The following is a 72089-nucleotide window of genomic DNA, read 5'->3' on the forward strand; positions in this document are numbered from 1 at the left end:
AAAATAAAACAGAAACATTTGTATTAATTTTTGAAGTTTTAGTTTTCAATAATACAAGTCTGGTTGGCTGGAGAATAGGGCTTCTGAAACAGAGGGGAACTTCGAGGCTTGGCGGGTCTTTTTATGAGAGACCCTGCTTATTTCACACCAGAAAGCGATCTTTCACTTTCCTGCTCTGATATATTCTCTGACATGTATACTGTGTGAGCCCTACTCAGGAGTTTTGGGATAGCTGTCAAGACTTAGATTTAAAGCAACAACAACCCGGAAGTATGTTAGGATATTTCTGTAGAATTTCTAGCACATAATATTTTCAGGTTTATTTGCTGGGCATTTTAAACTGAGTAACAGAACTATGCTATTTTTCTCTTTATATTATGCACCCATTTTAGGAACCCTTAACAACAGTAACTCATTTTTATTTAGTATGGCTTTCTATCCAATTTGAAAACAGATTCTCATCAAGTATGTTATGTCAGTGAAGTTTTTAAAGACCTTTGAGATTCTCCCCATTCCTAACCAATTATCCACTGGCCTGATTTTGCTCCTGGCCATTTCTGATGTTGGGTGACTTTCAATTCCTGCTGAAAAAACTGCCTTTAACTTGTACAGTGCCAAAAAAATGTACCCATTGAGTTTAACTGATATTTTCTACTTGCCCACTCTAAGAAAAATTTAATTTCACCAGTAACAGGAACATGATGTTAATATGTGTTCCTTAACTTTTTCCCATGCTTATACTCCCACTGCTTTGTCAGAATGGTTACTTTTCTGATGCAGAACGGGGTTGGGCAATAAAAATAGCTCATGCTTATTGAGCACTTACTGTGTGACAGGCAGTGTTTCAGCCCGTCACATATCCTCACAAGACTGTGAATGTTGGGCTATTATTATCATTAATGGAGGCTTTCATGGGTATATGTCCCACTCCTCATAATTAGTAAGCAATTCTGGGTCCAGAACTCATGCCCTTAACAAATACACTATAAGGCGCTAGAATCAGAGAGTTGCAGTTCGCTTGTACATAAACAGAGCTGGTAGATAAAGTTCATTAGAACAAAAGAAAAGAGTTTGATGTGGGGCTTAGGCATGTGAGAAGTTCCAGATCGCCAGTGGCTACAAATTTTCAGAGTAGAAGATGATTTTTTTTCAGAAATATTGTGGCAGGTCATAAATTTGATCTTTTATAATATTCTCTAAGTGATGCAAGTGAAAGATTGGAATTATCTTTTAAATCATTGTTTGGTGGCTGGAATTAGCTTCCTTGAATATGGTCACATATAAGAATGAGCTATATGGGCTCTCAGTGTTGATTTGTATTGCATGGTGGCTTTGATAGTCTGCTGCTAAATATGCAAACTGGTTACACAGCCAAACAATCAATGGGGCAAAAGAGATATAAATAATAAAGCTAGAAGAGAGCATAGCAGAGTGCCTGGACAAATCCTTGGAATTGTAAATTTTGCTCATATTTGAGCCTATACATGTTGCTAGACACAAATACATAGGCAAACATTATGCATTTTAAAGTTTTCAGAGTAGAGAAGTCTTATATTCAACAAGCTCAGTGGTGAAAATCAGGGATGTCTTTCAGTTCATTTCCTTTTTCCTGTAATATGGCACCATAGTTTCTTTATGGCGTTCTTCATCTCCATGTTTCTCAGTGTGTAGATTAGAGGGTTGAGCATGGGAGCAATGATAGTATAGAAAAGAGCGAACACTTTGTCTTCTGGTAAAGTAGTTGCTGGTCGAAAATAAATAAAGAATAAAGGAGCAAAAAAGAGGGCCACCACAGTGATGTGGGAACTGCAGGTGGAGAGAGCTTTGCGGCGATTCTTTACAGAGTAGGACCTGACAGTATATAAGATCATAGCGTAAGATATCAACAAGACCACAAAAGTCACCAGGCTCATCAGGCCCGAATTGGCAATGACCAGGAGACCGATTCTGCTGGTGTCAGTGCAGGCCAGTTTCAGCAAAGGATACACATCACAGAAGTAATGATCTATTTCATTGGGGCCACAGTAGGGTAAAAAGATGACCAGGAGAAACTGACCAGAGGAATGCAGGAATCCCCCAGCACAGGAAGCAGCGATCATGGCAGCACACTTCTGTCTGGTCATGATGACAGTGTAATGCAGGGGCTTGCAGATGGCTACATAGCGGTCATAGGCCATCCCTGTGAGGATGAAGACCTCCATCCCCCCGAAGAAGTGCATGGTAAAAAGCTGTGTCATGCAGCCATTGTAGGAAATGGTCTTCTTTCCTGTCAGCAAGTCAGTGATCAACTTGGGGGTCACAGTGGAGGTGTAGCAAAGGTCTGAGAGAGAGAGGTAACTCAGGAAGAAATACAGAGGCTGGTTAATAAGTTGACTGCAGGTGATAGAAATCATGACAAGTAGGTTTCCGACCAAAATTGCAAGGTAACAAAGCAAGAACAGGAAAAAACAGAGGACTTCAATTTCCTTTTTCTGAGAAAGTCCTAAGAGAATAAATTCTGTGATGTTATTATTATTTTCCATGACTCAGAGCAGTTTGTAGCCAGCTGAAATTAGATAATTATCAATTCTTATAAATATTTAAATATAGTGATGCATATCATTCCTTGTCATGGGGCAGATCGTAATGGAAAGTGTTCAAAAGTTGAAGAAAATGATTAGATTTTTATTTAGGAAGTCTTTCCTGGAGTTCTTTTTTTCCCTTTCTTGAAGACGTTAATTGCTGGTTAAAATCTTAGGTACTTGAGATGAAGACTAACTAACGTTGTAGAATGCAGTATATTTATGTAACCATACTATTAGCATGTATTATCAAACATAACTGGATATTATGCCCTGGTAGAATTCAAGAAATGGTACTGCAGAAAAAAAAAACAGATATCTCTTTCCTGTTCTCACTGTTTATTATTAGAAAATACACACAGAAATGAAATATTGAGTGAAAATACAAATAGTGCAAATATATGAAGTATAATATGTGGATAACGTTATATGTGAGAAATTTCTTGCTGTCTCTCCTAGGTGGAAAGGGGATAAATAGAAAAAAATCAGCAAATTTGGAATCATGAGGCATATACACATGGCCAAAATCGGCTATATTTCTCTTGTGCTTAATTTACAAATATGCTTAATTTACAAATAAAATATTATATTTTATAGTCAACCAAAAGGACAACAAGCAAAGTATAATGATCTCTATTTTTCAAAACATTTATCATCTCAGACTTTTAAAATATTTGTTTTTGACATTCAGCAAGGCATTCAAGGATAATAATAGTAAGTTTTGCTTGAATTTTAGTCTCATACGATGGCTTACTCACTTGCATAAATTGGCTTCTTTCTAACTGATGTACACAAACTCTTCAACTCGTCTTAATAATCAGCCATCCTGAAAATGCATGCTCCTTTCTGTCCCTACATCATCCATCTTAGTATTTCAGGCCTTTCTTACTTTCATTCCTGTTATTTCTTCCTTCTCCTCCTCCTACTCATTGCTGTAAAGTAAGACCAGCTCTAATAATGTGTTAATAACTATTACACCTTAGGACAAATCAAAACCTTTCTACTGGTAGAAGTTCAAGAATCATAGGCGAAGGAAGAACTACTGAGAAACAATCATTCCACTAAATCACACCATAAATTCTCTACTTCAGCTATACAAAACACTGGACCTTGGTATTTAAAATATTTTATTTTGTTTACTCATAATTTCAGAGCCAATATATTCACAATTTATTTTCAAAGCTGTAACACTCTCCTCCTTTTTTTCCTTTCAGTGGAATCACCATTCAAATTTGTGTACATAAAGTAGGATTTTGAAGAGAAAAAAACATAAATCTATCTAGTGTATGAGAGTTATCATCAATGGCCACAAAATGACATTTTGATATGCTTCATACTGAATAATGAAGAGGGGATATTCGTAGTGGTCAAATAAGCCATCTCATTCAACTAACAATTACATTTTAGGCTTTTAAAATTATTCCCAATCATTTAAAAGAATGCAGTGCTCTACTCTAACTTCTCCCTTAAATTATATTCTTCTGATTTGGTGGGAAACACTGTAAGTTAAATATTCAGTCACAGCTTATTCTTTATTTCACACTTGCTGTGTGAACTGATCAATTAACTTTTCTCAGCCTTTTTTCCCTCACAGGTTTTCCAAAATCCTGCCTCTGTGAGATTCTTTATCAGATAACAGGTCAAATCATATTTGAAAAAGACAATGTAAATGCCATTTTGAGAAAAGTGTGTTTGCAGGCTGAAAGTGGAAAATCAATGAAATGATTATGAATTATCAAGAAAATAAACAAAGGATTTTTAAATGCAGATTATTTTGTTTACCAATACTTGGATATTTCATACAAAACACAAAACTCTTTTAAAAATTATAATCATGTAAATGCACTCAGTCTAGTATATTAGAAAGAGGGGAAAATATGAAAAAAAACCTATCAATTAATTTACTTTTTAAAATACAAAATCTATATAATGCATGACTCAAAAACTATAATCTATATTTTGGAATAACTTGAAAGTATTTTCCCTATTTTTAATTATTTCTATAGAAAATAAGAAAGTATGACTAATCTATCTACAAGAATCATTTTATATTTTCATATTTTAAAAAATAAATAATATCAACTTAACAGAAGATATTCTTTAAAATACTGGACTATTTGGAAAATGAAACAAAATATTGTCTCCTTCATCTTGTACTATTTCCTAACTTTGATTTATAATATGCTGCAACCCTTTTTTATACTTCAGTTTAACCATAAGTAAGCTGTGGGAGTTAAACTAGATCTTTAAGGACTGCCTCTGGACCTGAACTGTCCATGGTTCTGACATAAATTAGGAGGTGTCAGCAGCTGGGTGTTGATAACTATTTACTTATTTTCCAAACATGTCAAAATAAATTTACAACTCACCTTCAGGTTATTGTCTCTGTTATCTCCTTTAAGATTAACTGATCCAGTCTCAGAATCACAACAAAGTTGGTCTTTTCCCTAGAAAGAAGCAGAAATTCCTGGAGCTATCCCTTTCTTTGGATCGTTTATAGCCTGCTATTTTAAATTCCCTTTATGCAATCCAGGTATATAGAAATCTCCAGCATCTGCAGTTCAAACTTACATATCCTTTCCTGGGATTCCTAATGATTCCCTGCAGCAGTGGAGCTGGACTTGTGGTTCCCAATCAATCCTTGTTCAATCCTATCAGAGTGTATTAAACTCCTACTACTTCCAGGTAGATTTCACTATAGCCCACCATGCAATGAATACTCAAATATTCTAAGTCTTTTGGTTCTTAGAACTGTCTACCTTGCTTCATATTTTTTTTCTAATTATTGCCAGATACTGTTAAATGCTTTAGCTTATCTCTCTAAGGAAATCTTATCTTGGTGAGAGTTAGGGCCAGTGCCTCATTTTCTCCCTGACCTGGACATAATGAAAATAAATAAATAAATAAAATTTATGCCATTCAGATCTATGTAGAATAGTGGATGCCTGACTTTGGGACAGATTATGTGAACTTTCTAAGCCACCTCACTTGTTTAATCTCTAAAGAAAGGAAAATAAAACTCATCTCCTGTTGATGTGGGGAAAGTTCTTAATTATTAATTACTATGTGCCAGAAATTGTGCTCGGTGGGAAAAAGACTAAAATTACCAAGGTAGGCTTTACTGAAATTCTCATTTAGTAAGATAGTTACCTAGTTCTCCCATAGTAAGATTGTGACTGGATAATGAAATGATGAAATTTGAAAGATTCAATGAATTAGATAATACATTCATAATTTAATCAATCAGATGGCACTTTGTCTCATAATGAATTAAATTATTAATTCTATTCCTTTCCTCATTATATCCCCACGCTATACTTTGATTGTTTTAAGTATTCAGTATGTATTTGCCAAATTAATGAATAAATGTAATTTAAATGTTTGATAGAATGAAATGGAAATTCATTTTAATTATATGTCATTATCATTATAATTGTTTTGTCATGTATTTAAGAGATGTTTATAATCAAATTTACTTCAGAATGATAGAGACACAGAAAGATCCACTTAGAATGGTTCTTCTAATTTTGACTAGTATCCTGTTTGTTAGCAAAAATCATTTGGAGGTCACAGAAACCCATCCCTGTAACCTTTCCCCATTTTTTACTCCCTTGGTGTACTTGGAGACTAGACTCTTGACAGCAGGCTTATATGTTAAAACTCAGTCACTTTCCCTAAAACCGTGGTGGTCTCCAACCTGGATGGTCTCCAAAATGTACAGAACTAAACCTGACCATGCTTTATTCTCCACCCTTTCACTCATTCTGAAGGATTATTCAGATCATCTTCATTAACTTCCTATTTTAATAAATAGCTCAGTTTTGGTTGAATTGTAATAGAATAAGTGGTGTTTAAATACAGGAATGAGAAACTCAAACTATAAATATGACACATTCAGACAATTGATAGGAAGTAGGAATAGAGTGGTTTGACATACTCTGTACTTCTTGAGTTTTTCCTTTTCAGATTTTCTATATCCTTCACTGAATATAAATCACTAACTTTCTGCTTTGTTTCCCCTTAACATTCCCCAAGTTATGAAAAATATTTATCATTGTCATGTTTTTAATTATTTTATACAATTGGCATAGAAAGTGTAAGTTATCATATATGAATTCTATAAAACATATGTAGCCACCAAAGATGCTCTATATTACCAAGTAGATAGTTTCAAATGCCGACTGTATATAAAATATGGTTAAAGTTTTCTAACAAACATTAGCCAAGGGGGAAATGGTCATTAAATTAATATTTTAATAATAAATTCTAAAAATATATTTCTTATTGACCTAAGGACAGTGATTAATTGTGGGTTGATTAAAGAAAACTCATGTCCAACTCACCAGGTATTTGGCTTAAATCTAAGGTACATGTAACGTTTCACAGTACCATACTTAGAATTAACCAGTAAATTCAATGAATATGCAGTAATGTCTCACTGTGCAAATAATTCTGAAGAATCCTGAAAATAGAACTTACCTGCTCTCTAAGGTAAGGTGTGCAGCTTTTTTCTTAAGCAAATTCAAGAGTCTTTCTCCAGTTTTATTTTAGTATTTAAGAGAATAAAATGGTACCTTCAGCATTTATGTTGGCAACTATTCTTCATTTCCTTTAAATAGCACTTTTATTATATTCTATGGTGAAAATGAAAACAAAGACAACACATGGTTCCTGTCTGATTTCTAAACAACTTTACCTGGGAGATATGTAACTTGCAGACATTTATGGCAGTATCTCTGTGAGTTTGGAAATTCCCATTGGGATAATTTGACCAAAGTGAAGCTGAACTTTTTAAAAATATTATTCAAAGACCTAAAAATAATTGTATCAATCAAGTCATATTTTTCCTCTGAAACTAGGTACCGATCAGTTTCTGTTTTAATATGGGGACAATTATGAGAAAACTCTAATGACCTGGAAAGAAAGTTCGTAACACTCACACCTCAGAAAGAAGAGAAGTAGAAAGAGAAGAAAACTGAGTTGCAGGTAAAAGGAAAACATTAATGTTGCCTCAGTTCAGTTTGTGGAGGACGCTGCATCTCCCAGCACACATCTCCTATAGTCTAACAAAAACTCTTTAAAAAGCTACTACAGTCTGTTGTCCTTCCTCTCTCAATGTCCTTGGCTATTGATTTTTCTGTCAACAATTCATCCAAACAATCCCCTTATATACCTCATCCCTGTAATGGAATATAATACCAAGTCTTTTTGTGATTACTTGTTTATCTTATTTCTTGGTAACATTCTGAGACAGTATTTTCTCTTCTCTGACAGCATCTTATTCAAGCTCCACAGACAACATTCCTCAAATGTGTTTACATTAAAAAAAAAAAAAAAAAAAAAAAAAAAAAAAAAAGGCACTTTGGGCTTCCCTGGTGGCGCAGTGGTTGAGAATCTGCCTGCCAATGCAGGGGACACGGGTTCGAGCCCTGGTCTGGGAAGATCCCACATGCCGCGGAGCAACTGGGCCCGTGAGCCACAATTACTGAGCCTGCGCGTTTGGAGCCTGTGCTCCGCAACAAGAGAGGCCGCGATAGTGAGAGGCCCGCGCACTGCGATGAAGAGTGGCCCCCGCTTGCTGCAACTGGAGAAAGCCCCCGCACAGAAACGAAGACCCAACACAGCCGTAAATAAATAAATAAATAAATTTTTAAAAAATGGCACTTTAACAACTTTAGGTGCATAACTCAGTGGCATTAACTACATTTACAATGTTGTGCAACCATCACTACTATATATTTCCAAAACTTTTTCATCACCCAAACAGAAACTATGTACCCATTAAGTAATAACTCCTCATCCCCTTTCCCTCTGCCACTGATATCCTTTAATCTACTCTGTCTCTATGAATTTGCCTATTATATTTCATGTAAGTGGAATTGTTACCGAGTCCAAGCTCGTTCTGCCCGCTGCACGACAGGCCAATAAATAGGAGACGAGGCGTTGAGGCAAGGAATAGCGACTTTATTCGGAAAGCTGGCAGACCGAGAAGATGGCGGACTAGAGTCACTGAAAAACCATCTTATCGGGGTTTGGAAGCCAGTTTCTTTTATAGAACAGAGAGGGGGAGGAGATGAGGAAGTAAAGTAAAAAGGCTATAAGTTTTGCAAATATCCCCTGGAATGGCCAGCCTCGGGGAGAGGATGTGTTAATTTCTTCTTTCTTGCAGCCATCCACAGGTGGACAGGGTCAGGATGCTTCCCTGAGCAAAGGCACTTCGGTTTAACATTCAGGTAGAGGGGCAGGGTTCCCTGAGGCAGGCCATTATGTATAGACAGTATCCTTTTAGTGAACAAAAGCAGCAGAAAGCAAAGGTTAAAGTAAAAGAAACAGATCCAACATGCAGTCAGATTTGGCTCTTCCCTGTTACAGAATCATACAATATTTGTTTCTCCTATCCTTTTTTATCTTGTAACTTAATCTTGATTTCTCAAAAAAGCCTTTTCTTTGATTTCTTTCTTGAGTCCAATCAACTCTTTTTGACATAATCTCTTTTTTTCTATTCATGTTTTATTTTATGTTTATGACATATTTTTCGTATTTCCAAATGATTTTTTAAGGAGATTTAGTTCAATTTAGAGCATTCTAGTTTTCTTCTGCTGTGTGTGTGTGTCTGTGTGCATGTGGTATTATTTTGGGGACATTTTCATTGTTTGGAATGTTTTGACACATTTTATGTTTTCCCCCCTTTCCCCTTACAGTAGAATTGTATGGATACAGATTTTTTTGATAACTTAGTGGACTAAGTTGTGGGTTTTGTGTGGCTTACAAGAATTCTAGCTTAAGGTTGTTTTCTTCTGTAGTATAGTGAAATGAAGTGTGTGTGTATACACATACACACATATGTATACTCACATACTTACACATATATGTGTGCATATACCTATATCGATATATGAATCCCTCTATACGTAAAATGCGTGGCTGCTGAGAGGTCTTGATGATCGTTTGTGTGTGTGTATGTTTCTTTCATCTTGTTTCTGGAAGATCCTTCACATAATTTACTTATCTTCTTTCTCTTTAAATTTACAACTCTAAAGGGTGCTGTCATCTTTTTCCTTTTCTCCTTTCTCTTAGAAAGAATTTTCCCCAAAGTTTTCACCTCAAATCCTATACAATTGCTAGCCTTTTTCCTTTAGCCAATGCTATTTCTTATCAGACTTTTGACCTGTTTTCAATTATTGGTTATGTAAGTGGAACTTTATGATTGATTTTACCTGTGTTGTCCCACTAATAAGATCTCCAATTTCTTTTGTCTTTTCTAATCTGTTTCTTCAGATTTCTTCACTATACACACATAGAATTATGGTAATTTGAGGCCCAGAGATAACCCTTTTCTCTTCTGATGAATATTTCTCTACTTACAGGCAAATTTCACTTCACGGGGTTATCTTTCTCACAGTGATGCAATAAGTGTGGGCTATTCATTTGATTTCCCTGGTCTGAAAAGTTTCAGGGAGGTTGGGTGGGAAGATTAAATTTTAGGTGCTATCACTATATAAAGGCCTTTTTCTAGACCTTCCAAGTGGAATGTTTTATCTATTTTCATTTTATTGATATACCATATAATTTATTTTGACAATCACCTAGAGTATATCTCATATAGTAATTTTGCTATTGTGGTCTATATTATTCCTTTGTAATATTTTAATGGCATGCTTTTACATTTTTAAATGGACTGCCTTATTTATACTTATATTTATTAGTGACCAATAAATGATATTTACATTTTTATTATGTTTATTATTGATAAATTTGTTGTTTTACTCATCGGTTAAAATATAGTCAATTTTTTTTTTTTAAATAAATTTATCTATTTGTTTATTTTTGGCTGCGTTGGGTCCTCATTGCTGCACGCGGGCTTTCTCTAGTTGCGGCGAGCGGGGGCTGCGGTGCACGGGCTTCTCATTGGGGTGGCTTCTCATTGGGGTGGCTTCTCCCGTTGCGGAGCACGGGCTCTAGAGCACAGGCTCAGTAGCTGTGGCACATGGGCTCAGTTGCTCCAAGGCCTGTGGGATCTTCCCGGACCAGGGCTTGAACCCGTGTCCCCTGCATTGGCAGGTGGATTCTTAACCACTGCGCCACCAGGGAAGCCCTAAAATATAGTCAGTTTTTAAAACTGCTTAGGAACAATTGAAAAAAATTCTGTTCCTTGCTAGTAGAGTTCTGGGATATACATACGATTGTGTTATTTGGGATTACAGCTTTAATTACTAAATGTTTGTTGTTGTTGCTTTTTACTTTGAATTGAGAGTGTTTGTTTTTTCTCCTCTCATCTCCTATAGTATGGTTTATGGATATTGTTGCTTTGTCATTGTATATATGCATATTAATAACTGTTATAACTTCATTATGGATTCCTGTTTTTTGTAATATAGTATTTGTTTCTTTTAATACATTTAAAGCTCTATGGTCTGCATTCTCCTTTATAACAGGTCATGATTTTGGCATCTTATTTCTTTTTATTTACCTTTGTCTAATATCTGTATCACATATATATGATAAAGGTATATATGTATCTTTATATATATGTATATATGTTTTAATATGCAAACATATATATATGTTTTAATATGCATACAGGAAAGTGCATGAACAGCACCACAAGTTTTCACAAAGTAAGCACACCTTTTAATGAGCTTGGAGACCAAGAGATTACTATTATGAAATGAAATTCATATCTTATGGCAAGACAAGAAAAATTTAAACATAAGAAAATCCTTCTCTGGCTTTAGCCTCCGGCCTCCTCTCTTCCCCACTGTGCATTGTGTATCTGCATTATGCATCGACTAAACATCCCCATCAGCAGGAATACATGCTCAACTATAAAGAGAAACATTCTCCCAGCATCAGCAAAACAACTCCTTAAAAGACAACATTCTTTCTTGATCTTGTGAGGGGTCACATGACCCACCATGATGAAGCTTAGATCTAGATTACGTAAACTGTCAATAATACGTCATTTGATGTACAGCAATCTGTCTCAAAAAACTTACATAACTGTCCCTTGATTTCTAACTGGTGGAACGGTTCTCAGAGCTTTCTGAGATGTTCTTCCTGGGTTATAATCCTCAAATTTGGCTCACATAAAACTTTCCAATTCTTAGATCCACTGATTAATTTTTTGTTGACACTATTTAAACTTGTAATACTAATGTTTTACCTGTTTGTAACTTTATATAAATAAAACTATACATAACACTTTTTTTGGTATCTGGCTTCTTTTGATCATCATTATAGGTATAACATTTATTCATCTTGTTGCTTGCAAATTTCTTTGCTGTATAGTTTCACTGTATCAATATACCCCAAATTTTATACATAAAATGTTGATGGTTTTCTAAGTTTCTTTTTGTTTTTGTTTATTTTTTTACTTTTCAGTAAAAATTATGAATAGCGACATTTTGAAGACTCGTTATATTTTGGTGAACATAAATAAATGTTTCTGTGTGGTATGGACCTGGGTAAAATTTCTCAGTAGTAAGTCAAGCATGTGTTCATCTACTTTAGACATTGTAAAAATAAAAATATATTACAAAGCAAAGTCTTTCTAATGAAAGCTCATGCATCTATAACAATATGAGACATTGTAGGTTTAAAATAAAATAAAATTACTGAAGATAATTTCATAATGACATACATGTTCACCTTCTAAGAAGAGGTTACAATTCAAATGTCAATGCACATTTGGATCTTCAGAATGCGTAAAGAAAAATTCCAGAGATACAAAAGAAATAGACAAGTCCTGTATCATCATAGGAGACTGTATGTAACCTATGTTTTCAATTGATGAGTAAACAAGCAATACAATGTCTAAGGTTGTAGAAGTTTTAAATGACATAATTAACATATTTAACCTAGTTAATGTTGATAGAATATGACTACCAACAAACGTAGCATACATGTGTTTTTCACTGCACATTAGAAATATATCACATTTGATTATTTGCTGGATCATAAAGCAAGCCACAGCAAATTCAAAGGACTCAAATCATTCAGAATAGTTTCTGTTCACGAAAATGAAATTAATTTAGGAATTGCTAACTCATTCTTTAGTTTTAATTTTACTGAATCTCTTTGTTTATGAGTTTCTCATGTATATAGGATAGTGTTGGGTTTAACTTTGTCATTAAATCTATTAATTAATCAATATGTTCTGGTTCAGTTCTGTAATATTTTATGTCATATACATGATATTTTACATCATATACATTCATACATATGTGTATGGATATATGCGTGTGTGTATTAATAGATAAATATCTTTTCACCATTTTGTTTGTTTTGTTTGCTCTTTTAGGAAGGTTTGCATTTCTGTAAGGATTTTAATATTTATACTAATATCTGTACATGTTATTAATCACCTTTTTATTTGTGTTTTTACTTATTATAAAATGGATTGAAATGAACTGCTAATACTATTTATTACTCGAACTGTGTGATTGTGTAAGTGACCGAAAGCCAACACATCACTCCTAGTTCAGAATTGAAAATTGGAAAAACAAAGATAAAAATCAAAGGTGAGTTGATGTTTGAATGTGGTCGAGTAATTTCCCATCTTTGAGCATGTGTTTCCTTATTCCTGAGAGATGAAATTGTCAACTAAAAAAAAAAAAAAAGCACAACATAAAAGTTGATAATTATTTTTTATTCCATGGACTTCAACCTGGAAGACAGCCTGTCAGCTGGTTCTAAGAGACTGCTCTGAAGAGGCAGGGAGAAGCCAGCATATATATGCATTTTGCAACAAAAACCAGGTAGTTGGAGTATCAGAAGATTACCATTAATTAAAGAAAACCAGATAGCTCAAGTTAACGAATTTAGCGCTTTTCTGTGTATGGGAAGACGCAAGAGTCTGGGCCCCTTGAAATCATTCCTTTGACATGCGCCTTAACTGGGGCCAGTATCTTGTACTTTTCCATCCTGAGTCCCCTCAGGGTGCAACGTTTGTCTCCAGCCTGAGTTCCTTCAGGGCTCACCTGTCGGGGTTGGAGGTAGGGGTGCAGGGGTAGTGGCTGATAGCTTGATGGCCTCAGCATCCTTTGTTTGTTGATTTGACAGGTAACGTTTTTCCTTCACAGAATAAAAAATTTTCAAGGTTGTATTTAAACCATGAACATCTTGTTTTCTGTTTGTTTCTGTTATTCTCTCTAAAGCAATTAATGTACATTATTCGTGCCTTGATTTAAATTACGGTATCACCCTGCCATGTAGTGGATATTCTATTTTATCACTTGTAAGGGAAAGACAAGTTCATACTCTGCTACTAATTTGCAGAGGGATTTTATACTACTAGACCCTGTGAAAAAAAATTCTACCAATTACTATGTACTTTTGCTGAGAATGAGATCAAAAATAGACAATAGAAAGTCAAATTGGGAATGTTGGGGGAAAACCAACATTTCTTTCTCATTATGTCAAGCTAGGATAAACTTAAGGAAAAAAAAAGAAAGAAATTGCTTCTTGCGTAATAGGAAATAATACTGGATTGAGATTTAAGAGATTCATTATCATATTTACCTTAACTCTTTAATCTTTTCTGAAATATGTGTCAGACTGGAGACCCAGATTAGATCAAAGAAAGATAAAGAAAATTGCCTGTAATCACACTGAGTTATCCTAGAAACCAGAGCCCTAATGATGGGCTACACTTCATACTTTCCATTCTCAGAAGTATCTATATCTAAATACCCGTATCTATCTATAACTATGTACTTATGCATAATGCTGGATTTGGGAGGCTATTTTGAATTTAATTTCTTATTTTTTTAAAGTATGCTGTACTTACATACGCTTACAGGAATAGTCTCCTCAATTATAGGCAAGGATTCATAAAGCTTGCATTGAACTGAATCATTTGTTAAGATGGTTAGAGTATACTATTTAACTACTGTAATAGGTATTTTATTAGATGGGCAGTTAAACCAACATGTTAGATATGTATAAATTATGGGTTTTGAGAATTGCTCATATAATTTAAAAACAATAGAGTATTTTGAGAACACCAAACATAAAGTGATCTTAGTGAAAGCTTTAGACCAATGTAAGGACTAGACGCAGAATATGGGAAATGCAGAGAGACATTGTGAAGTTTTATTTTTTGTCTGCATTCTTCCTGAAGAGCCACCCCCTTTCCTTTATTTACATTAAAGTTTATATCTCTATAGCCCCTTCTTACATCCTTTTTTTTTTTTTATTAATTAATTTTTAAAAAATTTATGGCTGTGTTGGGTCTTCGCTTCTGTGCGAGGGCTTTCTCTAGTTTCAGCAAGTGGGGGCCACTCTTCATCGCGATGCGCGGGCCGCTCACCATCGCGGCCTCTCTTGTTGCGGAGCACAAGCTCCAGACGCGCAGGCTCAGCAGTTGTGGCTCACGGGCCCAGCCGCTCCGCGGCATGTGGGATCTTCTCAGACCAGGGCTTGAACCCGCGTCCCCTGCATTGGCAGGCAGACTCTCAACCACTGCGCCACCAGGGAAGCCCTTACATCCTTTTAGTGAAACTGAACAACCCAGAGACTCTGAGTCATTCATACTATTCTGTTTCTGGACACTCTGGAGAGAAAGTCCTTTTTGGTTGTTGTTGTTCTGAAACTGGTTTTCCTGTGGTTTGTAAATTAATTCATTTAAAGTTAAGTTTCTCTCTTGAAGACACAGAAAAGAGGCCAGTGTTTCTTTCACATTTTAGCCTTGGGATATTTGAAAACACTGGTAAGAGTCTCCTTTTGTTTTTCTTCTGTATTCCAGAAATCTTCAGGCCCTTGATTGGTTTATTAGATGCTCTAGTTCCCATATATACATCTCACTGTTAATTACTTCACATTGCAGGCGCCTATACAATTATTTTTTTTTTAATTTATTTTTTATTTTTATTTATTTATTTCTGGCTGTGTTGGGTTTTCGTTTGTGCGCGAGGGCTTTCTCTAGTTGCGGCGAGCGGGGGCCACTCCTCATCGCGGTGCGCGGGCCTCTCACCGTCGCGGCCTCTCTCGCTGCGGAGCACAGGCTCCAGACGCGCAGGCTCAGCAGTTGTGGCTCACGGGCTTAGTTGCTCCGCGGCATGTGGGATCTTCCCAGACCAGGGCTCGAACCCGTGTCCCCTGCATTGGCAGGCAGATTCTCAACCACTGCGCCACCAGGGAAGCCCCTACAATTATTAATAGTTACTGGGAACCATTGATTTACCTGCAGTGACATGCTGTCAAGAACATAATGCTCGCTTCTGAACTAAAATGAAAATGGAAGTTACTTCTTTCTGTTTACATCAGCTACTAATGGAACCTAATTGAATGCCATGATTATAATATTTCATTCCCAGTGTCTACAACTTTTTACAACCATAACCTCTTTATTATTACATACTTGTCCTGTTGGCATGGAGCTCTATTACAAGGTTCAACAACCAGCACTAACCCTAACTGCATTCTTTACACAGTTTGGATCCTCTTGTCCTCCGATCTCATCTTGTACTGGTACCTGCATAAACTCTACTTCTAATTGATAAAAACTTGAACATTCAAATTCCTGCCTTGGCTCAGAATGTCTTCTCTGCTTAAAATGTCTTTTGGTTTTCTTTCTTATCCCTTCAATTCTAACTTAACATTATAGTTCAACTCAAAGTTCAAAATCCTATTGTGATTTTGTTAACCAGGAAATATCTTGGATGTTATTCAAGTATCTCAACATGTGAAGAGCACTCTTAATACACTTGACAAAAGCTTAAAGAAAAATAAATAAACAAAACAAAAAATATTATGCACAGTGACAATGCAGAAAAGTGCAGTATTGCTTAAAGCAAATTATTGTTTCTCTCACTACATTATAATTACATGAGAATAATCACATTATTATAAACCCCAATTTGGAAAAAGACTAGGTCCCTGCACCACCATTCAGAGGACACCTGCCTACTGCTCTAGAGATAATTTTGGACCTTGAACAATCAAGAAATACATTCTACTGCATGGGTTGACGAACTGTGACCTGCAAACCAAATGTGGCCTACTGTCTTTTATAAATAAAACTTTATTGGAACAGAGCCATGCCTATTGATTTACGTATTGCCCATGGCTGCATCCATGCTACAAGATGCAGAAGTGAATAGTTGAAACTGAGACTATATGGCCCACAAAAGCTAAACTATTAACTGTACAGCTTTTTCCAGAAAAAGTTTGCTGATACCTGTTCTATTAAATTAAGTCACTGGAGTTGAGATGTTTATATGTTAAGATATGGCAGCTTCTTATGTAATAAGTATATTATACTTCCCATAAACCTAGACTATAAACTGAAAAATAGAGTACCAGGGTTATTTTTCAATTTCAATAATAAATGTAAGAATTAAATAGAATTGTGCTCATATTTGGATTAGTAATGCAAGTGTATTATCTTAAGAAAACCAATGGTTTTCGCGGAAAATGAAGCTCACAATACAATGTTAAATTAAAGAAAGGGTAATAAACACTATAACTATAATATGATTCATGTTGTATAAGTTTTACATCCAAATACACTTTGATAGATATATATTCACATAGAGAGGGAAAACCAGAAATTCAACAAAGATTAAGAATCTTTGGATTGTGGCCCAATAGCTTGTCAACTTAAAAAATATGCACAACGTGAGAGTTGTGAGTTAAGTTTTATTTGGGGCAAAATGAAGACTATAGCCCGGAAGACAGCATCTCAGATAGCTCTGAGAAACTGCTCCAAAGAGGTAGGGGCGAAGGTCAGTATATATGTGATTTTGGTGAAGGGGGAGTACATGCAATCCAGCACATGTTTTTACAGAAGGTTTCTGCTAGTCTCGTGAAGGTAACTGCTAGTCATGAGGAGCAGACGTCACCATGAAGGATTCTAGTGTTTTTCTACATACAAGGAGATACAAGAATTGGGGTCATAAAATCGACTCCTGAAAATATCTAACTATCTGAAGACCTGTTCTGCCAGTTTTTGCCAGAGCACAGAGGGCCTCATCTCTGCTCTCCATCCCGAACTCCTTTCAGGGGGTGTTGAAAATCAGCAACTGCAGCAGCACATGATTTAATCCTTGTAGAGGCAGATGACAAGTGCCAATTGGTAGTTGACAAGCTGGTTTTGCTTTTGTACCTTTCTGTATTTTATAAGTATTTAAAGAAAAAATATATTGTCTGGTTCAACATTTTTAAAAGATCAATGGACTAGAGTTCATGATGAAATTATTCCTTAAACTTTATAAAAAATCATATACAACCAAAATATCACATGGGCATTACTTCATTTAATTGCCCCATTTGTGGTCTCCAAGGCAATAGTTCAACAATATTCTCCAGGGTTAACCTCCCTAGGGTTTTTGTGGCATATATATGGGACAGTTTGGTGTTAGGGTTCAGATTTTTGGTCTCCTTTTCTCTTTGTCATCTCTGAATTTATTTTTAATAGATTAGAAGAAAAAGCCATTTTCCTGAAATATTCATTACAATACACTCTAGATTCCTGTTACTATTATTTCAGGCTTATTACTATATAAAAAGAAAAGTTGAATTCTCAGCAGGAATTTTCCTGGAATCCATTAATCTTAGCAAAGAAACTTCACTAAATGAATAAGTCAAATTCTTCTGCACTCAGGTGAGTTGATTCAATCCTTATTTCACTTTAAAAGGAAAATAATATGTTCCAATGATCTTAGCAGGAGGCAAAAAAACACATGTGTAAATCTAACTGTCATGTTACCTATATAGTTTAGCTAACTAGAAGTATTTGAGTCCTTATTTTTCACCACATTTATTATTATTCGCCAGGATACATCACTAGGAAATATATTCAGTTTTTCTGGTTCACAATATTCTCATTCTCTTTATACACACAAATTTTAATAACAAACAAGAATTATAAGTTGTCATGTATCATTTGTGCTTGTATGCATTATTTCCTGGAATAATTCTCCAAGGAAAAAAAATGAGGATGAGACTCACATTTTATAATTTTATAGTTTCTAAATGCCTGTGACAGTTCTGAATATACAATGGGTCTTCAATGGGAAAATTATTCCAGGATAGAGGCACTGGAAAGGAGGGAAACAGTGTAACAGCACCTGTGTCACAGCTGAACATGGCTGGCACTTCCTGGGGCTAAATGGGTGACTGTGAATGCTGGACTCAAGCCTGTTGATAAACACAGAGTGCGGGAGGTGATGTGAAAAGTTACAGGTGTGGAGAAGATGTGTGGGTAAGAAGGAGCAAATATATATCAGATATTGTATTTATCTTTGGTGATGATCTCCCTTTCAACCCTGGGCTTCTCAGACTTTGTTACCATAGCCATAGGGAACAGATACTGATTTTGGAAAAAAGTATCTTCAGTTATAAAATATGAACTCAATGAGTTTTATGTTAAATTGAAAAATACTCTCAGGAAATCATAAATGTGATGAGGGAATTAATCACATGTATCAAGTCAAAGGAATCTAAAGGAACAATTGAAGAAGAAAAAGAGCAGGGATATGTGAATAATATAGTTATATATGTGCAGGAAACCTTTAAGTGCTCCATACGGTCTTGGAGGATAAAGTCACAATAACTGACTAAAAACAACAGAGTGTTTAATTTCAGCTCCTAACAAGACACAGAATTTTTACAGAATTCTATGTGGAATGAACTTCCCTTTAGTGCTGTTTTAGGTTTCAGTAAGAGGTTAGAAGTGGCTTTGAGAGGAACGAATTATAATGACAGAAAAAGACAGTTGAGGCATTTTGGAGGAATACAGGATATTTTTAAAAAAGAATTCAATGCACTCTTTTTCCCCATAAGTATTCTTATTGTATGCTAATTCAAGAAGCTTAGGTCCCATGGGGTTTCATTATTGCTCCTTGTTTCACAGGACTCAAGATGTGGCTCAGTGCATCGTGAGTATACAGTGTGGTGCTAATTTAATAGGCAAGAATAACTTCTTTTACCCCAATATGTATATTATATGTCAAGAATCTGGTCATTCACGTACTCATATGTTCATTTATACAATAAATGTTGTTGAGTGCCTACTTCAGCCTAGTATCCGTTTTTGTTTTCATGAATTTTATTTTAACTGTGGAACAAACAATGATAAAATGATAAATGACAAAAAACAAGTAAAATATATATTAGGTTTACAGATATGGATGAAATTGTTATGTTTTGAGGGCTGACAACTAGAGTATGACCATGGCCATAAGTCAAGTAGAGATAAAATTATTGGAGGAGATCAAGAAACTAAGCCCATAGGGCATTGGAAGAATTATCTAAAAGGATAAATGACAAAAAAACAAGTAAAATATATATTAGGTTACAGATATGGATGAAATTGTTATTTTTTGAGGGCTGACAACTAGAGTATAACCATGTAAGTTGCAGAAGATGAAGTTTCCTTTAATTGTTTTGTTTGTAGCTCATGACAATAAACTGTCAGGATTCTCCAGGGTTTGTGTCCCCAAGGTTAGGCAGTTAGATATAAAACAAATAACACAATCATGGAGTATAATTTTTAGGTCTGTCTATTCCTCAAGGACATGTCCATTCTCCTTCCACAATTTCTTGACAGTTGCAAAAATAACATTTCTTGCTATCTTTATTAATTATAGTTTGCAAGAATCATCAACTTTCTGGTTAAAGGACTGGAAACATTTAAACAAAAATTTCAATTTTGAGACAGAATGTATATGTAGTTTATTAATCCTAGCAAGGAAGCTGTCAATAAAAATACATCAGGAAAATCTGGCTTTTGGTGTGCTGATTCAACCTAGGATCATCTTTTCATTCTGATCTGAGGGATATTGGAATCCAGCCGATTTTTGGCAGGAGAAATCTATGTGAGCTGAATAACAGCAATATTTACTTAGTTCATGGTTTATATTCAACAGGCTAAATTCTACTTTCATTATTCCCAGGACCAATGTGAATGTATGATGATACATTTTACCCCAAAGAAATTTAACTATTATGTTTTTCTTTATGTATTAAAAGTGTTTAATCTTTCCAAGGCCACTTCTGCTATTATCATATGACTACCATAATCCACTCCATGTTTTTTTTTTTTTTCTGATTTCCTTCTATGTCTCCTTTGTTCTGATATAATTATATTTTATCATGGGGCTATTCAATGTTTGAAGTATCACATGCATTTAGGAATCATTTATATAAAATAAGACTATTGATAAGTACTATTTTTTTTTCTTGTTTTCCAGATGAGGAAACTAAAGTTCTGAAGGATAAAGCTAATTTCTCATAATCAAATTCAGTTAAGTTATCAAGTAAGACTCCAAACTGAAGCTTCGGAACACTCCTGGGTACACAATGACCACATTGCCGTCACTAGTTTAGGCTGAGCTGTCCTGAGTTCCTCTCACTCCAACTTCTCACGTTCTGCTACTCAAATTTAATTCTTTTTGATTATTTGTTTACTTTTTAAATCAAGAGCCATGGTACTGAATGAGGGAGATCAGAGCTCTGTTCATCCTCTTGGGCTTCTCAGAATATCCACACCTCCAGGCACCCCTCTTCCTGGTGTTCTTGACCATTTACACAGTCACTCTGGTGGGGAACCTGGGCATAATTGTGGTCATAAGGACCAATCCCAAACTCCACACACCCATGTACTTTTTCCTCAGCCATTTATCCTTTTTGGATATTTGTTCTTCCAGTGTATTTACACCCAAACTCCTAGAAATCTTGGTTGTGGATGATAGAGCTATCTCTTTCAAAGGATGCATGGCACAATTTTTCTTTGGCTGTGCATTTGTGATTACAGAAACGTCCACGTTAGCAGTGATGGCCTGTGACCGGTTTGTGGCTGTTCGTAACCCCCTGCTCTGCACAGTTGCTATGTCTCCTAAGCTCTGTATCCTCCTGGTAGCTGGAACCTACATATGGGGTGGAATATGTTCCTTGACAATCACATATTCTCTTTTGGAGCTACCCTTCTGTGGTTCTAAACTCATACATCAGTTTGGCTGTGAGTATTCTGCCATCATCTCTGCCTCCTGTTCTGATCCCTACTTCAGGCAGATGACATGTTTCATCATTTCTACACTCAATGAGGCATGTAGCCTCCTGATTATTCTCACCTCCTATGTTTTCATAATTGTCACAATCATCAGGATGCCTTCTGCTGGTGGACTCCAAAAAGCCTTCTCCACCTGTGCCTCCCATCTGACCGCCACCACCATTTTCCATGGGACTGTCCTATTCTTTTTTTTTTTTTTTTTTTTTTTTATTGCTTTACAATGGTGTGCTAGCTTCTGCTTTACAACAAAGTGAATCAGTTACACATATACATATGTTGCCATATCTCTTCCCTCTTGCATCTCCCTCCTTCCCACCCTCCCTATCCCACCCCTCTAGGTGGTCACAAAGCACCGAGCTGATCTCCCTGTGCTATGCGGCTGCTTCCCACTAGTTATCTATTTTACATTTGGTAGTGTATATATGTCCATGACACTCTCTCACCCTGTCACATCTCACCCCTCCCCCTCCCCATATCCTCAAGTCCATTCTCTAGTAGGTCTGTGTCTTTATTCCCATCTTGCCACTAGGTTCTTCATGACCTCTTTTTTTTTTTTTTTTCCCTTAGATTCCATATATATGTGTTAGCATACTGTATTTGTTTTTCTCTTTCTGACTTACTTCACTCTGTATGACAGACTCTAACTCCATCCACCTCATTACAAACACCTCCATTTCATTTCTTTTTATGGCTGAGTAATATTCCATTGTATATATGTGCCACATCTTCTTTATCCATTCATCCGATGATGGACACCTAGGTTGCTTCCATGTCCTGGCTATTGTAAACAGAGCTGCAATGAATATTTTGGTACATGACTCTTTCTGAATTATGGTTTTCTCAGGGTATATGCCCAGTAGTGGGATTGCTGGGTCATATGGTAGTTCTATTTTTAGTTTTTTAAGGAACCTCCATACTGTTCTCCATAGTGGCTGTATCAATTTACATTCCCACCAACAGTGCAAGAGTGTTCCCTTTTCTCCACACCCTCTCCAGCATTTATTGTTTCTAGATTTTTTGATGATGGCCATTCTGAGCGGTGTGAGATGATACCTCATTGTAGTTTTGATTTGCATTTCTCTAATGATTAATGATGTTGAGCATTCTTTCATGTGTCTGTTGGCAATCTGTATCTCTTCTTTGGAGAAATGTCTATTTAGGTCTTCTGCCCATTTTTGGATTGGGTTGTTTGTTTTTTTGTTATTGAGCTGCATGAGCTGCTTGTAAATCTTGGAGATTAATCCTTTGTCCGTTGCTTCATTTGCAAATATTTTCTCCCATTCTGAGGGTTGTCTTTTGGTCTTGTTTATGGTTTCCTTTGCTGTGCAAAAGCTTTTAAGTTTCATTAGGTCCCATTTGTTTATTTTTGTTTTTATTTCCATTTCTCTAGGACCTGGGTCAAAAAGGATCTTGCTGTGACTTATGTCATACAGTGTTCTGCCTATGTTTTCCTCTAAGAGTTTGATAGTGTCTGGCCTTACACTTAGGTCTTTAATCCATTTTGAGTTTATTTTTGTGTATGGTGTTAGGGAGTGTTCTAATTTCATACTTTTACATGTACCTGTCCAATTTTCCCAGCACCACTTATTGAAGAGGCTGTCTTTTCTCCACTGTATATGCTTGCCTCCTTTATCAAAGATAAGGTGACCATATGTGCGTGGGCTTATCTCTGGGCTTTCTATCCTGTTCCATTGATCTATATTTCTGTTTTTGTGCCAGTACCAAACTGTCTTGATTACTGTAGCTTTGTAATATAGTCTGAAGTCAGGGAGCCTGATTCCTCCAGCTCCATTTTTCGTTCTCAAGATTGCTTTGGCTATTCGGGGTCTTTTGTGTTTCCATACAAATTGTGAAATTTTTTGTTCTAGTTCTGTGAAAAATGCCAGTGGTAGTTTGATAGGGATTGCATTGAATCTGTAGATTGCTTTGGGTAGCAGAGTCATTTTCACAATGTTGATTCTTCCAATCCAAGAACATGGTATATCTCTCCATCTATTTGTATCATCTTTAATTTCTTTCATCAGTGTCCTATAATTTTCTGCATACAGGTCTTTTGTCTCCTTAGGTAGGTTTATTCCTAGGTATTTTATTCTTTTTGTTGCAATGGTAAACGGGAGTGTTTTCTTAATTTCACTTTCAGATTTTTCATCATTAGTATACAGGAATGCAAGAGATTTCTGTGCATTAATTTTGTATCCTGCTACTTTACCAAATTCATTGATTAGCTCTAGTAGTTTTCTGGTAGCATCTTTTGGATTCTCTATGTATAGTATCATGTCATCTGCAAACAGTGACAGCTTTACTTCTTCTTTTCCGATTTGGATTCCTTTTATTTCTTTTTCGTCTCTGATTGCTGTGGCTAACACTTCCAAAACTATGTTGAATAATAGTGGTGAGAGTGGGCAACCTTGTCTTGTTCCTGATCTTAGTGGAAATGGTTTCAGTTTTTCACCATTGAGGACAATGTTGGCTGTGGGTTTGTCATATACGGCCTTTATTATGTTGAGGAAAGTTCCCTCTATGCCTACTTTCTGCAGGACTTTTATCATAAATGGGGGTTGAATTTTGTCGAAAGCTTTCTCTGCATCTATTGAGATGATCATATGGTTTTTCTCCTTCAATTTGTTAATATGATGTATCACGTTGATTGATTTGCGTATATTGAAGAATCCTTGCATTCCTGGAATAAACCCCACTTGATCATGGTGTATGATCCTTTTAATGTGCTGTTGGATTCTGTTTGCTAGTATTTTGTTGAGGATTTTTGCATCTATGTTCATCAGTGATATTGGCCTGTAGTTTTCTTTCTTTGTGACATCTTTGCCTGGTTTTGGTATCAGGGTGATGGTGGCCTCGTAGAATGAGTTGGGGAGTGTTCCTCCCTCTGCAATATTTTGGAAGAGTTTGAGAAGGATAGGTGTTAGCTCTTCTCTAAATGTTTGATAGAATTCGCCTGTGAAGCCATCTGGTCCTGGGCTTTTGTGTGTTGGAAGATTTTTAATCACAGTTTCAATTTCAGTGCTTGTGATTGGTCTGTTCATATTTTCTATTTCTTCCTGGTTCAGTCTCGGCAGGTTGTGCATTTCTAAGAATCTGTCCATTTCTTCCAGGTTGTCCATTTTATTGGCATAGAGTTGCTTGTAGTAATCTCTTATGATCGTTTGTATTTCTGCAGTGTCAGTGGTTACTTCTCCTTTTTCATTTCTAATTCTATTAATTTGAGTCTTCTCCTTTTTTCTCTTGATGAGTCTGGCTAATGGTTTATCAATTTTGTTTATCTTCTCAAAGAACCAGCTTTTAGTTTCATTGATTTTTGCTATTGTTTCCTTCATTTCTTTTTCATTTATTTCTGATCTGATCTTTATGATTTCTTTCCTTCTGCTAGCTTTGGGGTTTTTTTGTTCTTCTTTCTCTAATTGCTTTAGGTGCAAGGTTAGGTTGTTTATTCGAGATGTTTCCTGTTTCTTGATGTAGGCTTGTATTGCTATAAACTTCCCTCTTAGAACTGCTTTTGCTGCATCCCATAGGTTTTGGATCGTCGTGTCTCCATTGTCATTTGTTTCTAGGTATTTTTTGATTTCCCCTTTGATTTCTTCAGTGATCACTTCGTTATTAAGTAGTGTATTGTGTAGCCTCCATGTGTTTGTATTTTTTACAGATCTTTTCCTGTAATTGATATCTAGTCTCATAGCGTTGTGGTCGGAAAAGATACTTGATACGATTTCAATTTTTTTAAATTTACCAAGGCTTGATTTGTGACCCAAGATATGATCTATCCTGGAGAATGTTCCATGAGCACTTGAGAAAAATGTGTATTCTGTTGTTTTTGGGTGGAATGTCCTATAAATATCAATTAAGTCCATCTTGTTTAATGTATCATTTAAAGCTTGTGTTTCCTTATTTATTTTCCTTTTGGATGATCTGTCCATTGGTGAAAGTGGGGTGTTAAAGTCCCCTACTATGATTGTGTGACTGTCGATTTCCCCTTTTATGGCTGTTAGTATTTGCCTTATGTATTGAGGTGCTCCTATGTTGGGTGCATAAATATTTACAATTGTTATACCTTCCTCTTGGATCGATCCCTTGATCATTATATAGTGTCCGTCTTTGTCTCTTGTAATTGTCTTTATTTTAAAGTCTATTTTGTCTGATATGAGAATTGCTACTCCAGCTTTCTTTTGATTTCCATTTGCATGGAATATCTTTTTCCATCCCCTCACTTTCAGTCTGTATGTGTCTCTAGGTCTGAAGTGGGTCTCTTGTAGACAGCATATATATGGGTCTTGTTTTTGTATCCATTCAGCCAGTCTGTGTCTTTTGGTGGGAGCATTTAATCCATTTACATTTAAGGTAATTATCGATATGTATGTTCCTATTCCCATTTTCTTAAATGTTTTGGGTTTGTTATTGTAGGTGTTTTCCTTCTCTTGTGTTTCTTGCCTAGAGAAGTTCCTTTAGCATTTGTTGTAAAGCTGGTTTGGTGGTGCTGAACTCTCTCAGCTTTTGCTTGTCTGTAAAGGTTTTAATTTCTCCATCAAATCTGAATGAGATCCTTGCTGGGTAGAGTAATCTTGGTTGTAGGTTTTTCTCCTTCATCACTTTAAGTATATCCTGCCACTCCCTTCTGGCTTGCAGCGTTTCTGCTGAAAGATCAGCTGTTAACCTTATGGGGATGCCCTTGTGTGTTATCTGTTGTTTTTCCCTTGCTGCTTTTAATATGTTTTCTTTATATTTAATTTTTGATAGTTTGATTAATATGTGTCTTGGTGTGTTTCTCCTTGGATTTATCCTGTATGGGACTCTCTGTGCTTCCAGGACTTGATTAACTATTTCCTTTCCCATATTAGGGAAGTTTTCAACTATAATCTCTTCAAATATTTTCTCAGTCCCTTTCTTTTTCTCTTCTTCTTCTGGGACCCCTATAATTCGAATGTTGGTGCGTTTAATGTTGTCCCAGAGGTCTCTGAGACTGTCCTCAGTTCTTTTCATTCTTTTTTCTTTATTCTGGTCTGCAGTAGTTATTTCCACCATTTTATCTTCCAGGTCACTTATCCGTTCTTCTGCCTCAGTTATTCTGCTATTGATCCCATCTAGAGTATTTTTAATTTCATTTATTGTGCTTGTCATCGTTTCTTGGTTCCTCTTTAGTTCTTCTACGTCCTTGTTAAATGTTTCTTGCATTTTGTCTATTCTATTTCCAAGACTTTGGATCATCCTTACTATCATTATTCTGAATTCTTTTTCAGGTAGACTACCTATTTCCTCTTCATTTGTTAGGTCTGGTGTGTTTTGACCCTGCTCCTTCATCTGCTGTGTGTTTTTCTGTCTTCTCATTTTGCTTATCTTACTGTGTTTGGGGTCTCCTTTTCACAGGCTGCAGGTTTGTAGTTCCCGTTGTTTTTGGTATCTGTCCCCAGTGGCTAAGGTTGGTTCAGTGGGTTGTGTAGGTTTCCTGGTGGAGGGAACTAGTGCCTGTGTTCTGGTGGATGAGGCTGGATATTGTCTTTCTGGTGGGTTCGTCCACGTCTGGTGGTGTGTTTTGGGGTGTCTGTGGCCTTATTATGATTTTAGGCAGCCTCTCTGTTAATGGATGGGGCTGTGTTCCTCTCTTGCTAGTTGTTTGGCATAGGGTGTCCAGCACTGTAGCTTGCTGGTCGTTGAGTGAAGCTGGGTCTTGATGTTGAGATGGAGATCTGTGAGAGATTTTCGCCGTTTGGTATTACGTGGAGCTGGGAGGTCTCTTGTGGACCAGTGTCCTGAAGTTGGCTCTCCCACCTCAGAGGCACAGCCCTGATGCCTGGCTGGAGCACCAAGAGCCTTTCATCCACACGGCTCAGAATAAAAGGGAGAAAAAATGGAAAGAAAGAAAAAAGAGGATAAAATAAAATAAAATAAAGCAATTATAATAAAAAATAAGAAAAAAAAAATTATAAAGAGTAAATTTATTAAGAAAAAAATTTTTTTTTAATTTTTAAAAATAGATTTATTAATTTTTTATACTAAAAATAAGAAAAAAATTATTTAGAAAAAATTTATTAAGAAAAAAAATTTTTTTAATTTTTTAAAATAAAAAATATGAAAAAACTTATTAAAAATTTTTTTTAAAAATAGAAAATAAGGAAAAAATTATTAAGAAAACATTTATTGGGGAAAAAAAATTTTTAAGCCAAAAAAAAAAAAAAAAAAAAAAAAAAGGACGGACCTAACCCTAGGACTAACTGTGAGAGCAAAGCTATACAGACAAAATCTCACCCAGAAGCATACACATCTACACTCACAAAAAAAAGGAAAAGGGGAAAAGTTAATATATCCTGCTCCCAAAGTCCATCTCCTAAATTTGGGATGATTCGTTGTCTATTCAGGTATTCAACAGATGCAGGCACATCAAGTTGTTTGTGGAGCTTTAATCCGCTGCTTCTGAGGCTGCTGGGAGAGATTTCCCTTTCTCTTCTTTGTTCGTACAGCTCCCGGGGTTCAGCTTTGGATTTGGACCGGCCTCTGCATGTAGGTCGCCTGAGGGCGTGTGTTCCCCGCCCAGACAGAACGGGGTTAAAGGAGCAGCTGATTCGGGGGCTCTGGCTCAGTCAGGCCGGGGGAAGGGAGCGGTACGGAGGAGGCGGGGCGAGCCTGCGGCGGCAGAAGCCGGCGTGACGTTGCAGCAGCCTGAGGCGCGCCGTGCGCTCTCCCGGGGAAGTTGTCCCCGGATTACGGGAGCCTGGCCGTGGCGGGCTGCACAGGCTCCCGGGAGGGGCGGTGTGGAGAATGACCTGTGCTCGCCCACAGGCTGTTTGGTGGCGGCAGCAGCAGCCTTAGCGTCTCATGCCCGTCTCTGGGGTCCGCGCTGATAGCCGCGGCTCGCGCCCGTCTCTGGAGTTCGTTTAAGTGGCGCTCTGAATCCCCTCTCCTTGCACGCCGCGAAACAAAGAGGCAAGAAAAAGTCTCCTGCCTCTTCGGCAGCTGCAGACTTTTTCTCGTGCACCCTCCCGGCTAGTTGTGGTGCGCTAGACCCTTCAGGCTGTGTTTGCGCAGCCAACCCCAGTCCTCTCCCTGGGATCCGACCGAAGCCCGCACCTCAGCTCCCAGCCCCCGCCCGCCCCGGCGGGTGAGCAGACAAGCCTCTCGGGCTGGTGAGTGCTGCTCGGCGCCGAGCCTCTGTGCGGGAATCTCTCCGTTTTTCCCTCTGCGTCCCTGTTGCTGTGGGATCCGCACTGATAGCCGTGGCTCGCGCCCGTCTCTGGAGCTCGTTTAGGCGGCGCTCTGAATCCCCTCTCCTTGCGCGCCGCGAAACAAAGAGGCAAGAAAAAGTCTCCTGCCTCTTTGGCAGCTGCAGTCTTTTTCCCGGACTCCCTCCCGGCTAGCACCGAAGCCCGAGCCCCAGCTCCCAGGCCCCGCCCGCCCCGGCGGCTGAGCAGACAAGCCTCTCGGGCTGGTGAGTGCTGGTCGGCACCGCTCCTCTGTGCGGGAATCTCCGCTTTGCCCTCCGCACCACTGTGGCTGCGCTCTCCTCCGTGGCTCCGAAGCTTCCCCCCTCTGCTACCCGCAGTCTCTGCCCACGAGGGGGCTTCCTAGTGTGTGGAAACCTTTCCTCCTTCACAGCTCCCTCCCACTGGTGCAGGTCCCGTCCCTATTCTTTTGTCTCTGTTATTTCTTTTTTCTTTTGCCCTACCCAAGAACGTGGGGATTTTCTTGCCTTTTGGGAGGTCTGACGTCTTCTGCCAGCGTTCAGTGGGTGTTCTGTAGGAGCAGTTCCACGTGTAGATGTATTTCTCATGTATCTGTGGGGAGGAAGGTGATCTCCGCGTCTTACTCTTCCGCCATCTTGCCCCTCCTCCCTATTCTTTTATTGTGTATCCAACTCCAAAAGCTCCTGGCTCCTGGTCAAAGTAGCCACTGTGTTTTTCATTGTTCTTATTCCCATGCTGAACCCCCTTATCTATAGCCTTAGGAATAAAGATGTGAAAGAGACAGTCAGGAGTTTAATAAATACCAAACTGCTTTCTCACTCGATATAATTCAGAAGTCCAGTGGGATAGAGTAACCACTTGAACTAAAGTTGACCTGTATATGATTCAAATAAATATGTGTTTATATTCAAATTATGTCTAATAATTTATCATATATATTTCTCATGCTAGTTACCTTTATTTTAATAAATACATGGTTGTGTTTTAAATAAATTCTATATTGCACTTTCCATATTTTTCAGGGGTCAGGATGAGTTACAATTATTTCTGGGTTAATATAGAAATAATACATTCTGGAAGTCTGGGTGATGAAAAAGGGATATATAGTTAGAGGCTAATTGCTTATGTTATAGTTTACATTGTGATTTGTAACAGTGCTGCAAACACAGATAGTAACTGTGTTTACTAAATTTGCACTCAGGTTCTCATAACTAACTCTTTTGACTCAAATTGTCCTATAAAATGGAATTTTTGTTTTTCTTAAAGCTTTATTTTACTCCAGGTCAGATGAGGACCTTTGAGTTTGGATTATGAAAAGTATTATCTGACTTTAAGCAAGAAGATCCTGAAAATATGAGCTAGTTTCCATATGCATCACTCATTTTTTGAGTATCAGTGTAATACAGTTCAATAAAAGGTGTTGAAAATAATACTGAATACTAAGAAAAAGTTAAATTTATTTCCAGGGAGACATAATGATTACTCGGTGATACAAAGACCAAGATTAATAAAATGTACTTTTCCATCACCCATTCTCACCAATAAACTTTCCCGCCTATGGGTTTTCTCCATATCAGTAAACGACATCCACATCTGCTTAGTTGCTCAAACAAAGCAAAGGAGAAAACATTATTATTTATTTCTCCATAGCCTCACTGAAATATTTATGTGTCATGTTGTTTTATCTCCAAAATAAAGCTATGTCTCCATGTCTCTGCTTCCTGAGCCATCATTGTCACTCAATTGGTTTTTAACAGTTAATGCCAAAATATTCATATTTCCCATATTTTTTACCCTGATATAAGGCATGAATCCCAGATTATCCATTGTGATTAAAATCAATTTATTTCACTCTCCAGCTTAGAGTTGTGCAATATTTTTTTATTACATTTATGATGAAAATCTAAATCTTTGCAAAATGTAGCATCTGCCTAATTCTCTGACTTCATCATTTTAAATTTAAACTACACTGAAAAATACTTTTTAAACAAACACCCATGGAACTCCCAAGTAGAGCAATGCATAGAACATTGTCCATACCCCAGACCTTTTTTTTCTCCCACCATTGGCAATAGCCAGAAGGGTGACTTTTATCATAATGATGTACTTGCTTTTCTATTCATATTCAATATCTATGTCTCTCAAAAAATACAAATTAATATTCCCTCTTTAAAAAAATCCCTCTTTGTAAACTTTATGTAAAAGAAATCATGCTTTATGTATTCCACGTATCTTTTACTAATGAACACTATGTCTTTACAAATAATTCATGTTGTTGCCTATATCTATTGTCTGATCAATTTTGATTCACTTTAATATTTCATAGTATAAATATTTTATATTTTTTCTTTAATGTACTCTACTATGATGGACATTTGGGATGTTTCAATTTTGGGGCATGTATACTATTAGACTGCACATATGTACTCATTAGAATGGAGTTTATACCAGAAGTATTAGGCAATTATTTAATTCTCAATTTTTCAAAGTGGTTGTATCAATTTTGACTCCCTAAAAGTTATGTTTGAAAGTTCTGAAGTTATGATCCACTTCTTCACCAATGTTCAGTATTATCAGACTTTATGATTTTTACCCATTTACTTGATGCAGAATATTTAATTTGTAGTTTAAATTTGAATAATTGTGATTATTGAAGTTAGGCACATTTTAATATGTTTATGGATTTTTTTATTTTTTAAAGTGCGTTCGTATGGCATTTTACCAATATTCTTTTAAATTATTTGTCTTTTTAAATTTATTTGAAAATTTCTTTTATATAATGAACATAATCTCTTGGTCAGTTAAATATCTTGAAAATATTTTTGCATTTTGGCTTTACTTTTTACCCTTTTAATGTCATTTCATAAAGAACAAGTTTGAACTTTATCTTAGTTAAATATATAACTTTTGTAATGTTTTTATAATTGTTTAAGATTATATTTATCTACCCTTTAGGTCAGGAAGACCTTTGTCTGTATTATATTCAGGAATGCTTGTCGTTCTTCATGTTTTGTCCTATGATCACCTGTAACTCATTTTTGTGGCTGGTGTGAGGTTTGGGTCTATGATAAATTGTTTTATTGTTCAACATTATTTGGTGTCTTTTCATCTTTGTCATGCTTCTCTATAAGTAGGAAAAGTCCCATGCAATTTATTTGGGACCAAAAAAATGAGTGAATGTGTTGTAAGTTACATCATGAAAAAAACTTTAAAAGCCCCTGCAAGGTTTGAATCTTTCCTCTTTGATCTCATGCATTCAACCTAGAAAAGAGCACAGCACAAATAGTGTTCCTTCCGCCTGGATTCCTCAAGTGAGAAAACATGGGAATTTGAGCCACACTTCACCAAATACAGCATGTCTGACCTACAATCACCAACATCCATGTTACTACTTCATTTTTACCCATATGAATATACCATTGTCACATGCTATTTACTGAAAACAATCCATTCTCTCCTTGTTGCTCTGCAATGTCAGTCTTGTCATAAAATGTCCATATGTGTGTTTACCCATATAACTGTTTCCTATTGCCAGAATAGCTCTTGAAAAAAAAAATCCAGCAATCAATGGCTTAAAAGTCACAATTATTATTTATTTTCAAAGAGCTGGAGGTCACCCGAAGTGGCTCTGCTTCACGTGGCTCTGCTTCTGTGATACTAGATATGTTTTGCTTTATACAACAGTTCAGTGAGTATAGATTGCTCCGTGTGTCTTTTTTTTTAATTAATTTTTATTGGAGTATAATTGCTTTACAATGTTGTGTTAGTTTCTACTGTACAGCAAAGTGAATCAGCCATGTGTCTGATAAATGTGTCTGAAGACATGTTTCTTCCATCATCTTTAGACTAGTTGGCTATCTGTCTTATGGAAATGTCAGAAAAGCAATAGACCAAGAGAAAATATACAAGGTCTCTGAAAGCCTGAGCTAAGAACTGCTGTATTTTCTCTTCTGCTGACATGTTATTGGACATGTCACAGGATTGGACTCATAATCCAAAGGAGAAGAAATGCACTCCACCAATAATGAAAGATGAAAAATTTATGAATGAAAGGAGATGCTGAATAATTGGACCCACTCACTAATTTACCTCAGGCAGTTTCTTAAGTCTTTATATTCCTGAAATATTTGCCATTACCACATATTATTATTATAGCTTTGAAATAAATCTCAATATCCATTAGAGTAATTTCTGTCATATTTTTCTTCCCCGTGGGTGGGTCCTGGTTATCCTTGGCCCTTTTCATCTTCATACAAACTTCAGGATTTATTTTGTTCATTTACTGCTTGCTTTTAAAGCCTGAGACTCTCTGGGGCTTTAAAATTTATGTCACTTGTTCTTTAGATCTGCACTTTAAATGATTCTTGGCTGTAGCTATACCTTCTCTGCTTTTTTAGTCTATACTCCTCCTTAATCATTACACGTTTCTGAAATTATGGTAAAATCATACCAACTGGTTTTTATTTTACCATTGTTTTTATTGATGTGACTTTGTTATTTGATTTATTTCTCATAATAATTACTATTATTGATTTGGTTTCTGAGGGAGGAGAGAGGCAACAAGGACATATTATATATTGATTTTGACAAATTGAGTTAAAAATAATCCACTCTTTACCTCTCTCTTTACTGGTTAGGGGAAAAATGGACATAGGTAGAACCCTACAGGCATGACAAATAAGACTATATTGTGAAGAACCTATGTTAATAAATTACAAATCTTAGTGAAATAAACACATTCCTTGAAAAACATATCATTCTATTTTATACAATAAAAACAAAAAATCTAAGTAAAATCTTATATATTAAAGTAATGGAATTTGTTTCCAAAAACTGCCTCACAAAGAAATTCTATGCCCTGTTTACTATGTTGGTGAATTCCTCCAAACATTTAAGAAATAATTATTGCCAATTGCATATAAACCTTTCTAGAGAACAAATTCAGAGGCGATACTTAATAGGACATTCTATTCACTTAGTCAAATTTTAACAATCAATTAGAACAAGGTTATTATGAGAAATAGATTTATAGGCCAATCTTTCTCATGAGCATAGATAATGAATATTCAAAACAAAATATTAACAAACTGGATTTTATTCCAGAAGCTGAAGGGTGGTTTAACAGTCATAAATTAATAAATACAAGTCAACGTATTAAAATAAAAAGGAAGAAATAGAATTTATGCAAAATACAGTTCCAGAAAAATGATTTGGTTAAATACAAAACTCATTCCACTCTGAATGGTTGATTTTTCTCAACTCGTGCTTAGTAAAATTGCTATTAGCTACAAGAAATGTAAAATAAATAATCCTTATATTGACTATGGGAATTACTGTGATTAACTTTAAAATGCTTTGGCTGTAATGTTATGTATATACCTAAATTAATCTCTAAGCTAGCATCTCTCAAGAATGTACAAGTCCTAAAGCGGTCCCCTAGAGTTTTAATTAAAAAGTTCATACTCCCCAGATGGCTGTGACAAAAGTTTCTAGCATCTGCATCTTGAACAGAAATTATCCTTTTCCTGTTTAGAGTGTAGAATGTCAGAAATAGGTTATCATTGTGAAAAATATGACATGTTGACTAGTATAATGAATACTAGAAATGGCTTTCATTAGATGTAATTAAGGTCACAATCCAGGGATTGTGACTTATCTATCAATAGTATATTGACAATCCTTGTGCTTGCATGAACAAGGCTTGCAAATTAAACTTTTAAAAAGTCATTTATATTTGTTCATCGTTAGAATATAATGATACAATTGATATTTTTATATACACTCATTTATGCAATAATACTGCATTCAGTTATTGTTTTCTCATATTTTTCTTGTAAATTCCTTAGGATTTTCTATATACAGAATCTAGTTGGCAAATAAAGACAGTTTTATTTTTACTTTTCAATAATTATAATTTTCTTTCCTTATTCAACAAAGATCTAAAATATCATTTTGAATAAAAGTGGTGAGAACCGACATTCTTTCTTCTTTTGGGTTTTTTGTTGTTGTTGTTGTTGTTATACCCAGATTTAGGAGAAAATAATCCAAGTTATTTTATTTTATGTAGGATTTTTTGTTTTTTCTTTTACATTAAACATAATGTTAGCTGAAGGTTTTTTTGTAGATGACCCTTATCACGTTGAAGGAATTTTCTTCTATTGGGTTGGCCAAAAAGAGTGCCTTCAGTTTTTAAGTAAAATTAAAAGACAACATTTTTCATTTTCACCAAGAACTTTATTGAACAACGTATTCACCCTTTTGTTCCACTACCTTCTGCCATTTTTCAGGCAACTTCATAATTCCATCTTCCCAAAACTTTTTATCTTCTTGAGCAAAGAACTGTTCCAGGTGCCTTTTACAGTCTTCCAGGGAATTGAAATTTTTTCCATTAAGACAATTTTGTAAAGACTGAAATAAATGGAAACCTGAAGGTGCAATGTCTGGTGAATTCGGCGGATGAATCAGAACTTCCCAGCCAAGCTGTAACAATTTTTGCCTGGTCATCAAAGAAACATGCGGTCTTGTGTTGTCCTGATGGAAGATTATGCGTATTCTGTTGGCTAATTCTGGACGCTTTTCGTCGAGTGCTGCTTTCAGTTGGTCTAATCGGGAGCAGTACTTATTGGAATTAATCGTTTGGTTTTCTGGAAGGAGCTCATAATAGAGAACTCCCTTCCAATCCCACCATATACACAACCTCACCTTCTTTGGATGAAGACCTGCCTTTGGTGTGGTTGGCGGTGGTTCATTTCGCTTGCCCCACAACCTCTTCTGTTCCACATCATTGTACAGTATCCACTTTTCATCTCTCATCACAATTTGTTTTAAAAATGGAACGTTTTCATTATGTTTCAGTAGAGAATCGCGTGCAGAAATACCGTCAAGAAGGTTTTTTTCGCTTAGCTTATGTGGAACCCAAACATAAAAGTGATTAACATAAACAAGCTGGTGCAAATGATTTTCCACACTTGATTTGGATATTTTGAGTATGTCGGCTATCTCCTGTGTGATATAACATTGATTGTTCTCAATTATGTCTCGATTTGATTGCTATCAACTTCAACTGGTCCACCTGACCATGGAGCATCGTCCAGCGAGAAATCTGCAGCATGATACTTCGCAAACCACTTTTGACACGTTCGATCAGTCACAGCACCTTCTCCGTACACTGCACAAATCTTTTTTTGTGTTTCAGTTGCATTTTTACCTTTCTTGAAATAATAAAGCATCATATGCCGAAAATGTTGCTTTTTTTCCTTCCACCTTCAATATTAAAATGGCTACCTAAGAATTCACCGATTTTGATAAATCTTTTTTTTAAATGCACGCTGATATGACAGCTGTCACATACAATCTAACAAAATTGTTTCAAATGAAGTTAAAGACAGCTAGTGCTACTAGAGCCATCTTACGGAAAAAACCGAAAGAACTTTTTGGCTAACCCAATATGTCTTGTCTGCTGATATGCAGATAATCTTATTTTTTTTCTGAGTAATGATTTATTTTCCTGTCATATACTGTGATATTTTATTTTCTAGTGTTTTATTAAGTATTTCTGTGATGAAGTACATTAGATATCTTGATCTATATTTTTTTCTTACAACATCTTTTTCTGGTTTTGCTATTATAATCAGCTCAAGAAAAAATGTTGCATATATTCCATATTGCTCTATTTATTCAAATGTTTGTGTATGTTTTTGTTATTTATTACTTAAATGTTTGACAGAATTTACCATTTAGGCCATATGGGCCTGGGGTTTTCCTTGTGGGAAGATTTTTAACTAAAAATTCAATTTTTTAAGAAGGTAGAGGCTATTCATATTTTATATTTCATCTTTTGTAAGTTTTTTATTTGTATAGTTCAAGTGATTTTTCCATTTCATTTCACTTTTCAAATTTATTGGAATAATATTATTCATAATACTAACTAATTATCCTTCTATATTGACAGCATCTGCAATGAAGTTCCTTTTTTTCCCTTGACATTAGCAATTGTGTTTTGATCTGTTATTTTTAATCAGTTTATCTAAGGTTATGATTGATTTTATGTATTATTTTAAAGATAAAAATTTTAGTTTTTCTCAATTCCCTATTTTTATTTCACTGTCCATTTACTATTATATTGATTACCACTCTTATCTCTTCCTCCTTCTAACTATTGGGAGACAAAATTGTGTTTGCTTTTTTATCTTCTTAAGATGGAAGCATAGATCATTGAGTTTCTTCTCAAATAAAACATTCATGTAAGTAGGTGTTATTTCAAAGAGAATGAGGTATAAATACAGGACAAAAATGTTGATCTCATGAGTGATAAGTAAAACTGTAAGCTAGCCCTGAAGATTCCCCACCATTTGGTATACACATACCTTCAACTAGCCATTCAATTAAACATTAATCTAGGTGCCGCTGGGAAGGAATTTTGCAATTATAATTAGGTTTTAAATCAGTTGACCATAAGAAAAGAAGATTATCATGATTGGTGGGCCTGATATAATCAGGTGATTTGTTTAAAAGGCCTGGGCCCCTCTTTAAAGACACATGAGAAGTATAACAGGATCTTGAAAGAGAGATTTGAAGTGTGAGAGTGACTTGAGAGGAGAAAACGTAGCTGAGACCTAGAAGTGGACTCTAGGAACTGGGAATAACCCCAAGATAGATGTCAAGAAAGCAAGACCTTATTCCTACAGCTTCAAGGAACTGAATTCTGCCAACAACATGAATGAACTTGGAAGAGAACCAAATTCTGGATGAGAAACCTGATGACACCTTGATTTCAGCCTTGGGATAACTTGAATAGATGGACCAGGTGTGTTGTGCCTGACTTCAGACACACACAGAATTGTGAACTAATAAATGGGTGTTGGTTAAGCCACTGAATTTGCAGCAGTTTATTATGATGAAACAGAACATTAATACACCATATTATTCAGCAAACCTATCAATTGCCTTAATGAAAAGTGTATATTCAATATGATTTTTAATAAAAGAGGAAAACATTGGGATACAATGTTAAACGCAAAGGCCATAATATCAGATCTATATTCAATGTGATACTGAAAGTGCTACTTAAAAAAAAAAAAAAAGTCCAAATAAGAAAACTAAGAGGAAAGACTGAAATGAAACATAACACACTAACTCTATTATGTCTGGTTTATTGGGCTATGTTTGTGATTTTCTCTTTGTGAATTTTGGAAGTCATATTTTCCATGATGAGTATACAATATATCAAACAATAGGTTGATTGCTACTGTTACTTTTCTAAGATCAGAAGGTACACATGTTCAACCTTCCTATATGATTTAATGATTTAAAACAAATTATATTCTAAACTAGGAATGCAGGATTTTCTTTAAATTGTCTTGTTTGTAGCTCATGGCAAACACCCCAGTCAAAATTCTCTGGGGTGTGATTCCCCAAAGTCACTCAAGTAGATGTAAGTACACAGAATGATCCCTAAATTTAGTTTCCAAGTCTGGCTCACTCTCAAGAGGTTCTCTATTTGTCTCTGATTTTTTTAATGAGAAAAATTAATTTTCTTGATGACTTTACGGGAATGTACTTTGGAAGAAGTTTCCATACCCTAATTACAAGTTACAACATTTTTTATAAAAGTTATGTTTTTGTGAAATAATTTTCAAGAATCTTATTTAAATCAAAGAAGACCTCAGTAAATAAATCTATAAAGAATATCTGGCTTCTGGTGAGTTGTTAAACTAAGTGTTATACTTTAATTCGGATGTGGGAAACTCTGAAATCAGCAATATTTTTGGCAGAGAAACACCTATGCAACCCTAGTGGCAGTGCAATGGTATCTATCTAATTCAGTTGAGAAAAAGAATACAAGTTACTGAACTCTATTTCTTACATCTTTAAGATTCTTGGAATGCGTTAGTCTTTAAACTTTGCTTATGTAGCTTAATGATGTCTTAGTCAACTTGGTAAACATTCAAGTAATATTATTTGTTCTCAATTAAAAAATGTTTTAGGGAAATATTCAAAAGAAACCTATAAAACTGTAGAGAAATATGTCAGACTTTGCATTAAAATTTTGAGTTTAAAACCATGTAGGTGGAAGCAAGTAAGAGCAGTAAAGTAAGTTTGAGTTCTGGATTAATCACCAAAGTGGTCTGGAAGTGTGTTGCCTGGAATTTGATATTAAAGGTAGTAATGCTTAGAATCTGATGGGAAACATTAGAAAAGAATCAGGCAAGAAAGCTGTTTCCTCCATGTCGCTGCAACATTTTTTTCTACTTCCTAGTCTCTGTTTGCATCACTTCATACTTCCTAAGATTATAGCTGGTGCTACATTGTAGGATATTTGCAGTCATATATTTCAAATTCAAAGTAAACATTAAAAACAGCACTAGAGGGCTTCCCTGGTGGCGCAGTGGTTGAGAATCTGCCTGCTAATGCAGGGGACACGGGTTCGAGCCCTGGTCTGGGAGGATCCCACATGCCGCAGAGCAACTGGGCCCTTGAGCCACAACTGCTGAGCCTGCACGTCTGGAGCCTGTGCTCCGCAACAAGAGAGGCCGCGACAGTGAGAGGCCCGCGCACCGCGATGAAGAGTGGCCCCCGCTCGCCGCAGCTAGAGAAAGCCCTCGCACAGCAACGAAGACCCAACACAGCCAAAAATAAATAAATAAATAATAATTTGAAAAAAAAAAAAAACAAAACAGCATTAGAAATATAAGAAGAGAAGAAACTAAATTTCGAGAGACATTTATTACAAGTGAAATTTAGTCTTAGATGTTTTAGAAAAATAATTATCTAATTTAAGTTATACCTTATACATAATTGTATGATAATAATAATAAATAAATGCTTATAATATTATTTCTATAGATAAGGAAAGGAGTTGCAGAGAGCTTAAACAACTTGTCAGAGACACATATTAAGTGGCTGAGGCCAAATCTGAACACAGGTTGACCTAATTACAAAGTCTAGGTTCTTTACAAGATGTCATTCATATTCTCTAGAATATACAATAAATGACCTATTACAAGGTTTGGTCAGTTGGTGAAATCATTACAGGTATGTAAAACTGGGGCTTGTCTGATGGTAGGATGGTGCTAAGGAAAAGTGAGAGAAAAACAAAAGACATTCCAGGCAATTAGAATGGCCTGAGCAAACATAAGAATTTGCATGTGTAAATAACAATTCCAATTAAATAGAGCTAATTAAAGGAAGCATTCATGTGACAGAAGTGAGACATAGCTGAGATAGATGAGAAGGTTCAAATGGGGCCATTCTCTGAGCCACCCCTGATGCTCAGTTCATCCCGGTCCATCCTCCCCGCGCCCCCCCATCAGGACTCGAACTTTCACCCACACACACGAAGACACATGATGCACCCTTCAGGCTCCAACTGTGCCCCGTTTGTATTCCTGGGAAACACCAGACTCCACCCACCAGGACCAGTCCCTTGCCCAGCCTGGAAAAAAAAAATACCCCCAATTTCTGTCATATTTGGTTGCTCAGAATGAACTCTCTGATTTTCTCTGGCAGGAACCATAGTGATGGATGAGAGAAACCAGAGTGCTGGAATCACCTTCGTCCTCTTGGGCTTCTCAGAATACCCATACCTCCAGGTGCTGTTCTTCTTGGTCTTCTTGGCCATCTATACAGTTTCTGTGGTGGGTAACCTGGGTATGATTGTAATCATCAGAATCAATCCCAAACTTCACATCCCCATGTACTTTTTTCTCAGCCATCTCTCCTTTGTTGATTTCTGTTACTCTTCTGTACTTACACACGTACTATTAGAGATCTTGGTTGTGGACATAAGGACTATCTCCTATGTGGGTTGCATGATGCAATTTTTCTTTGGCTGCACACTTGCGATTACAGAAATGTTCATGTTAGCAGTGATGGCCTGTGACCGGTTTGTGGCTGTTTGTAACCCCCTGCTCTACATAGTTGCTGTGTCTCCTAAGCTCTGTACCCTCCTGGTAGCTGGAACCTACTCATGGGGTGGAATATGTTCCTTGACAATCACATATTCTCTTTTGGAGCTACCCTTCTGTGGTTCTAAACTCATACATCACTTTGGCTGTGAGTATTCTGCCATCATCTCTGCCTCCTGTTCTGATCCCTACTTCAGGCAGATGACATGTTTCATCATTTCTACACTCAATGAGGCATGTAGCCTCCTGATTATTCTCACCTCCTATGTTTTCATAATTGTCACAATCATCAAGATGTCTTCTGCTGATGGACTCCGAAAAGCCTTCTCCGCCTGTGCTTCCCGCCTGACTGCCGTCATCATTTTCCATGGGACCATCCTTTTTCTCTACTGTGTGCCCACCTCCAAAAGCTCACGACTCTTCATCAAAGTAGCCACTGTGTCTTACACACTTGTGATCCCTATGCTAAAGCCCCTTATCTACAGTCTTAGAAATAATGATGTGAAGGAGACAGAAAGTTAATCAACACCAAACTGTTTTCTCACTCAATGTAATTTTGGGTGAGAAGAGAGAAAGATATATATATAGAGAGAGATAGATAGATGATAGATAGATAGATAGATGAGAGAGAGAGAGAGAGAGAGAGAAAGGTATTTTATTTTCTTTTTTATTTATTTGATTGCGCCTGGTCTTAGTTGTGGCTTGCTGGCTCCTTAGTTATGGCTCTAGGGCTCCTTAGTTGTTGCATGCGGCTCCTTAGTTGCAGAATTCAGACTCTTAGTTGCGGCATGTATGTGAGATCTTGTTCCCTAACCAGGGATCAAACCTGGGCCCCTTGCATTGGGAGTGAGAAGTCTTAACCACTGCTCCACCAGGGAAGTCCCAGGAAGGTATTTTCTTAAATGTGCTTTATACATTCATTGATGGTTATTAAATTTTTCTTCAAATAATAGGATAAAATTTATTGAGAAAATTAATTAGATAATTTATATATAGGTATGCATGTGATTATTAAATCACACTGTGCTTTTAAAATAATCACCTTCAGTTTGAAAGAAAAAGAGAAATAAAATTCTGTTTATGTCTCACTCCCAGAATGTAATAGGCTAAATAACGTTGCTCTAAAGCTGTCCACATCCTCATCCCTAATTTACAGAATCTGTAAATTATTACCCTTCCATGTTTTCTCCCCTTCCTTTCTGTTCCCTTCTTTTCTTTTCCTCTCTCTCAAATCATGAAATGTGACAAACAGGTAGACAAGCAATTCTGAATAACCATCCTGTATGTTACTTTCTCCAAGAAATTAAAGACAGAACATTGTCAGCACTTTACAGCATTTCCATAAGCACTTTTCTAGTCACTATGCCTCTCTAACACCACTAAGAGCCAACTCTATTGTGGCGTTCAGAACTTTTTCTTTTCAACCTGAGAATAGGTTATGAGAATATAAAAGTTAACTTTGCCTCCTTTTGAAATTTGAATAAATAAAATCTTAGAGTGTATTCCCTTATGTCTGGCTTCTTTGGTTCAGCATTTTGTTTTAAAAGAATATTTAAGTTATTAACTGTAAGAGTAGTTCATTTTTTATTGCGGACAAGTGTTCCATAAAATAAGTATACGATAATATGCTTATTCATCCTACTGCTAATGGACTTTTGCTATTTCCTCTGCTATTTCCTCTTCTTTACTGAAGTATAAAATATTATAATAGTTTTAGGGGCACAGCATAATGATTCAGTATTTTTATAGATTATACTCCATTAAAAGTTATTATAAGAAGATGGGTATAATTTCCTGTGCTATACAATATATCCTTGTTGCTTATCTATTGTATACAGGGTATTTTGTATATCTTAATCCAATACCCCTAAATTGCCCCTACCCCTTTCCTCTACAAATTCTACAAATAACAAATGCTGGAGGGAATGTAGAGAAAATGGAACACTTTTATATTGTTGGTGGGAATGGAAATTGGTGCAGCCAATTACATACTGTATGGAAAACAGTATGGAGTTTCCCCCAAAAACTAAAAGTAGAATTACCATACGATCCAGCAATTCCACTCCTGGTTATTTCCTCTTTTTTTCTCTAATGTTATTGTTGCTATGAACATCTTGTACAAGTATGTGCTGCATTGCACATAAGCACTCATTCTATGAGATATGCCCTATGTCTGAAATTTCTAGATCAAAGGGAGCTTGTTTCTTGTCTTTTACTAGATACCATCAAACAATTTTCCAAAGTAGATCTATTAGTTTACATTCCACCCATATAGTATGTGGGTTCTAATTATTGCCCATTCTTGCCAACATTTAATATTGTCATAGTAGACATTTTAATATTTTCAAGTTGGTGGGTGAGTAGTGGTACTTCATTTTGGTTATAATTTAAATTCCTCATTATTAATGTAGTTGAATTGCTTTACTTCAGTTATTAGTCATTTGGCTATTCTTCTTTCTTGCGAAATGCCTATTCAGGTTTTTTTGTCCATTTTTTTTATTAGGTTGTTTATATTTTATTATGAAATATGTAGTTCATTATACATTCTAAGTAAAAGTCCTTTGATACATGTTTCATGAATATGTTCTCCTACATTGTGGCTTGTCTATGCACTCTTTTTTTTTTAAACATCTTTATTGGAGTATAACTGCTTCACAATGCTGTGTTAGTTTCTGTTGTACAACAAAGTGAATCAGCTATACGTATACATATATCCCCATATCCCCTCCCTCTTGCGTCTCCCTCCCACCCTCTCTATCCCACCGCTCTAGGTGGTCACAAAGCATCGAGCTGATCTCTCTGTACTATGCAGCTGCTTCCCACTAGCTTTCTATTTTACATTTGGTAGTGTATATATGTCAATGCTACTCTTTCACTTCGTTCCAGCTTACCCATTCCCCTCCCTGTGTTCTCAAGTCCATTCTCTACCTCTACATCTTTATTCCTGTCCTGCCCCTAGGTTCATCAGAACCACTTCTTTTTTTTTAGGTTCCATATATATGTATTAGCATACAGTATTTGTTTTTGTCTTTCTGACTTACTTCACTCTGTATGACAGACTCTAGGTCCATCCACCTCACTACTAATAACTCATTTTCTTTTCTTTTTATGGCTGAGTAATATTCCATTGTACGTATGTGCCACATCTTCTTTATCCATCCATCTCTCAATGGATACTTAGGTTGCTTCCATGTCCTGACTATTGTAAATAGAGCTGCAATGAACATTGTGGTACATGACTCTTTTTGAATTATGATTTTCTTAGGGTATATGCCCAGTAGTGGGATTGCTGGGTCATATGGTAGTTCTATTTCTAGTTTTTTAAGGAACGTTCATCCTGCTCTCCGTAGTGGCTGTATCATTTTACATTCCCACCAACAGTGTAAGAGGGCTCCATTTTCTCCACACCCTCTCCAGCATTTATAGTTTGTAGATATTTTGATGATGGTCATTCTGACTGGTGTGAGGTGATACCTCATTCTGGTTTTGATTTGCATTTCTCTGATGATTAGTGATGTTGAGCATCTTTTCATGCATTTGTTGGCTGGCTGTATGTCTTCTTTGGAGAAATGTCTATTTAGGTCTTCCACCCATTTTTGGATTGGGTGGTTTGTTTTTGTCGTATTGATTTGCATGAGCTGCTTGTATATTTTGGAGATTAATCCTTTGTCAGTTGCTTCATTTGTAAATATTTTCTCCCATTCTGAGGTTTGTCTTTTCATCTCGTTTATGGTTTCCTTTGCTGTGCAAAAGCTTTTAAGTTTCATTAGGTCCCATTTGTTTATTTTTGTTTTTATTTCCCTTACTCTAGGAGGTGGGTCAAAAAGGATCTTGCTGTGATTTATGTCATAGAGTGTTCTGCCTATGTTTTCCTCTAAGAGTTTGATAGTGCCTGGCCTTACATTTAGGCCTTTAATCCATTTTGAGTTTATTTTTGTGTATGGTGTTAGGGAGTGTTCTAATTTCATTCTTTTACATGTAGCTGTCCAGTTTTCCCAGCACCACTTATTGAAGAGGCTGTCTTCTTACTTCTTTTTTTCCGATTTGGATTCCTTTTATTTCTTTTTCTTCTATGATTGCTGTGGCTAAAACTTCCAAAACTATGTTGAATAATAGCGCTGAGAGTGGGCAGCCTTGTCTTGTTCCTGATCTTAGAGGAAATGGCTTCAGTTTTTCACCATTGGGAATGATGTTGGCAGTGGGTTTATCATATATGGCCTTTATTATGTTGAGGTAGGTTCCCTCTATGTCTACTTTTCAGAGAGTTTTTATCATAAATGGGTGTTGACTTTGTCAAAAGCTTTTTCTATCTATTGAGATTATCATATGGTTTTTATCCCTCAGTTTGTTAATATGGTGTGTCACCTTGATTGATTTGCATATATTGAAGAATCCTTGCATTCCTGGGATAAACCCCACTTGATCCTGGTGTATGGTCCTTTTAATGTGCTGTTGGATTCTTTTTGCTAGCATTTTGTTGAGGATTTTTGCATCTGTATTCATCAGTGATATTGGCCTGTAGTTTTCTTTTTTTTGTGACATCTTTGTCTGGTTTTAGTATCAGGGTGATGGTGGCCTCGTAGAATGAGTTTGGGAATTTTTCTCCCTCTGCTATATTTTGGAAGAGTTTGAGAAGGATAGGTGTTAGCTCTTCTATAAAGTTTTGATAGAATTAACCTGTGAAGCCATCTGGTCCTGGGCTTTTGTTTGTTGGAAGATTTTTAATCACAGTTTCAATTTCAGTGTTTGTCATTGTTCTGTTCATATTTTCTATTTCTTCCTGGTTCAGTCTTGGAAAGTTGTACTTTTCTAGGAGTTTGTCCATTTTTTCCAGGTTGTCCGTTTTATTGGCATATAGTTGCTTGTAGTAGTCTCTTATGATATTTTGTATTTCTGCAGTGTCAGTTGCTACTTCTTATTCATTTCTAATTCTGTTTTTTTGAGTCTTCTCCCTTTTTTTCTAGATGAATCTGGCTATTGGTTTATCAATTTTGTGTATCTTCTCAAAGAACCAACTTTAGTTTTATTGATCTTTGCTATTGTTTCCTTCATTTCTTTTTCATTTATTTCTGATGTGATTTTTATGATTTCCTTCCTTCTCCTAACTTTGGGTGTTTTTTGTTCTTCTTTCTCCAATTGTTTTAGGTGTAAGGTTAGGTTGTGTATTTGAGATTTTTCTTGTTTCTTGAGGTAGGATTGTATTCGTATAAACTTCCCTCTTAGAACTGCTTTTGCTGCATCCCATAGGTTTTGGATCATCGTGTTTTCATTGTCATTTATTTCTAGGTATATTTTGATTTCCTCTTTGATTTCCTCAGTGATCTCTCGGTTATTTAGTAGCTTATTGTTAAGCCTGCATGTGTTTGTATTTTTTACAGATTTTTTTCCCCGTAATTGATATCTAGTCTCATAGCATTGTGGTCAGAAAAGATACCTGATATGATTTCAATTTTCTTAAATTTACCAAGGCTTGATTTGTGACCCAAGATATGATCTATCCTGGAGAATGTTCCATGAGCACTTGAGAAGAAAGTGTGTTATGTTGTTTTCAGATGGAATGTCTTATAAATATCAATTATTATATCTTTTTCCATCCCCTCACTTTCAATCTGTATGTGTTCCTAACTCTGAAGTGGGTCTCTTGTAGACAGCGTATATACGGGTCTTGCTTTTGTATCCATTCAGGCAGTCTGTGTCTTTTGGTTGGGGCATTTAATCCACTTACATTTAAGGTAATTATCAATATGTATGTCCCTATTACATGGGTTTGTGGTCCACTGAGTAATACTCCAATTATAATTCTCTGTACTTTATAACTTCATTGTCATGGAGGGAAATACAAGAGCCAGAGTTTGGCAGAGTTTAGACTGTGAATTCAACTTCTGGCTTTTTCTTTGTATTCTTTAATATTTCTTATGTCCTGGAAATAAAATACCATTTTATTGGCATACTCATTGAAATATACTACCACTTTCGTTGCAAGCCTAAAGCCTGTTGGTATCTTAAAGAATGTTTGATTACTGAGAAGAAACATACATGAGGTTCATTAATCATAAAAAGAAATCCTCAGTAAATTAATCAAGAACTTCTGGTTTCAGGTCAATTCATGTCTCTTTTGGTATCCTTCAATTTACATGGAAAAGATGGAGCTCCAGCTCATATAGATTATTCCAAAAACTATAGCTGGCCCCTTTCTATGATCAGAGACATTTTTTTTTTTAAACAATCTTCCTCATTTTAATTTTATTTATTTATTTCTGGCTGTGTTGGGTCTTCGTTTCTGTGCGGGGGCTTTCTCTAGTTGCGGCGAGCGGGGGCCACTCTTCTTCACGGTGCGCGGGCCTCTCACTATCGCGGCCTCTCTTGTTGCGGAGCACAGGCTCCAGACGCGCAGGCTCAGTAGTTGTGGCTCATGGGCCCAGTTGCTCTGCGGCATGTGGGATCTTCCCAGACTAGGGCTTGAACCCGTGTCCCCTGCATTGGCAGACAGACTCTCAACCACTGCGCCACCAGGGAAGTCCCGATCAGAGACATTTTAATTTTCACTAACAGGGCATGAAGTGTTTCTAATAATTAAATTTTGTATTACAGAAACTGGCAGCAGTGAGCAATGAGGAAGTTGCAAAAGATTCATAGCATATTTGTTGATATTGAAATTCCATAGGCCTAGCTTCAATTTGAGTACAAACCTAATCCTAACCCACTGATTTTCTCCAAATCATTTGAAATTGCTAGAGTTAAACACCAAGTAAGTTTCTGAGTATCTTTTGTTATTAATTTAGTCTGAACCATAATGGATATTTGCATTGTATCTGCCCAGTCTCACTGGCTATTGGAAAGAATATGCTGATCACACATGTTTTATGTCTAGGGTTGTTTGTAGTTCATGTCAAGTAGGCATTCATGGAGCTGAGTCTGGAGCCTGAAACTTGATCCAGACAAAGCTAAGAAGACAGAACAGATCATCCATCTAATTTTGCTGCAGCTTTATGTCTATATCTTGGGGTCATTCATTTTATGGTCTTACTGCTCTCACTTCCCTATCTTCCCCAAGTTTGCCTCATCATAACAGAGAGCTTGCTTCTTACTGGTTGAGAAAATGTGTAAATTTCATTGTATCTTAGCACATATTTTGTATGAAATTATTATTGGTGAATATAATACACTTCTGTTTCTCAAAAAACTATATTTTTTATTGTATATTATATTTAATCACATATTTATAATTTTAAAATATATTTCAGAATAGGTGACCTAAAAGCACATTAACAATTAATACAATTTAATTAATTAACTTTAATTAATAGAATAATAAAGGTTAAGCAAATATCAATAAATAAGACCCACTTACCCCAGGAGGCAGTGTACCATTAATGGAGGTTTTTATGGTTCCTACATGATCATTTTATGAATAAGATTCTGTAATAAAATTTTAAGCACTAAAATTAAGGAAGGTATAAACTAGCTACAATTTAAGATTTATTCCAACTCATAAATGCTATGGGTGCTTAATTTTTATTATGCCTAAAAATCAAAAATATAAAAACAATTAATACTAAGATTTATGTGGCACCATTTGCACGTCATGTGATCTCCTTGATCCTTAGAGTAATTCTTAGAGCCATAACAAGGTACTCTGCTTCTGTTTTACCTCTCTTGCGTCTGTTTTAGAATTTCTTTTGTGCTTGAAATTTATATTTCAGTTCTATATTAAAAATACTAACAAGGGCTAAATTTTAAACAATAGGATGATGAGTCTATTTTAGTGGTTGTCATAATTTAGCATGTATCAAAAATCACCTGGAGGGCTGGTTAAATCACAAATTGCAGGCTCCATTCTAGAGGTTTTGATTCAGGAAGTTGGAGATGGGGCTAGAGAATTTGCATCCTAAACAAATTCTCAGGTGCTCCTGCTGCTACTGGTTTGAGGACCATACCTGGGGAATCTATATCAACTCTACAGAGACATATGAAGCTTCTTTCTTCTCTGTTTCTCTTTTCTATTCATTCCTACTTTTGGGGAATAACTTTTGGTTCTTTATTCAACAGGAATCATGATGTTATCAGAGGGAAATCAGAGTATCATACCCACATTTATTCTCCTGGGCTTTTCAGAATATCCAGAACCCCAGGTTCCACTCTTCCTGGTTTTCTCGTCTATCTACACAGTCACTGTGGTGGGGAATTTAGGCATGATCTTGATAATCATCAAGATCAATTCAAAACTCCAGTCGATCGTGTACTTTTTCATTAGTCACTTGTCCTTTGTCAATTTCTGTTATTCTACTGTAGTGACACCTAAATTGTTGGAGAACTTGATTGTGGAGGACAGAACCATCTCTTTCTCTGGTTGCATTATGCAATTTGTTTTGCTTGCATATTTGGAGTAACAGAAACTTTCATGTTAGCAGCAATGGCCTAGGACTGTTTTGTGGCAGTCTGTAACCCCTTGCTCTATAGCACTGCTATGTCTCAGAAGCTTTGTGCTCTGTTGGTGGCTGGGTCTTACTCATGGGGTATAGTGTGTTCCCTGACACTCACATATTTTCTTCATGCATTATCCTATTGTGAGTCTAGCATCATAAATAGTTTTATCTGTGACCACTCTGTTTCTGTCTCCTGCTCAGACCCCTATATCAGCCAGATGCTATGTTTTATTATTGCCATATTCAATGAGGTGAGCAGGCTGGTGGCTATTCTGATGTCCTATATACTCATTTTTGTCACTTTTATGAGGATGCCTTCTTCAAGCGGGTGCCGGAAAACCTTCTCCACCTGTGCCTCCCACCTGACAGCCATCACCATTTTCCATGGAACCATCCTTTTCCTTAACTGTATCCCTAATCCTAAAACTTCTTGGCTCGCAGTTAAAGTGGTTTCTGTGTTTTACACAGTGGTGATTCCCATGCTGAACCCCTTGATCTACAGCTTGAGGAACAAAGATGTAAAAAACACATTCAGAAAATTAGTTTTGCTTTATCACTCCATATAGTATTTTTAGAATTCATTATTTTATTTCTGAAAAACTGATTTACTGCACTACAGATTGTTCAGCTCTTGTAGTGCAATTGATGATTCAAATCTTTTAATCAATAGGCTTTTAATTAATATACCTATGGCAGCACAACATTTTATTGATTGTTGATTATTGATTGTTGCATACATTAACATTTAGTGAAATAGCTGTAAACAACATGTAAAGCAAACTGGAAAAGAAATTATTTGACTGTCTTTTGTAATGTTTTGTAAATTATTTTTAAATGCTTTACCATATACAGTATAATTTTATATGTGTGTTTCCAAAGTAAAACTGATTCCCAGCTCATCAGATATGAGAGGGTCTCAGATGAGTCTCTAGAATTGTAATCAGGAAACTCATACTCCAGAGATTGCTTTAACAAATGTTTCAGTTTACTGTAGCTTGTAATGAATCCTTTGCTAATCATTGTATAATAAATGGTGGAAGTTAATTTTTATTCATGAAACATATAGCCTGCTGACTAGCAAACAAAATTAACTAAAGTATTGTTCTGCTTTCCCTAAATTCATATCCCTATTTTATTCCAAAAATTTTTTTTTGTCTGTGTGTGTAATCAAGGCAGTGGGATATTAGAATAAGAGGGTCCCAAAATGGACTCAAGCAACTCTGGCCATTTAAATTTCAGAAAACATGCTATTATAATTCAATAGAGAAATGATAATTTTCAACAAACAATGTTGAGATAACTGGCTATCCATATGGATAAATGAGCCTTTACTTTTACTTCATAACATATACAACCATTAACATGAACGAAATGAAATGGATCATAGATGTAAACATAAAAATTGAAACTAAAAAATTTTAGCATGAAACAGAAAAAATATCTTTCAAAACTTATGAATAAACTTATCATTAATAAAATGAAAATATAAGCCACAGATTGTGAGTAAATATTTGCCATATATATGTTTGATAAAGGATTTGTGTGCAGAATATAAAGAGAACTCTTCATACTCAAAACAAGAAGAAAAATGATCTAGTTAAAGAGTTGGTGAAATATTTGAGCAGACATTTGACAAAACAAAATATACAAATCATCTGTAAACACATGAAAAGATACTAAGCATAATTAGTCATCAATGAAATTCTCATTAAAACTAAAACTGAAATCACAGTGAGATACTTCTGCACTCCCATTAGCATAGCTAAAATGAACGAGTTTCAAATATTGGTGAAGATGTGGAGCAAGTTGAATGTTTATGCAATTCAGAGGAGAGTGAAAGGTTAAATGACTTTGAAAACAGTTTAGCGCTATCTTATGAAGTTATGCAAACACTTCTTCCTATACAAGGCCCAAACTACTATGCTGCAGAAACTGATATAAAAATGTGTATGCGTTTAACCCTCTAAGTTGGTTGTGCAGCAAAGAAAATTAATATACAAGAAGTTTGCTAGATTTGGGTGATTTGGGGGCAGAAATTGGCTCCAGAGCTGGTCCAGGTGTCAGTGATGGAGAGAAGATGCACTGTGGAACTCAAGCCTATCCCATTGAAAGAATAACCATGCAGACCCGTGGGATTCTGGATCAAGGCCATGTTATATACAACAAATAATTCTATGCCTGGTGAGAAACTGCCTCTTTTGTGCTATGGCTTCCTTAAAGTCTGGCAAGGGTTAGGTTGTCATGGGCCTAGAAAGCACAAGTGGATCTAATTGGGTGGTATTTTGGTTTAGCGGAACCAGTGGATTGGTTGACATCCAGTGGTTTCAGAGACTTATACATGTTTCCAAAATGCATTTGTCACTTTTAAGAGATTATATTATTTAACTATTAATATAAGCTTGGAAGTGTGGATTGGCCATATTTAGAAGAAAACACAATTTAGTTTCAATAAAGTACATCACTGTTTCTGAAAATAATAATACTTAAGCAATAAAACCAGAATCCAAGTTATGTTGTTTATACACCTCAAAACACACGCACTTTATACACAGAAAAGGACAAAAAAATCACACAGTAAATGTAATAGCATTTATCTCTGAATAGTTGCATTTTAGCTGATTTATCTTTCACTTTGGGTTTTCCTGTAGTCACCATATTTTCTAATTCAGTTCGTGTATTTTTCTGTAATTAATTTTTAAAAAGAAATTCATGGGGTAGGCTAGATGAGGTGCTGTCTCCAGTGATTTAGAAAAAACCACCTTCTTGTAAATTTCCACATAGAAAAACATTCAAGCTAATTTCTGAGTTTGTGACATAAAAAAAAATAGTTCAGTAAATATTCTCTGGGGTCTAAATCCCCAAGGCCATGGACACATACATAAGCCCTACATTTTGTTCATTGGAATCAGATTCCACTTCCAAATCTCTCTCTCTCTCTCTTTCTCCCACTCTTCATTTCTCCCAGTTTTTCCACCCAAACTCTTGAAGAACTTGGTTGTGCGAGACAGAACCATCTCTTTCCCAGGATGCATCATGCAATTCTTCTTGGCTTGTATAGTTGCAGCGCAGAAACATTCATTTGGCAGTGATGGCCTATGAGCGATTAGTGGCAGTTTGTAAGCCTCTACTCTACACAGCAGTCACGTCCCTAGAGCTCTGTGCATCGTTAGTGGCTGGGCCCTACACGTGGGGTGTAGTCTCTTCCTTGACACTCACCTATTTTCTACTGGCATTATCCTTCTGTGGGTCTAACATCACAAATAATTTTGTCTGTGAGCACTCACTCTGTCATTGTCTTCGTCTCCTGTTCGGATCCCTACATCAGCCAAGCGCTTTGTTTTGTCATCGCCATATTCAATGAGGTGAGCAGCCTGGTAATTATCCTCACTACGTATATGTTTCCACTACCTAGGTTTTCTTCTCTAGGTAGTTGACATGTGGAATGTCCCTTTCCTCAAAAATAGCAGTACTACGATTATCTCCATAAATTTGAATATAAAATACAACAGATGTAGTGATTTGATTAGGGATTATACCTAAATACAGCCAACACCTCCATTTTTAGTACTTTAAGCTTTTCCAAATGACTTTCCATGCTAGGTGGATAAATGAACCTTGTAATAATCCTGGGAGTTAATAGGAAAGAGTATATTCTTACCATCTTAGTTTGGTAAAGAGAAGATTAAAAATCAGTGATCCAAACTCCTGGGACAGCACTGTTCCCATGATTTTATGACACCTGCTTTACTAATTTTTCAGAAACAAAAACTACCACCACTGATGCCTCCATCATAATCATCATCTTTGTCATCAGTATATCATCATCATCCTGGTCTCCATTACAGACTGTGTATAAAATTCTTATATAAAACATTAAATGAGAAGGGATATATACATTTATACTTCATGAATAAAGTAAACAAATAAATGTATTACCTCATGTTAGATGGTAGAGGATACAAATGGGTTGATAAAGTAAAATATAACTCCTTATAGAACAGGAGCTAGCATTGTCTTATACACATGAGTACAATTATAACTAAAACTACGGAATGGCGTAATTGTCAAAAGAACTGCAGCAGAAGTTCTCAGAGACAGATGTACCAAATATCTTAATGTGAGTTGCTCATTTGAGAATGAAATTGGGAGGATGGTCATTAATGATTCTATTGATAGGTGCTCACTTTCCTTGATAACATCAGTTCAATGGTTTAAAATTTTCAAACCCTATAGAAAGGGTTAAAGATATGGAAGATTAGGCAAGGTACACTAATGCAATGCAATTGTGTAAGTTGGGTAATTCTAAAAATAACCTAACACTTTTCTACATTTTAAAATTAATAGATATTTCATTTTAAATATATAAATTGGCATAAGATTAGCTGTTTGGAGGGCAGTGATGAAAAAGGTGAAATAATTCAAGGTAAATTACTTAGGGGCCAAAACTGCAAAGTTGAACATAGAAACATATGCAAAGTAAATGGGTTGAGACAACTAGGAAGATTCTGGTATAACATGCATTTATAAAGAAAACTAAATGCATGAAAGTTTGTCTCTTGGTATTATTATTGGAGTAATTTCACATGAGTGTATAGTGGGTAGATAAATATGTTCCCAAAGTTATTGGTTCCCTGAATTCTCTAGATTTTGCCAGGAGTCTGGGTAGGGCATGGCAATATTCATTTGTCCTTTTACTCATCCAATCCCTCCTTCAAACATTCATTATTTAACTGCTATGGGCCACCTTCTGTGCTATAGAATCAAAGAATGCCAAAAATACAAGTGTGGAGATATAAACAATTATTTAGGTAACTAATCTTGCATATTTTTCAGTATATTCAAACCAAAAATCTTAACAGATGGAATTTTTTAATGAAATATGTGATGCACATTACTCTTTTATTCATAAGACAGGATTATTCTTTAGGCATAACGTATAGAAGATACTTTGACTCATACGTATTTAAGCACAGTAAATTGCGGGTTAGTATTTAAAAAGTATCAAAAAGTACAGTATAAACTAGAAGTGGTTAACTTCTTAACGGGGGAATGCAGAGATTTAAAAAGTTTCTCTGATAACTGGCAAACAGTTAAAACATTTATAAATAAACTCCTCATACTACTTTTTAAGTAATAATTTTCTCAGTGCAGCAATCACATCCTTGTTCCGAAGGCTGTATATCATGGGATTGAACATGGGAAGCACTACGGTGTAGAACAGAGAGAGCAGTTTGTCAGTTCCTGCAGAATGACTGGATTTGGGCCTTAAGTAGGTAATGGTAGCAGATCCAAAGAATAAAAGCACAACCAGCAGGTGAGAAGAACATGTGGAGAAGGCCTTGGCTCTTCCTCTGGCTGTTGGCAACCTCAGAATAGTGCAAACGATTTTGCTGTAGGAGGCAAGTATCAACATAAAAGGGCCGGCAACAAACAACAGAGCTACTACATAGACTGACAGCTCATGCACAGAAGTGTCTCCACAAGCCAGCTTCCGAATGGGGGGTATGTCACAGAAGAAGTGGTTAATTTGGTTAGAATTACAGAAATGCAGAGAGAAAATCTGATGTTTGCCCTATCTGCACTGGGATTCCACTGATCCAGGAGCCAACAGCCAGCTGGATGCACATCTTTTGGTTCATGACTAGGGGATAGTGCAGAGGCTTACAAATGGCCACAGAGTGGTCGTAGGCTATCATGGCCAGGAGGAAACCTTCAGTGGTTCCCAGCATAAGGAAGAAGGACATTTGGGCGGCACAGTCCAGCATAGAAATGCTTCTATCCTGAGTCCAAAGGTTCACCAGAATCCTAGGGAGAGTGACAGACACGTAACAGATTTCCAAGGAGGAAAAATTTGCCAGAAAAAAATATATGGTTTTCTGTAGTGCAGGGTCAAGCCTAGTTATTACTATTATGAGGCTATTTCTGGTTCAGATAATGATGTAAATGATGGAGAACAACCCAAAGAGTAATCCTTGGGGGTTCGGAAGGTCAGAAAATGCCAGGAGTACAAATTGCATCACTGTGGAAACGTTGTCTTCTGCTTTCATTTCTTCATATTGCATCTGTGGGAATGATTCATTCAGAGGTGCCGTTATTTCACTTTCATTGGCTCTTGCTTTCTTGTGTATAAACAGGAAGGTATGCCTTCTGTTTTTCATTTCCCTATAAAAACCAAACCTATAATGCCAGGTGCTCTAAAAGTACAGTGAAGTATATTCTTCTTTATTATTAAATCTGTCTATAAGAAAAAACATTCCTGCAGTCTGTTTTTTCTGCTACATATTTGGTTCTGAAGACATGTGATTATAATTTTGCTCTTCATCTGAACACTCAAAACGCAAAATCTGAATTTATGTTCAATTGTGACAACAATTTCATGTTTTCAACGGACGTGCTATTCTTCTCACCTCTCGATTCTGTTTTTCATTATTATCAATTCAAAATTAATTTTATTGCTCTTGTAAATATGTTGTAAGCCATCTGAAATAGTTTTGGGGACAAATACAGTTAATTTTCAAATACGATGGTTTTCTTGTAGTATTGCCAAAGTCTTGTTTGACTTGACATTCTACACATTTAGGCTTTTTTCTTACAAATAAAATTGATGAGCTGACTACTCAGTATTATGGGATGTTATTTAATTGTTAAAACTGTGTATTTCACAGTTTATAAAATCAGCAGTCATAATTTTTCTTCATATTTTTCAGCTTGGAGAAAAGGAACTTTAAGTTGATCTTCCTGTCTAGGAACACACAAGAGGTACGAGGCAGGTATATCTAGCACTGATGTTGAAGCAAACAATTCTAACTAGAATGTACACCCCTCACACATTTATTGTATGAAAGAGACATCAGCCATAACTCATCTCTGAGCTCTTCCTAAATTACCCACGTCTTCAACATTTTCTGTTGTTCTGCTGACCCCATTTAATTCAATCATTCTTTGTTTTGCATACATGTGTGTTCATTCATGCATGTGAATGTTTTGGGTTGAGGTTGTCCATCTTTGTAAAGTACTTTTTTCTTTGCTATAGCTAGATTTTAAGGTTCTTTTGATATTCTATACATCTTTCTATGCAATACATAGTATATTTTTTCCACAAAAGTGATTACTAACTTCTTGAATAAATTAAAAGGAGTCAACTTGACTGCTTCTTTGCAATAGTCTCCAAGGGTGTAAGCAAGGGTTCTTACCCAAAAGTCAGAGCAAACTCTCTCCCTCCTGGTATAGTTCAAGCATGCCTTCTGTGGCATGTGTGTGGAGGAGTGTATTAGAAATTATATTCTTGTCACTCACGCTTGCAGAAGTAGCAAATTACTTCATTATTTTCAGTTCGTGGTACATAACTTTCATTTTATGTGTTAACTAATTTGAGAGTCCACAGAGACTAAGTCACTGCAAAGAAGAGACACACCTATATCCATATTCTAAAGGTGTTAAGTGAGGACAAGGGTCAACATTTCAGCTACCAAGGTATAGATAGACACACATGGGACAGAAGCAACAATCTATCCAAAACTTGGGCATCCTGAGGAATTCTCTGAGTAAGAAAAAAAAAGTTAAATCATAATTTCTTTTCCCGTTCACAATATTCTAGATTATATTTTAAGGTACAAAGGTATTTAAACGTACCCTATTATTGTATAATTCTCCCAAGGAAAATGTGATTTTACGAAATGTAAAAATGCTTTAACTGAGTCTTTAAAATGGTCAGAAACTAGTGGCTAATAGGAGACATTACTAAGATATGATTTCATGTGTATAAGACTACATACACAACAGTGCCTATTTTTTTGTTGCTACCTTATCCTGACACCTTTAACCATGTTTTATTCACCTATTTAATTCAATGTAGAGTGTAGTAGTTGGACACTGATTAAAATTGTTTGTTGAATGACTCATCAATCTTTTTAGACTAGTAAGCATAATGCACTTACCTTTGATGAGTTAACCATTGCCTTCAGAAACTGCCAACAGCTTTATTCTTTTTAGTGTATCTTCTCTTTATGTAAGCTCTTCTCTCATTTTTTGATCCTCTCTCTAAATTATTCCTTACTGTTCAAGTAGGGTAGTACATTTGAAAAGCATACTGAAACTCAGGTACAAAAATAGCCAGAAAAAGTTGAACAACAGAAGTTGCAACCAATAATATAGTGTTCTACATTTACTGAAATCTTTTTTATCCTCAACTTTTTATTTGTTAAATGGAGCAGGATTTTATGAATATTAAATGGAATTATCAATGCAAAATCATGTGTAAAATAAGAAATATTAAAATTATTCAAATCCTACCCAAATTATATTTAATCTTCTAATCTCAATCTCACCAGAGACAATTTTCGCAAATCTTGCAACACTGCTGCTGGTTTCTGACTTCTGGAAAACTTTAGATACTTCTAATTAGACACTCAGAAAGAAAACCACTAAATAATTCAGCTTATGTAGCCACTTTTTTTTTTTACCCAAGTAATTCATGTTTATTTTTCTGGTCTTTCCACTTTTCTTTGGTGTGAGGATTATGATAAACATGTACACCATCTTCCATCAAAATGTACCTAGTATTATTGAGAGCAAGTGTATAAAGTCAAACTGGAGATAGGAACTAAAAATCTGTAATTGGTGACTCCAATTCAGAAGCCTAATTTCTTTATGAGAAGTCTTTAAAGATTAAAATGAAAACATACCAATACCTCTTTAGTATTTTCAGATTCATTTACCATAGAACTTAATTTTAACAAACAAGGGATCCATTTGGTATTAGTAGGATGCAAAACCCTTTTAATAAAGTCCATTTACCATCTTACTACTTAGTTATATACAATTAATTTTTATGAGCTATCCCCAGATTTAATACATGCAAACAACTTAAATACATGCTTAACACATAGTAACCACTTAATAAATGTTAGTATTTAAAATGATTATGATAGTGAGGATGCAGAGGCTGGTAATCTCTGGTATATTGGCCCAGTATATTACAAAGTACTTTGTAATTTGTCATTTGATAATATAATAATGGGAGTCAGAAAAGTAAAAAGGCTACCTGAATAAGTGTTTTGAAATTAAACAACAATAACAATAAAGGATTCCTTTTTAAATTTTCTGAAATGAGTGTTCTTTGGCTGATGCAAAATATAAATAGATACATTTAAAACTAAATTTGGCATTGGACAAAAATGATTCATGTTTACCTGTTTGGATTAAAGTTAAATATAATACTTACTTTTATTGATTGAGTCGAAAAACAGAGAATAAGAAAATTATTTTTTTGGGCAGTTAGGAAATTCACTTTTATTTGATACAAAGTTTAACCACCCTCTAAAATATCTACTATCTTCATAACAAGTAGTGATCCTTAAATAGGAAATATTCTTACCCTCGGGGTCAACTCATTCCCCAGGTCACTTTCTAATTGAACTAAACCCTTCTGCCTGCCACTCAAGGAGTTTGGTACAACAAACGAAAACATATCTGGCCATACCATTCCTTCTCTAAATTCTCTACCTCTCTCACTGTATTTTGTGATTATTAAGAAATATAAGCGGGCTTCCCTGGTGGCGCAGTGGTTGAGAATCTGCCTGTCAATGCAGGGGACACGGGTTCGAGGCCTGGTCTGGGAAGATCCCACATGCTGCAGAGCAACTAAACCCGTGCGCCACAACTACTGAGCCTGCGCGTCTGGAGCGTGTGCTCCGCGACAGTGAGAGGCCCGCGCACCGCGATAAAGAGTGGCCCCCGCACAGAAACGAAGACCCAACACAGCCAAAAAAAAAAAAAAAAAAAAAAGAAATATAAGCGTTGTAAAATCAGAAATTTATGATTACATATTAATTTTATAAAGTAAAGATGTTCTAAAGAAGATGCAAATGTACATACAGTGTCTTAAATTAAAGAGAAGTTTATTTTTCTGTCATTAAATATTCTGTAGTAAGAAATCTAGGACTGTGGGAGGCAGTTCTGTCATCTTCAGCATAACTCTTCCATCTTCACCTCCACAGGAGCTAGGTAGTCCTCACCACCCTCCAGACTACAGAAAGGGGGTGGGGGAAAAGGAGAGCACTCACTTGCTCTTTTTTAGATGTACAAACTGCAAACAGCAATTTCTAGGCATATCTCTCATGACAACATTAGTTATAAGATCACACCAAGCTAGAAGAGAGGATGGAAATATTTCTAGCTGTACTGCCATGTGACCAGCTAAGACCCCCTATTTCTATCATTAACTGCCCTCCATTGTCACAACCTAACATTCCAAGTAGTTACTGTATTGATTTCCCAGCCAAGGATGTCCTCAGGTTAATTGCAGCTCCTCTCAGTGTAGTGACTATAAATAGAATAATTTTTCTGTAGCACCCCCTACACACAAACACACATAGACACACACTCACAAAATACAATGGAGGAGAATATTAGATTTAACTATAGGAAGCATGAATAGATTTATACTTTTATAAAGATTAATAATTAAAGAGAGAGAAAAACATATTTTAGAAACATTATGCCCATGCATTGAAAGCTATTCAAGGGTTATATATTTATGCACCAATTTTGTGATCTATTTTATTTTATTTATTTACTTTATTATTTCGTGATTTATTTTACTTAATTTATTTATTTTATTATTTTGTGATTTATTTTAGTTTAATTCTAACCATTGAGACCATTATGTGTAGCATAATCTCATTTTTGTTTTAATTTGCATTTTGATAATGGCTAATGATAGTGACCATCTTTTATGTGATTGACTTCTGTTTATATGCTTTAGTAAAGTATCTAATTAAAAGTTTTATGCATTTGACAATTAGGTGATTTCTTTTCTTCCTGTTGATCTTTGGGAGTTCTTTGTAAGTGTGTGTGTGTATATATATACATATATACATATATATATACACATATAAATATAAATATATTTCTTTTTTGGAATATGTGATTTTCAAATATTTCCCCTTTTGGTTTGTATTTTATGTTTGTCAAGACAATTAGGACAACTTATTCTTCCTTTAGAGACCATTTGTAAATATTTTGCTGACTTTTTTAATGATAAAATTTTAGTTGTAGGAACTTATTATTATGACTGTATGAATGTTCAAAGGAAAAATAGATTGAAACATAAGCACAGATCAGTAGTACAGATACAGATACTATTAATCATATCTCTTGAAATCATTTTCATCTTTGGGATACTATTTCAAATAATGGTGAAGGGGTTATATTCTTTTTTTTTAAATTTAATTTTATTTATTTATTTTTATACAGCAGGTTCTTATTAGTTATCTATTTTATACATATTAGGGTATATATAGGGGTCATAGTCTTTGTAAGTCAAGTTATAAGGAAATCTGCAAAGCCTGCAGAGTTAACAGTGCTTTTTAATGTCAGAATTATACAGCAGCAACAGCAAAGTTAATGACAAAGTGAAATGTTACTTAGCATGTAATATAATTGTATAGAAACTGCTTTCAGATCATCAAATGTCTAGCTGTGGTATATCATAATTATGAAAGCCACACCTACAGAAACATGCAACTCTTTTCTTTGAAATGTCAATAGGTCATTCTAAGACCCTTCTTACTACATTCCCATTGACACTTGGAGTATATCAAATTCTTGCAAAGAGCTAATGAAATGTGTCTGTATTCACAGCTGTCTATGCCCACAGAAGTTCATACATCAGATGAAAGTGTGTTGAGTACATGCATAGCAAAGGCAAGCACCCTTGGAACGCCCAAAGTGTTCAGTCATAACACACTCATTAAAACACCAAAACCTGCGTTCCTCAGAAACATTTCCTACTGCAAAAGAACTTCTGCACCAGCTGAAAAGACACTAAAGAGGTATTATCCATCACCACCAAACATTGTGAAACATTAATATATTGTTATTCTCTCCTTTTGAATCATATACAAGCCTGTGCAATAAAACACATTTATTGACTTCACACAGCAAAATTTCTGGTAGGATGGTGTGAATAGTCCTGTGCTTTTAAAATAAAGCCATCAGATGGCCAGGTTTCTTACATCTTCCTGCTTTTCCATTCCTAGATATGACTGCTGCAAACTTCCAGGAACAAAAGGAAGTGGAAACAAAGGACAGAGCACTTGACGTCTACATTCATCTCATTAGCAAGAACTGAGTCACCTCCTCATACTCAGCTGGAAAGGACGCTGGGATACTGAATCTTTCAAACCCCAAACTCTCCAGTTAAACTGGTTGCGGGATAGAAGATCTAGATTGCTAAATCCTGAGCAGGTCTACAACATCTCCTACATCATTTTCTGTGAATCTCTGTATAGTTTTCTCTTGCTTTTGTAGTAAATTACCACAAATTGAATGGTTTAAAGCAGCACACGTGTATTCCCTTACAGCACTATACATCACAGGTCCAAAATGGGTCTCACTGACCAAAAATCAAAGTGTTGGCAGGACTGCATTTCTTTCTGTATCCTCTAGTGGGGATTCAGTTATTCTTGTTCAATTAGATTACTGACAGAATTTAGTTCCTTGAGGTTGTCAGACTAAAGACTGATTCCTTGCTGGCAGCCAGCCAAATGTCATTCTCAGCTTCTAGAGATCATAACAGTCCTTGGCTCTTGGCCCCAATAGAGTTTAGAGCCAACAATGACAAAATGAGCCCTCCTTTTCCCTGCTTCATCTGTCATAACATATCTTTGGAATACCATTCTTTCTTTCTCTTCCTCTTTTTAGTGCTTATGTGATCAGATTGGATGTATCCGGATAATCTCCCTTTCTCAATGATTTGCGACATTAATCATGTCTGTAAAGTCCATTTTGTCAAGTAATGTAGAATATTTACAGTTTCCAGGGATTCTGGTTCGTCTCTCAGGGAGAGATGTCTGTCACAGTCTCCCAGTGAAATAGGTTGATTGGCTTCTGTGATCTTCATTTGATTGGCTCCCTAATTGCCATAAATTATTCAATGATGCATCATATAACATTGCATCCCAGGATAAAGCTGGTTAAGTAACTTAGGAGTCAAACTCTACTTCATTCATGTTAATTGGTAGATTTTACATATTAATTTTAAAGTTCCTATATCAGGATATGAGCACCAAGAACACATTCCCCGTGACTTTTCCAAGCACTCAAGACATTGACTTATGTCCAGCTGACCAGGTCACTAATTTAGATGTGTGTTTATATTGGTATAGCTAATCATATACTTAGATAGACATAATACCTTTAACTTCTCCCTTGCCATCCTCATGGCATAACTCTAGACACTGCCCTTAGCAATAAAGTTTGTTTAGTGACGTGACACCTTGCATAATTTGTTGTATACTAAGAAATGTTACCATCCTCATAGCTAACCCTAACAAATTTGTCTTTGGCCATCTGGTAAAGACCTTGATAATTTCCATTCATGAGACAAAATGTTATACCTGGTAACCTCCCTTCTGTCAATAAAAAAAGAAAAAGAAAAACACTTGAACTGTAACATCTTAGAGTCACCTCTCTCTACTGAGTCTTAGTCAACCCATGATATTGCTTGCCATATGATTTCTCTTGTCAGGTTTAAGGTGACACTTGGTCCTTGGATTTGAGTGAAAAGAAATTGCATATCTAGGACAGAGAGGATTTTGTCATTTAAATATGAAGAAATTCTAGCCTGGATTTACTTGCAAAATGATTGTTTTAAGTGTTGTTTCAGATTGTTGTCCTGATTTTTATCACCATAATTATATTTTCATTGAAAAATTATTGAATAAAGATTTTTCAAAGTGGAAGAAGACCAAAGTAAAAATGTTTGTATCAGGTACATACTTATATATCAAACATTCTCAGACAGGACTTAGAGGTAGAGTTTGGAGTAGAGATAGAGTTCATTCATAGCATTTAGGATTCAGATGGGAAAATAACATAAAATTTCATATAATTGTTTGTTTCATGGGCTTGGGAATTTGAAGAGGATCATCTTCTCTTGTCTAATCCACTGGTCCTTAGTGACATGAGAACACCACCTCCCTCACACACTCACAACTCCTGGTAACTAGGACAGACATATGAGTTGAAGATACACTAGGTCTATACTGAAACAGTAAATGGGACCCACTCATCTTAGTGGGTAAGAAGCAAGCAATAATTTATGACAATCAAGGCACCCTGTCAAATATTCGACTACTTCTTTACACTAGCAAAAAAAGCCATTCAACGTGAACCGGAAAATGTTTTCAAGTAGACTTAGCATTTGAGTGGTATCTTCATGGAATGAGTCCTGTCAAAATACAAATTCACCATAATGTCAAAATAGGCACTAAATTTTGCATAGTGATATATGTTGTAGCATTGCATTATATATGATGACCTGTAGTAATTATATAATTCATATACATATATTTCATGTATACATATATATATATGCATAAAATATAGTGGAAATAATATATATAATTGTGCAATGGCCTTTTTCTCTTTTTGGTCTAAATAGTACTTTTTATCCTCACTTAAGAATGAGATTACCTTGGCAAATTCATTTAATATGTTCATGTAATTTGCAGTACATGAACATGTTATAGCAATCCATTTAGTTCCTTATCTTAAATTTCTCTCAAATTATTTTCTAGTTTTGCTGAATAGACTTCCTACAGGTTTTCTATTAGAATTACTTTTAAGGTTTTGATATGTTTGTTCCTACTTGAACAGTGTCTTTAATGTCCACTTATTTTTGTTTTTTTCATATGAAAATAAATTGATTTTGTTTGTTTCCTCTGTATCCAGAACACATGTTGAATTAATGTATTACAGCTAATAATTTCATTGTAGATCATGAAATATTTTCCATGTATACATTTATAACATCTGCCAATATTTAGATTAATATCTACCTTTCCAATGCTCAAACATATACTGTTTTCTCTTTTTTCACTGCATAGACTAGTATCACTTGTAAAATATTGAATAAAAATTCTAAGAGAGAAAATCCTTTCCTTGGTCCAAATTGCAGAAGACATGTTTCAACATTTTTTAACTTGATTATATTTATTAGCCATATTGGTGAGATAAAGAAGGTACTTTAGTGTCATCCCTGACAGAAAATGTTCTTTAACCTCTTATTACCCAAACTAACTTAAACACCATTCTAATATTACAAATTCAATGTGGATCACTTTACTGTATATGATTTATTTTACAATTTTATGCTAAACTACTTTATTAATTTATCTATCTAGTAATTTAACAGTTTTCCCCCCAAGAGTGCGCAAATTACTTGAGAACTGGATTTTCTTCTCTGTAATGCATCATTGTAACTACATGATATAGTAATACAAAACTATTTTAGACATTAAAACCAAACCAGTCACCATATGAATACTCTTTAGTGACTATAGTCAATGCTACATGGAAGAGAATAATCATGCAGCTGATCCCTGCTTCAATCCCTAACAGTGTATGGGATGTGATAAAGAGGTGTACTAAGCCACAGACATTGGATATAATTTGTTAGCGAGCACTGGAAAACAGACACAGGGCACTTCAAAATGGTTACAAAACCAACTTTCTTACCTTTCTTCCATGATTCCTCTAGATGGATAATATGCTACAGCCACAACTGTCATCTGTCACTGTCATCTGAACATTATCTCCTCTGAAATGATTGCCTTAATTTTTTTGTGTGTTTTTTAGATGTCTTTCCTGCTACCATGATACCTACTTAAACAAGAGAATTAGCTGGTGGATAAATTATGGCTTTACGAAAAATAAATTATTTAAACACGTATTATGGTAAAGGAAATATAGATTTTAAAAAAATTAAAAGAAAAAAAACCTTACCCAGATTGCATCATTTCCCAACCAGTTTGGCTGAAAATGGATCCAGTGGAGTGCCTGTATTTTATTTATTTAGAACTTCAAATTGTTTTTATTCCAATCTGAAATGATTAGCTCTAAGCAGTCCTGACATTTATCGGGTGGTTATGAAAAGAAAGCAAAATCGGTCGTGACTAAAAGGCCTGTTTCTGCATAAGTTTATCACTTGGGACAACCCCGTCAAGCAGCCCCCCTGGAGGAGAGGAGAAAAGAGGAGGCTGGCGATTCAGCGGCCACCGGGTGATTGGACAGGTCGGAGGAATGCTGGAGCTGAGCTGGTGTCCAGGTAAATGTGGCATTCATGCTAGCCATCTGTCCACAGGTCAATGGGTGCACAAACTCAAAATCATTATCTCTAACGAATGAATATACAATGACAGTCTTGTGTGTGGCCGAGGATCATCGCACAGGAGCATGGTTGGGGAAATCAGGCATTGGGCAAAGCGTCGCTAGTCTTGCAAGAGAGAACAGCAGTTGTGTGTGTGTGTGTGTGTGTGTGTTTTCCTTGAGACCCTCTAATATCTGAGATAAGCTTGCAAGAGTGGTGTTTCCACTTGGCACCCTTGTCTTTTCCTTGCCCAGAACAGCGCTGATAATTTGCAGAGATAGTTTGAGGTGCGAGGTTTCTGAAGAACATGCTTTTTTTCCTCCAACGTGCCCTGTTCATCTTGTCGCCTCATTTTTGGTTTTGCTCTTGTGGGGCAGGAAGCTGTTTCACTTCCTCTTTCTCTGCGTGGTGCCATGCACACTTAAAAAGTTAGAGCTTGTGATACCAGCTATATCATACCTTTAACTGAAACAGCAACTCCCTCTTCTGTATTCATGTTTATTGCTTTCCGAGGTGAATTCATAAAAGACACACATATATAATATACATAAAAAATATCACAAGAGAAATTCCAGTTTCTCTAAACAGATATCTACCGAGCACCTACTCTAAACCAGGCACAGAGGGGAATCAGGAGATGAAGAAACTGTTTCCTGATCTTATAAACTTCACAGCTTAATGCAGAAGATGAATTTGCATATCAATAAAAAATTAAATTAGAGCCAATACAGAAGTAAAATCAGCATGCTGAAGGAATCAGAGAAAGGAAGGAGCGGGGGTGGGGGAGTGATGCATTAGGCAGATTATCTGTGCAAAGCACTTGACCTGAAGACACCATTGCCTTGATTTTTGACAATTTCCTTCCAAGGTAGGAAGCATTGCCCTGTTTTGCAGATGGGAAAGGGTTAAACCACAGAAGGGTTAAATGAGAAATGCAAGGTCACATGGTAAGGAAGAGGCAGATCTGGAATTTGAACTCAAGTCTCTCTGACTTCAAAACCCAGGCTGGTGAGATTCTATGGAGAGCTTATGCAGAGGGTGGTGTTTGAGCTGGGACAGGCAGCAAAGGCACATTTATTCCAGGAGGAGGAGCCAGATGATTTTGGAGGCAAAGGTCTGAAGGCTTGAAAGCACATCACATCTGAGGAAGAATCAGAGGTTGGGTGTGCTGGACACAGGTCCAGTGCCAGGAAGTGTACAGGCACAATGCCAGGAGACTAGCTGCCACCCATTGTAGATGCCTGGAATGTGACACTGAGGACTCTGGGCCTGATTCTATGAGCACTGGGGACCCGCTGGAGGGGAATCTCAGAGTCCAGGACTAAGTCAGGTCCTCGTTGCAAATTCAGTCACATCCAGAGATATCTGGACAGCTGATGGAATAGACTCAGAGGGGTTTATGTACAGGTGGGACCAAGGAACCTCCCAGGATGGATGACAATGAAACTCGCAGAGGCTGACCCCTCAGCTATGACCATAAGGAGTGAAGATGACCTGCTAGCCCCCTAACAATGGATGGGGCTGGAGAAGGAGCCCTTCCTGGGGGCAGATGAGGCAGGCACGTAACTCAGTTGGAGAGAACACTCAGGATTAGAGAGAGGGACCATTAAGTGCATCACAAAGTTCTGACATGTAGAGTTTTTTCTGGCCCAGACCCCTGGGCTAAACTCAGCCTTGGGGAGGGGGCTGTGATGAAGGCCGGTGGCCTTTAACACCTGGGGCACCAGAATCTCCCTGTGAATATGAGGGATTGCCTGTATTTTATTTGGAAACTTCTGAAGAAATACAAGGCTCTTGTTTTTTTAATAGTAACTTTTTTTCATTTAATAGAATGAGTCTGTCTTCTCAGGTATCATCCTTTATAACTAGGAAAACTTGGGCAAATAAATACCCCAAGCATTTTAATTTTAATTTCAACTATATGCTCAAACCAAAAGAATAAAAAATAAGTCAAGAAATCTTAAAGAATGGGTGAATCTATATGGGGACAAAATAGTTCAATCCCATACATATTATATCTCTGAAAAGCAAACATGAATTCATATTTTTCACATTAGTAAAGACTAAAGTAACAAATTATTGAGATGCCAGTAGCATGATTTGGTTATATCAACAAAACATGTCTACAAAGAAGAATTCAGAGAGAAGCAGAGGGTAAAAAATTTATTGCCACATAGCCAAATTTGAAGTGTAGTTATGCAGAATTTCTGTTTCTAATCTTTACTTAGGTGTTCTGTAACTCATAAAGAATCAAACTGAGTTTGCTGAAAAGTAAAATATCTAAAATTATAAGCACATAGATATTTAACAAAAGGTCTCCAAAGGCTTACCATCTTTATTATCTAAATACATTATGAAAAGAAAAAAAAAGTGAATGACAGTTATCTAAAGAGGAAAGTAAAAAAAATATTCATTATGGGTTGAGGAGAAAAGGTATATTATATCAATTACTAGGTAAGTGATAATGTATTTTCCCATAAAAAGTCTCAAATCTCCAGTAAATTTGTGAACTGAATATGAGATTGGCTAAATACATAGTTTCTTATCAGCAAGACACCCTGTGGATTTCCTGATATCAGAAAATCCAGCATAAAACAATAAGCTCAGGTATGAATAAATATAATAAATCTATAGTAATGTAGAAAAAACAAACTAAACATTCATATCTGATTATACAATGGCAGAATTAAACAGGAAAACAGAAAATGAGTTCAAATCAAGCAGCTAATGCTTTACATTAAGGTAACAATTTTCTCAATGCCATCAGGACATCCTTATTCCTCAGAGTGTATATCAGGGGGTTAAACATCGGGGTGACAATGGTATAGAAAAGAGAGAAAAACTTGTCTGTTCTGGAGGAATTTTTGGATTTAGGTCGTAAATATGTAATGATTCCAGATCCAAAAAATAAAGTCACAACCATGACATGAGAGGAGCAGGTGGAGAAGGCCTTTGCTCTTCCTGTTGCCAGTGGCAACTTCAGGATGGTGGAGGTGATTTTAATGTAGGAGCCAAGAATCAACAGAAAAGGGATCATGACAAACAGCACAGCAACTGTGAAGACCATCATCTCATTCAGAAAAGTGTCCCCACAGGCCAGCTTTAGTATTGGGGGGATGTCACAGAAGTAGTGATTGATTTGGTTGGATCTACAAAAGGGCAGAGAGAAAATCTGGCATGTTTGCCCTATCTCAACTGGAACTCCAGTGATCCAGCAGGCAGCCACCAGCTGGACACATACCTTGTGGTTCATGACTAGAGGATAGTGCAGAGGGCTACAAATGGCCATGTAGCGGTCATAGGCCATCACTGTAAGAAGCAGGCACTCTATGTTTCCACACATAAGGGCACAACTCATTTGTGTTGCACAAGCAGACAAAGAAATGTGCCTTTTCTGAGTCCAAAGGTTTATGAGCATTCTAGGAAGAGTGACAGACACATAACAGATTTCCAAGAAGGAAAAATTACTGAGGAAAAAATACATGGGAGTCTGGAGAGTCTGGTCAGTCCTGGTTATGAGGATGATGATGCCATTTCCCATCAGAGTTACCACATAGATAAACAGAAACATCACAAAAAGAAACATCTGGAGATTGGGAATATCAGAAAATCCCAAAAGAACAAATTCCATCACTGAAGTGAAATTCACATCCACTAGGTCTTTTTGGGGTTCCATCTGTGAAAATAGTACAATTAGACATTTCTGTTTTGGGGCTTGTTTTGTAATTCTATTAGTTAAAGGGATTTGGGGGAATTAGTACATAAGATTTCTATTCTCTATTAATGTTTAGCATTTTATATACTGGACTCAACACAACTGAAGTCTAATGGAGAATATGTACGCTAAATTCTAAATATAAAAACATAATATCTAATTCTAGGTTTAACTTTAAATGAAAGTGATGTGTTTGAGAATTATGCATTTTCATTTTTGATCTGCTTGTGTGCAGAACAAAATCAATCCATTTTACTCCTCATATTAACAAACAGAATTCTGAGGCAGAAACATTTGCATCCCACTTTCTCAGTGGTAAGGCACTGCCAAAGTTTGTAATGTATTTTTCAGAAATTTCTCAACTCTTCCATTAGACCTTTCCCAAGAATAAGGCATGCCTTCCCTTCCATATCATGCAGTTCTAATTCTTAACTATTTGTGCATACACTTTATTTGAGACCATTCTGATTGCATTTATCTATCAAAATAAACATAATGGCCATCAGGTATTATAAAGTAAGAACTTTTATTTATCTTATGCAAACTTGAAACTTAGGTTTGACAATGTTTTTTGACCTATTGGTTGTTTAATTAATAATGACAAACTTGAAGGAAACACATTGATGATATGATTTCTGAAACTCTGCCAAGTAAATCTATTCTCAAATGTCTTGCTATGTGCCATCAGTCATTTGCACTTAAAAATTATTATTTTAATAATATATCTAAATTAAAACACATGAAAATCAAAATTGAAAACTATAAATTATTTAAAATATGGTTAATAGACAGTTGTCAAAAATATCAAAAGCAGAGAATATATATTTTAGCTAGAGGGCATGTAAGCAAGTACATTTTAGTCTGTAATTAATGAGACATACAGAGACTCAACTTTCTCCTGTATTGAGATATACTTGGAAACTATTGGAATTTAAAAAGAAAGGTGATTAGCATATTATAGCTTTAAATAATATCTGGGAAAAAGGAAAACAAAAATCATTCTAACCAAGCTATACTTGTGTTAGTAAACTGCTTGCAATAACATATTCTTGAATTGTGTTGATGTCCTCATGCTATATTATAGATGAAGAAACTAGGGTTCAAAGGTTTACATGACTAAACTAAAAAAAAAAAAAAAAAATGTTTGCTTTGACTCCCAGGATTCATGAGCATTGTGAGAAAGGTAACGAATCCATAGCGATTTCCAAGAGGGAAAAATTGCCAAGGAAAGAATACATGGGGATCTGGGGGTCAAGACCCACTTTTGTTATTAGAATTATGGTGCTATTGCCCATCAACATAATGATACCTGTGACTAAGGACAATCCAAATGGAAACCACTGGAGATGGGGAACATCAGCAAAGTCCAAGAGAAGAAATTCCATCAATCTAGTTAGATTTTCTTCTGGTGTTTTTGTTGTTGTTGCTGTTGTTTTCTTTTTTCTTTTTCTTTTTTTGGTGCTTTATCTGTAGAAAGAGGAAATTTAGCCTGTGCTTTCACTTTTCCTTCCCCGACATTTCTTGTTCTTCAGTTTGTCTCGGGATGACTAGACTGGCTTTCATGATCACTGCAATTGTTTCTGATTTAAGAATGTTACTGTATACGTATTTCCCACTTTCCAGTTTAGACCCCATAGGTTATCACTGTAAAAGCTCCACTGAAATTTCCTTTAGAGCCATTCCATATACTTTCTGAATACAGCCCAGGATAAACAATTTTTTCCCTACTCAGCACAGTCACTAGAACATCATTGACAAATGTGAAGAAGACCCAGAGCTTTGCCTCATGATCATACATTTAATTAATTTCACTTCTAGACAATCCTATCATACTTCCCTATACATTTCCCACTCAGTATCTCTATATCATAGTGTCTTTTCTCACACGTTTTCAACTACCTATCCGAATCCTTCATTCCCCTCTCATCACTTGATCTTGAGCATACGTGTTCCTATTTTTCAGTTCATACTATTAGACAGTTAAAATATTGGTAGCATGATTATTGTCCTCTTGAGAATTAAATATCTTTTGATAGGGTAATAAGTGGAAAGCATAAGAGGGTTTTATTCAGAAAAATTAACATGAGAACATAGACACAGATAGAAACACTAAAAGTGTTTAAACCTGAGGAAATAGGGACAGTGTGGAAGGTGTTCATTACCTTTGTGTGTGTGTGGACAGAGGGACAAAAGATGCTGGCTATTTCGTATTACCCTGTGTGCTGTGTGCACCACCACTACATTTGTTGATCCTCAAAAAAAGATTCTTTATTAACCATTTCTAACCTCACTCGTCTTTAGAGATAAGGATATTGAGACTCACTGAAGGTGGATAATTTGACCAATTGCACATGGTTTTGTGATTGGAAGCCAGGGCTTTTTTTCCCCTTAGGTTCAAATTCTATTTCCTTGATAGTTTATTCATGTGATATTAAGCAATTAGAGTTCCTTGCTCATTTGTGAGCATTGAATGAGATAATATTGATAAAAGTATGACCTATCAAATTTAAACTGATTATTTATTAGTTAGGTTATATAATTATAACTACGATTATATTACATTCTTTGTACTCTCCAGGTTTATAGCACATAACCTAGCAAAACTGTATTTAATAGGATTATTGGGTCACATGTTGGTAGTCATTATTTTCCATTCTTCCCTTTCATCAGGGCCAGGTCTAGAGTTAGGAGAGTGAAGCTCTTAGGAAAATTTCAGAGGCTCTCAGTCCTACTCAGGGCTGATCCTGCACTTGCACGGGTTTTCATGTGGGTCTTCCCTTCCATATTTCACCCTGGGCATCTCTTGTCTCACCGCTTGCCCCAGCCTGTCTTTATCTCTGCATCCTGGTGGGAATGTACATTGTCCACCAAATTTAGCATAGGTAGAGAATCATGAGTAAGGAGCACAGTCTCCCCTGGATGGACTGACTTGAATTATCATCTGCTAGTTGTGTGAGTTCCTGCAAGGTACACAATCTCTCAGGACCACAGTCCTCGCAGCTAAAAGTGAGCCAGCTGTTGTTCCAACACCCGGGTTGTTCTGTGAACTAAATCATTTAATGTATGTGAAACAGCTTGTAGAAGCTCTGGCACTTATAAAGGTCTATGTAAGTGCTAGTTATTATTATTACA

At 36.0% G+C, this 72089-nt stretch overlaps 5 protein-coding genes and 1 pseudogene across 5 annotated transcripts; 3 read left to right on the forward strand and 3 right to left on the reverse strand.

Annotated features, from left to right (window-relative positions):
- Window positions 1-1595: 1595 nt before the first annotated feature.
- LOC133099584 (olfactory receptor 4P4-like) lies at window positions 1596-2525 on the reverse strand. The gene has a single exon (XM_061203330.1). The coding sequence runs from the start codon at window positions 2520-2522 to the stop codon at window positions 1596-1598; it is 927 nt and encodes a 308-aa protein (XP_061059313.1). The 5' UTR covers window positions 2523-2525.
- An 18474-nt stretch (window positions 2526-20999) lies between these two features.
- Window positions 21000-29585, forward strand: LOC133099933 (olfactory receptor 1165-like). Its single transcript, XM_061203764.1, has 2 exons — window positions 21000-21751; window positions 29405-29585. The coding sequence occupies exons 1-2, from the start codon at window positions 21000-21002 to the stop codon at window positions 29583-29585; spliced, it is 933 nt and encodes a 310-aa protein (XP_061059747.1).
- A 10691-nt stretch (window positions 29586-40276) lies between these two features.
- On the forward strand, window positions 40277-41185 carry LOC133099585 (olfactory receptor 1165-like). Its single transcript, XM_061203332.1, has one exon. The coding sequence runs from the start codon at window positions 40277-40279 to the stop codon at window positions 41183-41185; it is 909 nt and encodes a 302-aa protein (XP_061059315.1).
- A 7532-nt stretch (window positions 41186-48717) lies between these two features.
- On the forward strand, window positions 48718-49655 carry LOC133099934 (olfactory receptor 5D13-like). Its single transcript, XM_061203766.1, is given in 2 exon segments — window positions 48718-49033; window positions 49036-49655. Coding segments are annotated over 2 exon segments (936 nt in total).
- Window positions 49656-54208: 4553 nt separating this feature from the next.
- Window positions 54209-55154, reverse strand: LOC133099586 (olfactory receptor 10AG1-like; annotated as a pseudogene).
- Window positions 55155-67979: 12825 nt separating this feature from the next.
- Window positions 67980-68918, reverse strand: LOC133099587 (olfactory receptor 10AG1). The gene has a single exon (XM_061203333.1). The coding sequence runs from the start codon at window positions 68916-68918 to the stop codon at window positions 67980-67982; it is 939 nt and encodes a 312-aa protein (XP_061059316.1).
- Window positions 68919-72089: the final 3171 nt, after the last annotated feature.

The sequence above is a fragment of the Eubalaena glacialis genome, chromosome 10 (genome assembly GCF_028564815.1).
Source record: "Eubalaena glacialis isolate mEubGla1 chromosome 10, mEubGla1.1.hap2.+ XY, whole genome shotgun sequence".
Taxonomy (NCBI): domain Eukaryota; kingdom Metazoa; phylum Chordata; class Mammalia; order Artiodactyla; family Balaenidae; genus Eubalaena; species Eubalaena glacialis.

Excerpts from the sequence above, each read along its gene's own strand:
- LOC133099933 (XM_061203764.1), top strand. The coding sequence starts at position 21,000 with ATGAGGGAGATCAGAGCTCTGTTCATCCTCTTGGGCTTCTCAGAATAT. Across the intron at positions 21,752-29,404 it reads ACCATTTTCCATGGGACTGT|CCTATTCTTTTATTGTGTAT; the intron begins CCTATTCTTTTT and ends TTGCCCCTCCTC.
- LOC133099587 (XM_061203333.1), bottom strand. The coding sequence starts at position 68,918 with ATGGAACCCCAAAAAGACCTAGTGGATGTGAATTTCACTTCAGTGATG.
- LOC133099584 (XM_061203330.1), bottom strand. The coding sequence starts at position 2,522 with ATGGAAAATAATAATAACATCACAGAATTTATTCTCTTAGGACTTTCT.
- LOC133099585 (XM_061203332.1), top strand. The coding sequence starts at position 40,277 with ATGGATGAGAGAAACCAGAGTGCTGGAATCACCTTCGTCCTCTTGGGC.